The 72,089-nt window shown below is 35.6% G+C and overlaps 8 protein-coding genes across 8 annotated transcripts; 4 read left to right on the top strand and 4 right to left on the bottom strand.

Annotated features, from left to right (window-relative positions):
* Positions 1-1,529: 1,529 nt before the first annotated feature.
* LOC107538619 (olfactory receptor 52P1-like) lies at positions 1,530-2,492 on the top strand. The gene has a single exon (XM_016214936.2). The coding sequence runs from the start codon at positions 1,530-1,532 to the stop codon at positions 2,490-2,492; it is 963 nt and encodes a 320-aa protein (XP_016070422.2).
* Positions 2,493-8,522: 6,030 nt separating this feature from the next.
* On the bottom strand, positions 8,523-9,473 carry LOC107538697 (olfactory receptor 52A5-like). Its single transcript, XM_016215019.2, has one exon. The coding sequence runs from the start codon at positions 9,471-9,473 to the stop codon at positions 8,523-8,525; it is 951 nt and encodes a 316-aa protein (XP_016070505.2).
* Positions 9,474-23,991: 14,518 nt separating this feature from the next.
* LOC107538698 (olfactory receptor 52A5-like) lies at positions 23,992-24,942 on the bottom strand. The gene has a single exon (XM_016215020.2). It carries the CDS (start codon positions 24,940-24,942, stop codon positions 23,992-23,994), a length of 951 nt encoding a protein of 316 aa, XP_016070506.2.
* Positions 24,943-35,440: 10,498 nt separating this feature from the next.
* Positions 35,441-36,429, bottom strand: LOC107538620 (olfactory receptor 51V1-like). Its single transcript, XM_016214937.2, is given in 2 exon segments — positions 35,441-36,201; positions 36,204-36,429. Coding segments are annotated over 2 exon segments (987 nt in total).
* A 4,467-nt stretch (positions 36,430-40,896) lies between these two features.
* On the top strand, positions 40,897-41,844 carry LOC107538621 (olfactory receptor 51V1-like). The gene has a single exon (XM_016214938.2). The coding sequence runs from the start codon at positions 40,897-40,899 to the stop codon at positions 41,842-41,844; it is 948 nt and encodes a 315-aa protein (XP_016070424.2).
* Positions 41,845-46,304: 4,460 nt separating this feature from the next.
* On the bottom strand, positions 46,305-47,258 carry LOC107538622 (olfactory receptor 52Z1P-like). The gene has a single exon (XM_016214940.2). It carries the CDS (start codon positions 47,256-47,258, stop codon positions 46,305-46,307), a length of 954 nt encoding a protein of 317 aa, XP_016070426.2.
* Positions 47,259-60,448: 13,190 nt separating this feature from the next.
* LOC107538623 (olfactory receptor 51A4-like) lies at positions 60,449-61,402 on the top strand. Its single transcript, XM_016214941.2, has one exon. The coding sequence runs from the start codon at positions 60,449-60,451 to the stop codon at positions 61,400-61,402; it is 954 nt and encodes a 317-aa protein (XP_016070427.2).
* A 6,451-nt stretch (positions 61,403-67,853) lies between these two features.
* On the top strand, positions 67,854-68,858 carry LOC107538624 (olfactory receptor 51G2-like). Its single transcript, XM_016214942.2, is given in 1 exon segment — positions 67,854-68,858. A coding segment is annotated over 1 exon segment (972 nt). The 5' UTR covers positions 67,854-67,886.
* The last annotated feature ends 3,231 nt before the right edge of the window (positions 68,859-72,089 follow it).

The raw sequence follows: 72,089 nt of genomic DNA, 5'->3' as shown, positions 1-72,089 counted from the left end.
AGAACTTGGCCAACCAAGTTTCCAAGTGGAAACAATCATTTGAGTATTTGCAAACAGGAGTTTGATAATACTTAAAAAACTTTTCATACTTTGAATGTTCACTATTTGCAGATTTTGTCTTAAATTCCTACCTTTGTCTTGTGTTATAAACTTCATCTCTTATGTAGTAATTTCTACAACACTAAGTTTCTTTATTGTAGCTAAACTTAAGTTCTGAATTTTTCTGAATTATATTATGACTCATTTAACATTTTTAAACTCCTTACAAGGAAACACCTCATACTCACATAGGCCCAGAGTAGAATATGTTTGATAGTAGAATATGGATACCATAACAAGACTGCCCCCCCACACACACATTCATATTATTTAGTTTTAGACATCTACACAAGGAATCATTTCCATCAGGAATATTTATCAGTATATCTTGAGTTTTCACAACAGTGACACTCAGGACCATGAATTGAGATCTTGGGAGCAATTATAAATTTAAAACCCTGTTAAGAGTGAAGGGCATATGCCAGAATTATGATGCTAGGAAGAAACTGGATGCTAGAAAGAACAATAGTGTTTAGTTATCAAAATTAAAGAAAGTGGTGAGAGCAAGAGTCTCAAGAAACTACTGCTGCTGAGATCAGTAGGACTGAATTGCACTTGCTTTGCCCTTCACTATCATTAGACAGGAAGGATGCCAGAAACCGAAGGAGGGCTGTCTGCAGCAGGGAGTCATGGCTTTGCAGAAAATAGACTAGGCTTATCAGCAACTAATGTCCTTATCTGCAGCAACTTTAAATCATTTGACAGCATGAAGAAATAAAATATTCCTTTTTTTTCTGTTTATATCCTTGTGTTATGCTTTCCATCTTCAGATCTTCTAAAGGAGTTCATTGAAACTAGGGACAAATTTGCCCTTGACTGACAACAAGGCATTTATTGGCGTTAATTTTTATAAGTTTGTTCTATGTTTTTGGGTTAGGAGATATTATTCTGAATTCCTGATTGTTCTGTTATGCTCACTATGGATAAGAGTATTATTAAAATAATGATTGTTTTTTGAAAGAGCTGTAAATTATTATGTGTGTTTATGCATGTGTATCCACACTTGATATCAATTTCCTTGAAAAGAAAACTTGTTTTTTTTTCTCTAAAACTGTTTATATCACAGAATCCATACTGGCTTTCACACAATAATGAGGCTATTTATATTACCAATTGATCCTCTAATAGAAAATAAAAACTACAGTGTAGAATTGAATAAAATTTCAAAACTTAGGAAAAAATATCTAAAATAAGTGAACTCAGTCTTCTCATTTGCAGGTGAAGATGCTGAACTTAAGAATGGCGAAGTGATATACCTGATTATTGACAGAAGTTTAGGAAAAGAGTCAGCCCTTTAGGTAGGCTATTAAACTGTGTCTGGATTCCCTATTTGCTGGGCCATAGAAGAGTAACTCTGTCATATTGCTTTGCTCCATCAGGGATTTGACTGGCTATTTTATATCTGAGGATGCAACTTACTGAGTTTTAACATGACAGGCAATTCTACATATCACTACATCTCATCTTTCTTCCTGGTTGGTATTCCTGGTTTGCAAGATTTTCACTGCTGGATTGGCATTCCTGTCTGCCTACTGTTTGTCCTGACCCTGCTGGGGAACAGTGTAATCACTGTCACCATCAAACTAGAGCCAAGCCTCCACCAGCCTATGTATTTCTTCCTTTGCATGCTGGCAATGAATGACATGGCTCTTGCCTTTTCCACAGCCCCCAAGATGCTTGGTATCTTCTGGTTTGAAGCTCACATGTTTGACTTTAATATCTGCCTAGCACAAATGTATTTCATTCACACATTCTGCATAATTGAATCAGCCCTCCTAGTTGCCATGGCCTTTGACCGCTATGTAGCTATTTGCATCCCACTGCATTATACAACCATCCTGACAACACCCATGGTCATTAAAATGGGTCTGGGTAGTGTGACCCGAGCTACCCTTATGGTCTTACCCTGTCCTCTTCTCATTAAGAGGTTACCATATTATACCAGAAATGTCATCAATCATGCTTATTGTGAACACATGGCTGTGGTGAAGCTAGCCAGTGCCAACACTCACATTAACAGGGCCTATGGAATATCAGTGGCCATTTCAGTGATGGTATTGGACCTAGTATTCATAGCCACGTCCTATGTCAAAATCCTCCAGGCAGTCTTCCGGCTCTCTTCCCAGAATGCCCGCTCTAAAGCCCTGGGCACCTGTGCTGCTCATGTCTGCACTATACTTGTCTTCTACACACCTGCACTGTTTAGCTTCCTAACTCACCGCATCGGCAAGAAGGTACCTCCAAGCGTCCATATAATTTTTGCAAGTATGTACCTTCTGGTGCCCCCTACAGCCAATCCCCTGGTGTATGGTGTCAAGACTAAGCAGATTCGTGACCGAGTGATAGGTCTCTTCTTCCCAAACAAGAGCATTTCTGAAAAACGAAGTATGTAAATACAAACCCACGTTGGTAGAATCTGTTTCATGAAGCACTGGTTCATTAACAATACTTGCAACCTTGTGCCCAGCATGCTATTTCTTGATTTAGCTGTGCCTTTTAGCAGAGATATTTGATATTATTTATTTATTTTTTTCGTTCTTTTAGAAATAAAGGAATGCCTCCTCATTGGAAGCTTTCAATAACTGTTAGCAACAGTTGTTATTTATTATTGACATTATTTCATATTTTATATTTATTGATAATATTTTAATATATGGAAATGTGGAATGACTAGGCTAATTATTGTCACAATTTAAAGCTTCTCAATATATTGGACAATGAAATTTATGAAATCTGTTTTTTCCCCCCATTTCTATTTGTTAGATGCTCTGTTTAAAAATTCTCAAGTAACAAATATTATTTTCAAGTTTCTTTTTATTTGTTATAGTAATAATGACAATTTTAAATAATAATTGCAGTGTATTTGTCTGTGTACTGAGCACTTTATATGTATTCACTCCTTTAGTCCACAAAACAATACTGTGAGATTCTCACTATATCAATTAGTGACTGAGACAGATAGGTTATGTAAGTTGCACAGGGAAGTAGCAACATAGAGTTTGAGCCCAGGTTCTCTGGCTTCAGAATACATGCTCTTTCCCATGCGATACTGTCCACCATGATAGAAGTTGTACCTTCATTGTTCACCTTAATAACATAAAAGCCTATTTTTTAAAATATTTTATATTTTATTCTCCTACATCTGATCTTTTTTAGATATTGTGGTAGATTTTCTCTAGTCTCCCTTAAACCCCTTGTACCTGATAAATTCTATTATAATATTCAAGGATTGTTTCTATTTTACTAGATAAACGTCCCACCAATGCAGCCTTTTATCATTATAACTATGATTTCCAAATTTGAGTAAAATTTCCAGAGTCACACTATCCTACTTACCAACATGCTGTCCCCCCCAACTCTTTAGTTTTAGAGAATATAAAATTTTGGTCACATTCATTAAGTGTTTCAACTGAAAACAATTCTTTCCTTAATAATATTAATTTTATCTTTCATGGAGCACAGGGGAAACTACTTTGGACATATCTATAAATGCTCTGTGCAATACATCCTTTTACTTTTAGTTCATTTCATTGGATGAGAGTTCACTGAGTTGCAAATTGATGATTTTTGACCAAGGCTGATAAATATTTTTCAAATATTTACTGAGCATTTGTGTGTTTTTTAATAAATTAATTCCTCAAAACTTTGGATTTTTATTTATTTTTTTGCTATAGAAATATTCTTTTTTATTGATGATTACATATGTATCCAACTAACTTTTATATGTCTTATATTACAAATAGTGTGTTTTTTTACAATAATGTAATTCATTCATTTACTCAGTATACCTTGAGAGGTTTTTTCAGATATACTAGAGCTAGAGCTGTAGGGAGAGAAAATTCAAGTTCAAATATTGCTTCCATCAGTAGTAACTGGGTGAGTTTTATTTTTAAGATTGCAAATTGTGAGTTTTATCATTGAGTAAATGTAGAAAATAGTTGTTTATACTTTATAGTGTCACAGTAAGGATTAAGTGAGTTAATGAATGGAACACAATTATGGCAATGGTCAACAAAGTCTTCTTCCATACATACCAGTGTCAGTGCCAAAATAAGCATTGGAAATATGAAGAGCAATTAGCAAAAGTATTTTTCCAAATGCCTAAATGAGCTCCCAACTTGCTATCTCTACCCAGAGATCCTATTTATGTATTAAATGTGTCCCAAAGTCAACACTTTGCACTTATTCACTCACTCAAATCACTCTGCAAAATTTCATCTCAGTGACTAACTCAAGTCACTGAAATCAGTAAGAGAGAATCAGTTAGTGCCCTAGAGTATTTATTAAATATCAGATATATTCTAAAATATATGAGAGCCCGGCTGGGAGTGGCTCAGCGGTTGAGCATCGACCTAGGATCCAGGCGATCAAGGTTCGACTCCCGATCAGGGCACATGCCTGGGCTGCAGGCTTGATCCCCAATGACTCTCTCATCATTGATGGTTCTGTCTGTCTCTCTCCCTCTCCTTTCCTCTCTCTGAAATCAATAAAGATATATTTAAAAAATAAAATAAATAAATAAAATATATGAGAAACAAAGGGGGAAGAAAGGTAAATGAATTAATTAAGTAAAAAGAAAAACAATCTGGCATCTGTTCTGGATAACATAGAAAAAGATACATTTAATATAGTGTAGTTTAAAAATTGTGTAGATGATTATGGGACACCAAAAATAATACTGTGTCTGAGGAAAAAATCTAATTAAAACCTGTTTAAGGAGATGCCAAGAAAAAGCTGAGTTGAGTATTAAAGAATGATAGTAATATTACCAGGGTTTCCAAGTAGAGGTCACATCAGAATGGAAGTAAGTAGACATAGTAAGAAAAGTGAAAATACATCCCAAAGTCAGTAATATTATAAAAATAAAAGGAGATTAAAGCTTCAAAGAAAAACTATAATTAGAAAAGCAGTAGAGACATTCAATAAGGAAACATACGGTTGGTGACACTATGAAGGGCATTAGTCACCTTGAGAAATACAGGACAGCGTAACAGGAATGCTGAAAATACCCCCACAATCTTATACACAATGAATAACCTTGGGTACAGGTAATAAATCAAGTTCAAAACCTGAACTTGATTTATTTTACTAAATGGCTACACTGTATTTTACACCCATAGAGTGTAATGGTACTCTTGATCAGTCACACAGAATATGAATATGTCAGTCCATGGGACAATCTATAGCACACAGGACAAATCCACCTTGCTGTTTCCTTCTGTGAATAAAACCTAATTGGAGTGCCACCGTATCCACTAATTTATCTGTTGTCTATGGAAGCTTTGGCCCCATACAGTAAATCCTCATTTAACATTGCCAATAGGTTCTGAAACTTTAACAGAAACAACATATAGTGAAACCAATTTTAACCTTAGGCTAATTGATATAAACAAGAGTTAAGTTTCTGTGTCACCTCATCAATGTTATAAGAACATGACACTGAAAGAAAAGACATTATTTGAGGACCTGCTGTAGTGGCAATTAAGACAAAGATCACATGATCAAAAAAGCTTAAGGTATTTACTCTGTTCCTTTACAAACCATTTGCCCACAGATGAATAGGTGAAGTTCATATGATTTTTAAGCTGATAAGCTGATAAAACTTATTTGTATGATACTTTGATGGTGAATAAACGACATTATGCATTTTTTAAAAACACAAAACTTTAAACCATAGAGTGGATCTTAAATTAAATATAATTATTTAGGATGTTGGAGGATTCCCAGAAGGATACAGACTGTAACAAAAAAGTCTAATTGTATGTCAGATGAATGAAATAACCTCACTGAAGGGAATGGTAGGAAAAGGCACTGACCTAAGTAACTTTGGAAATGAGTAGAGTGTTAACACTTAAGGCAAAAAGACTGTCGGTAAACCTTTTAATCTAGTTGATAGAGCTTTTCTCACACCGGCAAGGACTAACATATCCTACAGGGTTTTACACTGGAAATTACCAGTTAAATAAATAAGGTAACAGATGGTTGAAGGTAGATGTTTCACTGTTGGAGGGGAAATTTACTGATAAACAAGAAGAGTCCAAAACAATTCAGATGATAACAAATTAAAGTGGCAGATATTAGTAAGCACTGAAAATTAGCTTAATTTAGATACAAAGGGTTACATATAGTAATATTTATTGATATGTTTATATAATAGGTTAGCACATACATAGGTTAGCATACACACAAAATGCCTTGCTCTGTCAGTTGAGAGAACAAAAAAGAAAGACAGACAGGTAGCAACAAGCATACCTACAACCCAGTTCAGGAAATATCCAAGATGAGCCTGGAATAATTTTTAATGCCATAAGGTAAGTGCTGCACACACACACACACAGACACACACATACACACACACTACAATGTAGTATATATCAGAGAGAAAATGAAGCTCACAATGGTCAAATTGGAACAGCTTGAGCAAAAAATACAGTAACATTGGATTATGACCTAAATTATAATAAAAATACTCATAAACTCACACTGATACAAATAAATTAATTGAATAAATTAATAAATAAGAAGAATAAACCAATCTGCCATGTAGAAGAATTCCAAATTTACTAAATTATGTAGCTACTCCTCAAAGGAGGTGGAACACAACTGTGGGCTGCATGTAATTACTTCACTCCAAAAAGTACAATATGGAAATGGGAATTAAAAAAACAATAACTTTCAAGTGGAAAAATCTGAAGAACACTAGCTCAGACAAGCAATTAAGGTCAACATAAATGGTGAATAGATCGTGCTGATTTTATGTACACTTGATGAAATCAAAATGGCACTTTAACATCTATGATCTTCCTCCCAAAACACGTAATTCCATTCTAATAAAAATAACATCAGATGAATTTTAATGGAAGGATTTCCTATGACTACCCAATTAGTACTCTTTGATATTGTCAAGGTCATTAGAAACAAGGAAAGTCTCAGAAATTTACAGCCAAGTGAAGTGAATTGAGAAGCCCTCTCTGGTATATGAAACTGAGAACGTGTGTAGATTATATGACCTCTTGAATGAGAAGCACAAGCCACCCACATGACAGCAGGTAGCTCCCTAAGCATCTGAGCTCCCACTTTGGGGAAGTAAATACACCCACACAAATAGTTAACTGATCTTTGACAAAGGAGCAAAGACAATTTATGGAGAAACATTAGTATTTTCAACAAATAATGCCGAAACAACTGCATATCCACATGCAAATATACCCACAAAAATGGAAGTAGAGTCACAAACATCCATCACTTAAAGATCCCAGAAGATGAGGTGGGGGGTACAATAAGCTGGGGGAAGGGCAGGCCTCTGCCCCAGGTCACAAGCCAAGAGGAGATACAGAGCAGGGTAGCAAGTACATCTTACTTATAAGGTGGTTGGGATGGAGGTCACTAACTTCCCTGGGCTTAACTCTAATGATTATTTTCAAAGGTGCCCCAGGAAAACCAAAGTGGGAATTTATGGCTGGAATCCTAAACTCAAGTCATAATCTAAATGTCCAGGTTCAGGGTGTGAGCATACCACTGAAAATTGCCAGCAACTCAGAAAAACAAAAGTTGTTTTACTCAAAAGTTGTTTTTTCTCATCACAAGTAACTTGAGGAGATGTGACAACTAAATGCAATGTGGCATCCTGAATGAGATCTTGGGACAAAAATAAAAAAGGAAATCTGGTAAAAATTAAGAAATTTGAATAAAATATGTACTTTAGTTAATTATAACATATAAATATTGGTTCCCTAAATGTAACAAATATATTACACTAAGATAATAATACAACAAAACTGGGTGTGGGGGTCGATGGGAACCCTCAGTACTATAATATTCAAATTTCTATAAATCTAAATCTGTTCTAAAAATAAATACATGCAAATATTTTCATTTCAGTGCAAAATTGAACATCTGAAATTTCTTAGTACACAGATATCATAAGACAGAAAATAACTGAAGAATGGTGATGAAAAATTAAAAACTGATGAGGAGAAAGAGAAAGGCAATTACTGCAATAAAAACAAAACGAATGAAGTTGGTTCATTATCATTGGAATTCTCAGCTTCAAACTGAATTTATTCTATTTCTAAAGAACACCACAAACTTAATATTTTCAATCACAGGATAACAACTTACATTTAAGTGTGTTTTTAAAAACCTTTCCTCACTGAAAGATTGAGGAAAGAACTTCACTGTCTGAACAAAGAACAAGTGTTCATGATTCTGTCTTTTATGTCATCTATTGATGAATTAATTCCATATCCATAAAAACTAAAATTGTTGAAATGGCATTTAGAACTTTAGTGTCTTGAATGGAAAATTTTAATTCAATATTTTAGCACATAATGAATTTGAGAAAACAAATTCTGAATGCTGGTAAGAACAGTGGATTCTCTGAGTGATGTTTTGTTATATGATATAAATTAAGAAATAAGAAATCAAGAAGCATCCTTACAGTGGAAAATCTTGGACACTCGATCTCGAATCTCTTTGGTCTTCACACCATACACAATGGGATTGAGCAAAGGCGGGACAAGCAGGTAAAAGTTGGACAGAAGAATATGAATGTAAGGTGGAATATGGAAGCCAAACCTGTGTGTGAAGAAGGAGAAGAAAGCCAGGAGATAAAACTCAAGGAAGACACAAATGTGGGCAATGCAGGTGTTAAAGGCCTTGAGCCTGGCTTCCTTTTGAGGCAGACTGAAGACAGTTATAAATATTCGAATGTAGGACAGTGTGATGAAGATTATGTCAAAGCCAAGTATACTGAAGGCCACAAACAGCCCGTAGATCTTGTTGATTCGAATATCTTCTGCTGCCAACTTCACAATGGCCATGTGCTCACAGTATGAATGGGAGACCACAGTGGTCCTGTAATATTTCAGCCGGCATTTGATGAGGATGAGACATGGAGTTGCAAGGAGGGTTCCCCTGAGTGTCACCCCAACCCCAAGCTGAGTGAGAAGTCGGTGGGTAAAAATGGTGGCATGTCTCAGAGGATCACAGATTGCCACATAGCGGTCCAGGGCCATGGCCAGCAGAATACCTGATTCAATGGCCTGGAAGGTGTGGATGAGCCACATCTGCAAGAGACAGGCATCAAAGTGTATGTTCGGCAGGTGGAACCAGAATATTCCTAGCATTTTTGGCAGGATGCAGGTACTGAGAGCAATGTCTGTGGCTCCAAGCATTGCCAGGAAGAGATACATGGGCTCATGGAGGCTGCGCTCAGATTTGATGATGACCAGGAGCAGGGAATTCCCAAACAGAGCAGTGATGTACATGGCACAGAAAGGAATGCCAATCCAGCACTGAACAGCCTCGAGACCAGGGATCCCAATCAGAGTCAGCACCGAGGGCATGAAGACTGTGCCATTGAGCTTGAGCATGGTGGCTTAGAGCTCCCTGGTTTCGAGCTTCTCATCTAAGGTGGCAGTGTGTGCTGTCTCTCCTCAGCTTCTGTTCTCAACTAGATTTATAGAAATTTTTAGAATCAGAAGTTGAATGTGACTTTAAAGGGCATTTTGTCGAGCATCTATGTTTACTGGTGATGTAAGTCCTGGGATGCATATATAAGCATGCAAAATTTATTATCTCTTTGTCTGTCTCTCACTCACATACACACACACGAGTATACAAATACATGCACCAGTCATATGCCAAGATTACCCACTCACAACTAATGTTGCATGTGCATTTGTGTTGAAAAATATTAATTTGGCTTTATAACAGGTTTAGGAACTTAATATGCATTTCATATAATAATTTTTATTTTACTCAAGAAGCATTCACAGGCTGTCATTTAATCTACATTAAATAAAAATAGAAAAAAGGGGAACATACACTATTTCAAGCAATACTCTTGACCTGGCAAATAGAAATTCATAAGCTAGTGTCCCTCACTTTAAAGACCACACTCTATTTGTGCAATACATCATTACAATAAAAAGTTAAATATCTCTATGCTCTAGAGAGGAAAACAATATCATTATGATGTCACTATTGCCAACTTGATATATAGATGCAATGTAATCCCAGTCAAATCCAGGCAGCTTATTTTGTGTAGATGTACACATTGTTTTTTAGTTTATTTGGAAAGGAAAAGACTCAGAATAGCCAACACACAATGAAGAACAGTGGAAGAACTGACACTATAATTGACTTACTATAGAGCTTCAGTAATAATCAAGGCAGTGTGGTGGTACAGAATTGATAGTAGACAAGTTGATCAGTGGAACAGAATTGAGAGCCCACAAATAAACATACACACAACTATACACATAAACACACAAGGATTTAAAATAATTTTCCACTAAGATTCATTTAAATTATGGGTAATGTTTACAGATTCTTTTCTCTCTCTAGCCTGAGAATGAAAATGTTTGGTCTCTAGGGAAACTGTCTTCTTGCCCTTCACTTTCTTAGGTATTTTCTATTACCTCTGACGGAACCATTTATCTGTGACCACATCATGCAAGAGTTAGGCCACCTGAAGTTTTATTCTGAAGATGACTTAATACCTAGGGAAAAGCTGATTTTCACTCTGATGAGAATTTTTAGGTCTTAGTGTCAAAGAATCTTATACATAAAAAAGACTCAAACTCCTGACATTTTTTATATGATTCATTTAAGAACTGTCTATTTTGACCTCTTGGTTACCTTTTGTGCTATGAATTTCATCAAGAAGTAAACATTTGGGGAGTCAGCTCAAATATTTACAAAATAGAGAGATAAACCTATTAAGTGACTGCTTTTCCAAATAGACTATAGAACTGTAATTTTACCCAGAATGGAGTTTTACTTTTTACTTTTGTTGGTTTCTTCCTTCAGTAGGTTGTGCAAAATTTGTTTCAGAGGCATCATGAAGCTCAGATTGTAAATTAGCCAAAAATGCAGCCTACTAACTCCCTTAGTCCTTAAAGGTTGTGGGGGGTTTTTAATTAAATTTGGGGGGACATTGGTTTATAAAACCAAACAAGTTTCAGTTGCACAACACAAAACATCACCTGCACACTGCATTGTGCGCTCATTGCTTCAACCAAAATCTCTTTCTGTCCCCATTTTGCCCCCCTTTGCCCACTTCCACCTACTGCCCACCCCCTGTCCCCCTGGCTATCACCACACTGTTGTCTGTGTCTATGTGCTGTATAAATGCGGGGGGGGGGGGTTCCTAATCCCTTCTCTTTCTTTCATCCAGTCTCCCAAAAGCCCTCCCTTCCGGCAGTTGTCAGTCTGTTCCATGTATCCATGCCTCTGTTTCTATTTTGTCTGTCAGTTTCTTTAGTTCATTAGATTTGGCTTAAAGGCCTTAAATCTAAAGGGTCTTTTTTGTTTGCTTATTTGATTTGTTTTTAAATTCACCACTCATCCTTGCTGATTAGGAACATGCCAATCATTCTATGTATCTGTCATTCATTCTCACACCCTTATAATTATCATGAATATGAGGCCAGTAATCTTATGTCACCATCATTACCTCTTCAATCATGCAACATTCCTTTGTATAATTCCATCCAGGTAAGTCACCTTCTCACCATCAATGCTTAAAACTCATCTATCCTGTATTTCTCCCCAGAGAAAGTTATTGATCAATATCCCTATCTAACTCAATTCTTCTAACATTTTTGTTTCTTCTGGATTGGTGTTGATATATCATCCCAAAATATTTTTAAGGTTTTTTCTCTCTTGGCAGTATATAGAATTTAACTTGACAAATGAGATTATTGGCTTTTAAATTACATTCCTCTAAATTTTTATAACATGAAAAGGTAAATAAAAAGATATAGTATTTTTTGTAATTAGAACAGAGAAAGCAAGTTAAAAGAGACAAACGTTTCTGTACTTGGATTTTATTTTTCTGCCCTAGTAAGAACACCAATGTACTTACTACCTTTTTTAAAATTTATTTTTATTGTTGAAAGTATTACAGATGCCCCCCCCCCCCTTTTTAATGATCAGGATGAGGAAAATAGGTGCTCTGTTTTATTGTGTTAATCTCCATGAATAAAAGCTTTCATTCATGTTTCACATTGATTATCTCTTCACAGGACTATAACATGAACTTTATGAAAATTTGTACAACAGATACTACTCATACATAAATTACTTATCATAACCTTGAATTCGCACAATTATCTCATTTTTATTTCCAGTATATTGTAGTCACATTATGTTTTTTTGTATTCAAAACCATTATCCCTTCTTCCTAGGTTTATATGATTTTCTCTCTTATTATTCATGGCATAGGACATTGGCTACTTCAGATTTTGACATATTTTGTTATAGCAAAAGCATTTGATTTCCTCCTGGCAATAATCTCTATTTCTAATCTTATTTATAGCTACAAGCCTGACATCAATAAACTCCGACTTGTATTTTTTAAATCAATTTAAGCATATTTAAAACCACTTTAACTGATAGCTTGTTTCCATCTACAACTCCAAGTTCATATTTCTGGGGGAAAATAAAAATGATCTATTAACTAAACACAATTAACTTTTTATGAACTCTTCTCATTTGATAGCTGTGTAGCTCATGACATTTTCTCTCCTTAAATATAAACATATATTTAATCACACTCCACTCCTGTTGTTCCTTATGCCTTAAATACCTTCCCTTTTTTCCTTTGTTCAATTCCCTGTACACTGTTAACACCATAAATTCTTTGGACAACTACCTTCATCTCCATGATTCTCTTTCTTCCTATTCTAGATGCCTTTTCCAGGCAATATTGCCAAATCCCACAATTACACTGATCGCTGACAAAGAGTAAATAAATTTTGCCTTCCCATAAATCTAATTTGATGACAGAATTCATGTAACCAATTGCCATTTAAACAGTTCCACCTTATGAAAAAGAAATAAATTAGATTTGAAATTTCTTTTAGTTAAACTCACTTTTCTCATTGTTGTTGGCAGTCACTCTCTTCCCTTTCCCCCTGATTTGTTTACCCATAGAGTAGGCAATATGTACCCTGGCATGTTTGGAAAGGTAACCCCAGCCCTTAATTCCAGTTTATATATACTTAACTTGCCAACAAACTGAAGATGTAAAATGACTCATAGGATTGTTCAAATTGGGAAAAATGTTAGTTTTATGGGAGTCAGTTTTTACCTTTGGTAATCCCTCCTTAAGTCTCTGTCCCTCAATAAGTCACTTTATTCTGTCTGTCTTTGTCTCTGTCTCACTCTCTCTCTTATTTTTAAAATGTTTTTAATATATTGTTTGATTTTAGAGAATGAGGAACAGGAGAGAAAGAGAAAGAAACCTCAATTTGTTTTACTACTTATTTATGCATTCATTGGGAGATTCTTATATTTGCCCTGACTGGGTATTAAACCCAAAACCTTGGCATAAGGGAACTACACTCCAACCAACTGAGCTACCAGGCCAGTGTCTCTCTCTCTCTCTCTCTCTGGCTCTTGCTCTCGCTCTTATTCTCATTTTTAGCTCTATCAGTCCAATTTAGGCAAGGCCAGTATGTTTCTCTTTCTACTTATGCTACATGGTGGGTGGCCTCATTGTGAAATGGCTTTGGCTGGATGGGAAGTTCTTCTACTTCAGTGAGAAGTATTTTAAAAACTTATTTTTGCCTGATGTTCTAATATTCTGATTTAACTTAGCTTCACTAATCATGCAGCCAATATATCTCAGTAGGTCAGGACAGCTATAACGAGATTTATTACTGTGTGTAATTTTACATGAGAAATAATTCTCATTTCTTAAAAAAATGAATAACCTAACAATCCTTCAAACCTAGACATACATTTAGTGACTAAACGCTTAGCATAGATGAGACACATTATAGTATGTAATACCAACATTATTGCTTTGGCTACTTTTACCTTAACCCCACTGTAAACTTATTATCACTCATATGAAAATATACCTTAGAATTTTAAAAAATTATATCCTATAATTTTTCTTATACTTTTCCTTGCTTATCACCTTTTGTCCTTTACCTGCTTTAATAAAGATCTGAAGAGCTTCGTTATGGATAAGAGAAGAAAATAAAAGTGAAAAATGCTCATTAGTCCAAGAGGTACTCATGTCCTTGATCAACTTTTAACAACTGAATTATTATTTCTCTATAAGTATTTCTGCTCAGAGTCACTCCTTATGAATAATTATAATGTTCTATTTCCCCACACTCCCTTTAAATCCTTTTGAAATAGTTCTCTATCTAGATCCTAGAAGGACCTATGAGAACATATACTCACAAGTTTAATTCTCCAGCCTTCTTATGTGTATTTACCTACCCAGTGGTATAGTTATAAACAGTGTAGTTAAAAGCATGCAGTTATAAACACATCATTTGCAATGAGACAAATATAGTATCAGCAGTTGGGCAAGGCTATGATGCAATTCTTTTGAGAAGTGGAAAAGTGCTGAGTCTTATTCCCTGTGAGCAACACAATTTAGTCTACCTGCTTTTAAAAATCTTTTGGAGTGACAATGGAATATAAAAATAAATCCAGCCTGGCCAATGTGGCTAAGTAGTTGAGCATTGTCTTATGAACCAGGAGGTCATGGTCCCATTCTTGGTCAGGGCACATGCCTAAGTTGCAGGCTTCATCCCCAGTAGAGGGATTGCAAGAGGCAGCTGATCAATGATTCTCAGCATTGATGTTTCTATCTCTCTCTCTCTCCCTCTCTTTTCCTCTCTCTGAAATCAATAAAAAAAATATTTTAAATAAATAAATAAATAAAATAAATCCATTAATCTTATAACCAGTACCCTTCTAAGAGTACCATGGAAGTGCCCTGCTGCACATTATAGAAAATGGAATGTTAGTCCATGTTTTCAGTTAGTCATTGTATTCAGGCAGAATTTTGTGTAAGTGAAAAATAAATTTTTAAAATAATATTTAGATGAGATATTATGCATAAATATCTCATCTAAATATTGCATGAATAAAAGTAAGTATTCTCAATGAGAATAATTTGATGTAATCCAGAATTTGCAAGGTGGTCCTCAAAGAAGGATATGAAATTCAGCTGAAGAACTGGGTGCAGTTCTCAGGGCTAGCAAGATTAGTCCTAAAGGACATGTGGTATTGTTTGAAGATGTTTTGTGGGATTTGAGGAACCAAAGTTGTTAAGACCTTGCAGCAAATGCTCGTGATGTGTACCATCAGCTGGGCTTAGAGTCAGAGAGTCAGGAAATTTCAATGATACCCACATCACTGGGTTCTACAGCATTACCAATCCATAGATTGATCACATTGTTTCCTACCTTCAAGGCAGTTTTCATCTAGTAGGAGAAGAATGATATAGACACAAAGGAAATTTAGAACATTAAGGCCTTAAATACAAAAAAAAAAAAAGTAGCTCACATGATAGACTCAAGAAAACTGAAATGGAATTTGACAAATCTATAGAGCCACAGAACTGAGTGTTCTACCTTATGATAATGCTTAGAATTTGCTTGGTGGGAGGATGATGATGATATAATTTAGGGTCACTGATACTGGAGAATCTGAGATGGCCTTTGACCAGGCCACCTTAGAAGATAAAGTGCTAGAGAATACAACTGTAACACAGGCACATACACATATATATTACATAAATTGTGTCTACATTTATTTTTTTATGTAACAACACATATTGAAAACCAGGAGGCTCACTCAGGTCTTTAATAGAAATCTCAAACTACAAATTTCATTCTACTTTTGTCCTGTAAGGTATATGTAATTTTCACCCCAAAGTAAGGAACAGGCCTCCCACTAATCTCAGTTTTCAGGTTCATCACATCTAACAGGCATTCAATATTTTAAAGGGCTGATATAAGGATAACACTAGGTAATAAATGGAATTTTGTTATTGTATTTATTCAATAAAAAATTTTTCTGTATATACCAGTGTCAGCACCATACTAGGCATTGGGGATATGAAGATGGGTTAGACAAGGTCTTTTCAAGATCTTATTTGTAACTGTCAAGAAGATTGGTGACCTTGAGGGTTGTATTTCCTTTATTAAACATCAACATAAGTGGTGTTTTGGGCATGTGTTTCCCCAGGCAGGCCATCCTTCGAAATCCCTTCTCTCAGTGAGTACCACGCCAAGCCAATCAAACCAATAAAAGAGAGTCAGTCCAAGTCATTGAGTATTTATTAAGAGCCATATACATGACAAAAAGTTCAGTGACAATATGTGATAATTATTCATTATTAGACATCAAAGGTAATGCCCAAAATTATAGATAAATTTTAATAAAATATTGTTTGAACTGTGCAGACCACCATGGATTTTAAAAAACAACAACAATGAACACAAAAGGAAACCTCAGTTAAGGCATCTTGGAAAAGACTTCAAAAAGAGTCTGAAAATAAATATTGTTCCACCAAATAGGAATCAGGGGCAGGGCCTCTGGGGAGAGAATATATCACAATGCGTGAGATGAGAAAAAAGTAATGGAAATGGATGCATCCCTTGAAGCGAGTAATGCCTTAAAAGAAAAATAATTTAAAGGTCCAATTGGAAAATTTCTCACTTTTGACACACTCTACAGAGATCTTTGATAAACTTTGGAATTAAAAAGGACAGTGCAGTGTTCGTGTGAAAACCCCACACAATTCTGTGCAGAACGGATGACCCTGACTCCACGTGGAAAAGCAAGGCCCAAACCAGAGCGCGTTAACATAATGAAAGCGCTGCTTTTTGCCCCTATAGTCTGTCATTATACTTCATCCGCCACACAGAATGTGGCCACGTCAGTCTCATATCTAAGAATACGATGTGAACATATTCTAATCAGGAGGTAGTATAAAGAATGAGGGAGAGGTTCTAACCCCACATCTCTAAATATTCGAAGTGCTGCCATTGGCCACCAGTTGGCTGTATCACTAGGACATAGTCACTAGTATGCCTGTATAGTTTATAATACAGGAATCTGCACCTGACCTTGATGTTTACATTTTCTAAGTGAGGTTTCTACAAGAACCATTGTTTGCTAACCCACAAAAACATTTAGGGTAAAACCCATTTAACTATTAAAGTTAATTAACACTAATGCAAGCTTCTCTATAGGAAACTACATGTGATAATTATATTGGAAATTAGTTCCAGGGAAACACAAAAATTACAAGACCATGAGCATAACTTTGAAAAAATATAGTCTTCCCTGGCCCGTGTGGCTCAGTTGGTTGAGCCATGCACCAAAGGTCATCGGGTCCATTTCCAGGCAGGGCACATGCCCAGGTGCGGCTTTGGTCCCCAGTCAGGGTGCATATGAGAGGCAGCCTATGAATATTTCTCTCACATCAATGTTTCTCTCTCTCTTTTCCCCTTTTCCTTCCTCTCTCTCTCAAATCAATAAAAATTAAGTAAATAAATAAATAAATAAATAAATAAATAATAAATAAAAATATTGTCTTACTTGTATAACTGTTTTCCTTCTGAGCTATAATTGTAAAACTTGATATTTCAAAAATAGTCTCTCTGCCATTTTAATTGCCACTATAATCCTGGATAACTTGCAGTATTTTGTTAATCAGTTTAAGAGGTTTTTCACAACATTGCTGTAAACCTTTGCATCTACATCTTTTTAAAGCTTATTTTTTTCTGAAAAAGAAATCAAAATGAAATTCTACCCAAACACAGTGAACTCTTTAAAGAACACTCTGTGTTGATATTTGTGCAGTGTTTTACATCATTTTCTTTTTAAAACACATATTTTTTTTCTATAATCACACTCTATCCTGTTTTTCTCCCTGTCTCAACACACCTTCCTTTGTTGCTCTCTATCTGATTCCTTTTATGTTGTTGATGCTATGAATTCCATTGAGGACCATATTTTTCTCCGTGGTTCTCTTTCCACTCAAGTTATATATCCCCTTGCCCAGTAGTATTACCCAGTCCCATAGTATCAGTAACCACTGGCTAAGAGTAAATAACATCACCTCTACATAAATCTGACTTGAGCACAGGACACATATACTAAACTGCCTTTTAAACAGTTCCATCTTGGTGAAGCGACTCCACTTCAAGGAGCAGGGACAAGTAGTAAAAACAAAAAAAGGGGGGGGAGGAGGTTTAAATGAAAGTGTCTACTTAATCCCATCTGCTGGTCAAATAGCCAATATATCTCAGTAGGTTCAGGACTCCTATAAAGAGACCTTTTATTATATGTAATTACATATGGGGGAGATCTCAATTTCTTTGGAAGAAAATTGGGTAGTCAATCATTTCTTCAAATCCAGTCATACATTGAGTGACTAAATACTCAGCAATAGGAGACACGATTTTCATGTGCTATTAAGATTACTCATGACTTTCACTTAATCAGCCTTACAAGCCTGTTAGTCATAATAAAGTGCATGCTAGAATTCTGTAAACTGATTTAGAATTCTATAACAATTTTCTAATACTTTCTGTGCTTCTAATGCTCCCTTTAGGCTTTCTCCTGCTCCTCCTTATCTTTCCCGTTCGACATTACTCATTTGTTATTAAACTCTCAACTCAAACATTACCTTCTCTATAAAGAATTTCCTAATATTCTAGACAAAATTCATAACTTTTTCTTTCTGTTCTGGACATATGACTATTTAATACGCCATACCAGAAATTAATTAGTATTTTATTTTACCTGAAACTGTTTAATATAAAACATGCACAAAACTTAATGCAGATGCAAATTCACTTGCCCAGTTTTGGGGTGTATATTTGCATGGAAAAGGTGGGTGGGGAAATAGCAAAAGTGAAGATTCAATCTAAGAAAAATGCTAAGAATCTGAGTATCTTAACATATAAGCTTCCTCTGTTTTTATTTCAGTATTATCTTCAAATATTCACCTGCTGTAGTTAAAGATCTGAAGAGATTCACCATAGATGACAAGGAAAATGGATGGTGAAAGTGCTAACTAGACCTAGAGGAACTCAGTACTACTTATTTATACTGCCTTAGGTGAAACCCTGACAACTAAAGTATCCTCCTTTTAGAACTTCCTAAGAGTGACTCCTCACGCATAATTATAGGGTGCAATTTCCCACAGTCCTCATAGATTCTTCCTAACATTTCTCTGTGTAGATCTCAGAATCACCTAGAAAAGCATATACTCACAAGCTCAATTCTGCATTAACATGTTAAAACAGTCCTACATGTAGTTAAAAAGAAATTGTTTTCAATGAGTCAAGTAGAGGACAAATATAATAGCAGTTGGGCAAGACTATGATGCAATTCTCCTGAAGAACGGTGTTAATAGAAAACATGTCGAGATGTCATCATATGCAATATAATATTTTTTTTAGTTTTCAATGACTTCTAAAAATGCATGCACAAATACTGGGAAGAGGAAGCAAGTGCAGATTCCAGGACCCCATCCCCAGTATACTGAGAGGCTCATGATTTAATTTCATGAAGCTGAAAGAAAGAAGTGGAAGTAGCATGCCCTCCATAACAAGAGCTAATCTAACCACTTGAGATTCCTATTAGACCCCATGGATTTTCTTCTGTTTAACTCTGTAATAACATTTCTATCTTTTATGAAAACAATTATTCTTAGAATTGTTAAACTATCATATATAGTATTAAAAAGTAAGGGAAATATGGGATCAAACAAATGGTAGCAAATATGTGTATTCAATCCAAAAGCTTTAACTTTCTAAGCACTTGTCAATTTTCAAATGTTATTCTTTGATACCCTGACTTTGCATTTCTACAAAAGTCAAGTATCAACCAAGTAAACTGTAAGTTTTTATAAAGTTTTCATAAATATAGGAAATTATTTTAAAACATGCATGAACACCTAGATTTTTATTGTACCTAGAAACAAAAATAAATTCATTTTCACTTTTTTTTCACTAACAGGCAATGAAAACTTGTTCTTCAAATATGTTTATATGTCCAAGTATGACTTTTCTTTCATAAAACACACCAAAAGACACTGTTCAAAATTTTCTGTCTCCACTTCTTTATAATGTTATAAGAAATTAAAGACACTGTGAAGCATAGTGCAGAATCTTTCCAGAGTTTTGACTGTTTTCCCAATCTTTTATTGAAATATATTTGAAATAGTAATCTAGCAGGTCAAAAACAAATGAATGTTGTGCTATATTTGAGGTTTTTTAAAATATTCAATTTAGTTTTATACAGTCCCATTTATTTTTACATATTTTAACAGTTTGTATACTATTTATCTGAATAGTCCATACCTCTCTCAGAGTGTCATGGAGATACCATATTGAACATTTGGGAAAATGGAAGTTTAGGCCATGTTTTGGTTTGATTAACATATTTAGGCATAAAGTTGTGTAAGTGAAAAATAAAAGATAACTTTTTAATATTTTGGTGAGGTAATATTTAAAAGTGGATGAGTAAAGCTAAGAATACTAAATGACAATTAGTTTTATTCAAAATGTTCAAAACTATGCCATCTTAAAGTCCCTCAAAATGTACATGACAACTCAGCAGAGGCAGAAGATACAGTTTTCAGGGTTGACAAGGTTATTCCTGTAGGTGTTGTGATTAGCAAATATATTGTGAATTTTGGAGAACTAGAGTTGTTAAGACCTTGCAGCAAATTTGGTGGTGTGCAGTATCAACAGAGTGCGCTATTGGTGAGGTAGTGCTTTTCCAATGAGGCCCCATGATTTTTTTTTTTTTTAATACAGCACTGAAAACACAAAGGTAATTTATTTATACAGTGTCTCTATCTTCAAGGCAGTTTCCATCGACTTTGAGAAGATATAGTCACAAAGAAAGTGCATGATATTAAGGTGCTAAATCTAATAATACTAGTTCCTAGGATAAACTCAGTATCAAGAGAATGAAATTTGAAAGCCTTTCTACTTTGTGAAGATTAGAATTAGAGTGATGAAGGCACTGTGTAGGTTCATTGCTGTTGGGAAATCCTTACTCAAAGTACCTCTCAGCGGACAAGGGTGTAGCAAATATGGACCCATATTCACACCCACACAACACACATTCTCGCTTGCATACGTTACATACATATATATGTAGTTATTTCTCTATCAACATATATAATGAAAACCTCAACTGTTAACTGATATTTTTCATTGAAAAACCCGAAGACAGGGCTTATTCTACTTTTCTCATTTGTGATATTTGTAATTTCCATTGCAGGGGTGAGCAACAGGCCCCTGATTAATCTCAGTTTTCAGGCTCGTCTCTCTAACATGAGTTAAATACTTTTAGGGTTTATTTAAGAATAACATTGGATTAATAAACAGATTTTTATTATTGTATTTATTGAACAAAATTGTATTCTTATATATCACACCACCAGTGCTATAAGAAATACTGAAGATAGAAAGCTGAATTAGACAATGTCTTATTTTTAAATCCCTTTGTATAGCTGCCAGTTCAATACTTATATTAAGAAATTCTGTTATTTATTACATATTTCCATAAGTTCAGGGTATTTTCGCATGTATTTTCTCATTTAAATCATCATTCAAAATAAATTCATTATCTCATAGAATAACATACCTCTTTTCAGAGACCAGTAAAAGAAAAAATGTCAGTCATAGAGTATTTTTATTGTCATACATATGTCAAAGTGTTACAAGACACAGTAATAAAATTTAAATTACTAAATATACACCATAAATTTCTAATTCTAAAGATACATTTTACATGTCTTTTTAAAAAAATATATGTTTTTTATTGATTTCAGAGAGAGGAAGGGAGAGGGATAGAGAGAGAAACATAGATCGGCTGCCTCCTGCAAGCCCCCTATTGGGGACTGAGCTCGAAACCTGGGCATGTGCCTGACTGGGAATCTAACGGGCTACCTCCTGGTGCATGGGACAATGCTCAGCCAACTGAGCCACATCAGCTGGGCTAAAGATGTATTTTAATATAATACAGTTTGGAAGCTGTATAAACAACTTTGAGCCCATGAGGAAACTTCAGTTAAAGCACTCTAGAAGAGATGCCAAGAAAAATCTGAGCTTAGTCTTCAAGAATAAAGATGGCTTCACCTTATAAAGAATAATAAGTCATCCCTAGTAGATAAAACATCAAAATAAGAGTGAGAAAACAATAAAAAGAGAAACACCTTCAGAAGTGAATAAAGTCTTAAAATAAAAATGAGAAGAGACCATCAAGGAAAAAATTACAATTAAATATATAACAAAGATGTTGTCATTATGGAGATCATGGTCACATTTGGAATCATAAGATGGTGAGTACATTGTAATGATGAGAACCTCACACAATTTTGTGTAGAACAGATGACTCCTCATGAAAACTCTATTATAAGCCTGAACACATTAGTATGAGGAAACCGCAACTTTCTGCCTTATGGCCTCTGACAGTGCACTTCATCAGCTACGCTAAATGGCAATCTGGCAAATTTATATTACAGAACATTATGCAAACCTATACTAACCAGGAAATAGAATATAAGTGAAGAAAGGAATGAAAATACACCTCTCCCAATATCCCAAGTGCTATCATTTGCTATCAGGTGACTGTATATTAGGCCAAAGTCACTAATCTCCCTGCATATTTGCCTGTATGAGCCTGCAACTGTCCATTATATTTAAACTCTATATTTAAGGTCTTTACAAGAATTGTTTTTCTTAAATCCACAAACACATTTACAACAATACTTATTTAAAACAAAGGTCTAATAAACTTTATTGCCCATTTCTAATATATATACCCATGTGTGACTATTATTTTAGATATTACTTACAAGGAAACACACAAAAAAACAATAAAACAATGAATATAAGTAAAATATGTATGTTCTCCCATATAGAACCAATTATTTCTGCTTGAATGATAGTTATAGAATTTGCTTTTATTTTAAAAAATTTACTTATATATGAGATCTTAGCACAGTATAAGTGTTAAACTTATCATTTCATATCTACTTTATGGTTTGTCTTTCATTCAAAGCCCAGTTTGTACTTCAATTATATGATAATAACTCAATTTTACATCTTTTAAATGTGCTATGTAAATATTTTGTGGAAAAGAAATAATTATAAATAAATTTCAACAGGCAAATTATAAATCCACTTAATTTTCAGTTGATCATCACACAGTAAAGACTTTACAGCTTTAATGATAAAGATGATAATGAGTATGATCATAAACAATTGTACACACAATTTTGTTTCATATACATCAAATTCTAACACTTTATGCTATTTCTTATGCAGTGGTATCAATGTCACTTGATATTTTTATTTTTTATTTATTTATTTATTTTAAAAATATCTTTATTGATTTCAGAGAGAGGAAAGGAGAGGGAGAGAGAGAGATAGAAACATCAATGATTAGATAGTCATTGATCGGCAGCAGCCCACAACCGGGGCATGTGCCCTGACCGGGAATCAAACCCTGATCTCCTGGATCCTAGGTCGATGTTTAACCGCTGAGCCACACCCAGCCGGACAACACTTGATATTTTTAAAGAGGCTAAAATAATATTTAGTTGTGCTTCTGGCAAATATACTTTAATAAAAGCTAGGCCTGGCTGGACATGGTTCAGCAGTTGAGCATCCACCTATGATCCAGGAGATCTCAGTTTGATTCCCAGTCAGAACACATGCGTGGGTTGCAGGCTTGATCCCCAATAGGGGGAATGCAGGAGGCAGCTGATCAATGACTCTCTCTTCATTGATGTTTCTCTCTCTCCCTCTCCCCTGCCCTCTCTGAAATCAATAAAGATATATTTTAAAAATTAAAAAGTAAATAAAAGCTGGTTTAACTACAAACAAAACTTCATAACTTTTTATGATTAAATATATGTTCCAAATAATTCTGAATCTGAAGCAAAAATTATTTAAGGAATCATAGTCTTATTGTCCCTAATGTAAACCTAGAACTTTATATTTTACCACACGATGCACTTTATAAAGCACAGAATCTCACTTAAAACTAGTGTTTCACATGTAAAATTTTTATTTGAATAAAAAGATTAATAAGAAATCAAGAAGCATCCTTATAGTGGAAAATCTTGGACACTCGATCTCGAATCTCTTTGGTCTTCACACCATACACAATGGGATTGAGCAAAGGAGGGACAAGCAGGTAAAGGTTGGACAGAAGAATATGAATGTAAGGTGGAATATGGAAGCCAAACCTGTGTGTGAAGAAGGAGAAGAAAGCCAGGAGATAAAACTCAAGGAAGACACAAATGTGGGCAATGCAGGTGTTAAAGGCCTTGAGCCTGGCTTCCTTTTGAGGCAGATTGAAGACAGTTATAAATATTCGAATGTAGGACAGTGTGATGAAGATTATGTCAAAGCCAAGTATACTGAAGGCCACAAACAGACCGTAGATCTTGTTGATTCGAATATCTTCTGCTGCCAACTTCACAATGGCCATGTGCTCACAGTATGAATGGGAGACCACAGTGGTCCTGTAATATTTCAGCCGGCATTTGATGAGGATGAGACATGGAGCTACAAGGAGGGTTCCCCTGAGTGTCACCCCAACCCCAAGCTGAGTGAGAAGTCGGTGGGTAAAAATGGTGGCATGTCTCAGAGGATCACAGATTGCCACATAGCGGTCCAGGGCCATGGCCAGAAGAATACCTGATTCAATGGACTGGAAGGTGTGGATGAGCCACATCTGCAAGAGACAGGCATCAAAGTGTATGTTCGGCAGGTGGAACCAGAATATTCCTAGCATTTTTGGCAGGATGCAGGTACTGAGAGCAATGTCTGTGGCTCCAAGCATTGCCAGGAAGAGATACATGGGCTCATGGAGGCTGCGCTCAGATTTGATGATGACCAGGAGCAGGGAATTCCCAAACAGAGCAGTGATGTACATGGCACAGAAAGGAATGCCAATCCAGCACTGAACAGCCTCGAGACCAGGGATCCCAATCAGAGTCAGCACCGAGGGCATGAAGACTGTGCCATTGAGCTTGAGCATGGTGGCTTAGAGCTCCCTGGTTTCGAGCTTCTCATCTAAGGTGGCGGTGTGTGCTGTCTCTCCTCAGTTTCTGTTCTCACCTAGATTTATAGAAGTGGTTGAATGTAATTTCAAATGGCATTTTGTGACACATACTCATTTTGACAGGGCATGGAGGTACTCACTTTTATTTCAAGGAATGCAGATCCAGGCTCCCTGGATGATTGCTCTCAGATTTCAATCTCGCCTCTATTTTTTCTCTTCCATCCCTTTCTCCTTCTGTCTTTTTCTGTCTGTGTTGTGTCTCTCTGTTTCTGTCTGCATCTCTTTCTCTCTCTCTCTCTCTCTCCCTCTCTCTCTCTCTCTCACACACACACACACACACAAGCACACACATACATTTAGACAGTAACAGGCACATACACTCTCACTATAGAGAGACCACGACTCTCAGAAATGTGAGGACATATGGTTGTGTAATGCCATTTAAAACCTGTTTCTTCATATATTAGTTTGGTGTTCTTTGTTAATTGAATATAGATACATATAGTGATATACTGACGTGTTAGCAAATATTTTTTTCTGTTTCCTTACCCAATAAACAATTAGTCAGGATCAGACGGAAAGAAATGAAGGGAATACTCAGTATTTCAAGTGCTATAGTAAGCACTGGGCCAGTAAAACTGGAGTAGGGTCCTTAGTGTCGAGGAGACATTGGTCTACTGGGCAATGGCACATTATAGGTGTCATGTTAAAAGTATGGGTATCAAGCATGCAAAAGTGGTGTGACACAGCATTTTGACCCTATCTTCATTCTGGAGATAGGTGTTAGGAAATTTTTCTCCAGAAACTTGGGTACAATGAGATATTTTAGGGGTAAAAAAAATTATGTATAAATAAAAAATTTTAATGAAAATTTAGAACCACAAATGTTGATATGGAAAAATTTTATTTGATAAAATAATGGTCAAAAAGTAAAAGTTGCTATGTCGTTTATTTCTCCAGGAAATTTTATTATTATTAAAATCTGATCAATAAATAATACCTTTATTTGAAAATGTGTACAGAAAAAAAAGACTGATCTTATCACTATTATTTTAGTAAAATACCTCATAAATTATCAACACAAGGAATAAAAATATTTGAAATACACTATAATACTGACTAGGTAAATATATGAATTCAGGGGGATTCAATTTATGTTATAATTTTTGATAAAAAATTAAATAACCAGTTTTTATATATTTCATAGAGGCTATTCTTTGCTCCAATGGGGTAAAAGGTCCCTAAATTCTCATCTAACCTAACCTTGGAAAAGTTATAAAAAATAAGGTTTTCCTGGACAAGGTTATACATAAATGTGTTAAAATAATGCAGTAAATTCAAATTATTTGGAATTATCCTGTTTTAAAAACTGTGGTGATTTTCCACATCCTCAATGTATCTCTTTCCTATTTTATTTCTCCTTCACTGCCTTTCCTGTACAAGGTGAAGTATTACTTACCCAGTTTCCTGTTCTTCAAGCCCATTCATTCTGTTATGTAAAGTGTCAGTTCATGTTCCAGTTTATACGCTTGTTTGCAATTTCCATTTAAAAGGCACTATTATAGTCTCATAAGGTTTATTCTTCTATTATATATTGAAATTGATACACCATTAAAATAGAACATTGTTCCCATAGCATTCAATTCCTTATGGCATCTTTTTCTACTTCAAAATATGTGTTTTTGTTCCATCTAAAAAATTCTTTCAGAATCTTCTTTCTCTTGGCAATGGGGTTAATTTAGTTTGATGAATAAGATTCCTGGTTTCAAAATTTAATCTAAATTTTCAAAATTATAAGAGGTAAAAGTAAAAAAAAAAAAAAATTGCGTAACCTATTTTAGAACAGGGGTACAGAAAAAGCAAAGTTTTAGAGACAATTATGGTTCCTAAGGCTCGATTCTGGATGCTTCTCACTTCTTCAAACTTTCTCATTCATTCAGTGGCTAATTCCTGTAAGTTTCACCTCTGAAACCTCTCCATTCTCTTGTCTTACCTCCATGATTCCCCTCTACAGTCTCTTTTGTTCGTCTATATTGCTGGGATCACACCCTCCTTGTTTTCTCTTTGATCTTCCTACCTCCTCATTCATGCCTTACTGTGCAACCCAAAGTTTTATTTTTTAATGAAATATAAAAGTTCATGTAGCTATATTTCCACTTCCAGCAGGAAGCTTATGTGAAAAGTACCTGTCCACATGGAAAACTTACAATAAAGAGTTCAGATCATGAATTCTGGAAATTCAGCCTAAGCTTCAGATTTTACTAGCTCTGTGTCCTCTGTCAAGTTACTATAAGTTTCCCAGGCCTCATTTGCCTCAACTCATCAATAGAGAGAATAATCATCCTTCCTCATCTGGAATAAGAAGTTAATTACTTGAAAAACAATGCTTTAAAGCATTATTTGAAAACACTATGCTTATAGGAATGTTTTACTTGCCCTAGACAGTTTTTCTCAGTGGTTAGAGCATCGGCCCAGGGATTGAAGGGTCCCAGTTTCAATTCCAGCCAAGGGCAACTCTGTGGCAGGCTCGTCCTTGACCCTAGCGAGTGCTGGAGACACCCCATTGATATATCTCTCTCACATTGATGTCTCTCTCTCTTTCTTTCTCTCTTCCTTCCACTCTCTCCAAAAAAAAAAAAAATGTTTGACTTATGGAAAGTTCCATATAAATGTATGCTATTGCTATTAATAGTATTATTGTCATTCACTTCAATCTTCCTGGCAAAGTTTTTACTAGTCATTAGGAAATGCATTTTGGAATTATACAAAAATATTTTTTAAGTGTTAAAACACATATCTTATACTTTGTTATGCTTATAGCCTGTTTCTTTAAAATTTTATCCTGTCTTCATGATTTTACCATCTAACAAATAGCAGTTTATTATTCAACTTCTAGCACAAACACCACCTCCTCTAGGAAAAACTCTTGATTTCCTTAAGTAGAAGTCCATATTCTTCCTTTGTGTCCTCAATAAAAGAGATGGGCTGTTTAATGAATACGTTCCACTTAAAATTAATGAATCAGAGTTTAATTTTACCTGAATTAATTAAATATTCAACATGTGCAAATTTTGATGTAGATGCGAATTCATTTGTCCTGTTGTTTTCCAAGTGTACATCTGCAGGGGTAAATGAAGGGCAAAGATTAGAAAAAATGTAGAATTGATCTAAGAAATTGCTGAGAATCTTTGTACCTTGATTTGTAAGCATCATTTGTTTTACTACAGCTTTACTTTCCTATGTTGACCAGAGCAAGGGTACGTACCTGTCTTAGTTGCATATTTGAAGAATTTTACTGTTGTTGAGAGAAGAAAAGAAAGTGGAAATACCCACAAGACCAAGAGAAAATCAGCACTATTTTTTAACACCCTTCATATCCTAGCTCAGATTTTAAATGAAATATTAATCTCCTTTTCAGAATGTCTATTCAGATCTGACACTCAAAGTTAACCTTTTCATACAATTACAGTTTCAATTCCCTACACTCTTTTCAGATCCTTTTTAAATATTTCTCTCCAGATATTGCAGTTACCTGAGAGAATACATACTCACAAACATAATTCTCTAACCTTTTGCACATGCACCTGCCAATGCAGGTGTAGTATTCTATGCAGATAAAGAAATCCATTCCCAAAGGCAAATAAAGAACAAAAATAATATCAGCACTGGAGCTGGGTATGATGCAATTCTCCTGAGAAATGGATGTGACAAAATCATCTTCTCTTAAGGCCACAAAATTTATCCAAATACCTCCTTATATAAATCATTAGTGTTCTGCATGAAAAAAAGCATATGTAAGAAGTATCACAAGGCTCCTGAGCCTCCCTTCCGAATCTTAGTGACTCAGTTCTTCCCATAAAGTTTGGGAAAGTAAGCCTCAGTCCAGTCTTAGACAGCCCTTAACACTTGAGTTAATAAAAGAGATGTCAAAGAATGGCTCTGGTCATTTATTCTGGTTTTGAAAGACTACTAAAATTGAATGTAGCAATACTGAGAAGGGATTAGCTCCAATTACAGGACACCATTTCTAGTACACACAGGGACTCATAATTTAACCTCATGAAAGTAAAAGTGAGATAGAAATGAACTATTCTTTCCAACAAGAGTTTATCAACATAAATGCTCTTGAGATACTGATCTGGGCCTGATGGACTTTTCACAAATACCTATCTCATGTCTAGAAATTACCTCCACTTTCGAGGCCTGTTCGAACACCAAAGCATTTTCTTCTGGGTTTATGGCATTGGTAAACTGAAATGTTTGTCAACGGAGATGTTCGAAAACCGAGGCACCACTGTATTGGTATACTGAAGCATCCAAGAGTAGTTAACGTAGCTTTTACTCTTTTATATAGGGAAAGAATTGTTGATCTGAAGAGGGCATTTTCTAGCTTCTGAAGAAATGAAGGTTTTCCCATAAATGTATTATTAATATTATTATTATTACTATTAATACTATTACAAAATCAATTAAATTCTGAATTGATAATGCTGCAGCTATTATAATATTTTCTCCTTAGAAACAGTCCTGACAAGCAGTAACTCGTAACTTATATTTTTGGTTTCTTCTTTGCCGGGGACACTGATCCAGTCTGTGCATCCCGATCCCTTTCTATTAAAATCTTAGATAAATATACTTATCATTACCATGCCTTCTTTGGGCCTTGTTTTTCTCATCTATAAAGCGACAGTGTTTAGCTTTTTTATTTTGAAACCCTTAGAGTACCCTAACTTTCTATAACACTGTGAGCTGACAATGGATGCTTTGCACACAGAGAACCTGAACAAGAGCTCTGCAGTTAGAGAATGTGATCGATGTCTACAGGCAAGGAGTGTGATAGAAGTCTATGGGCAAGGGTTTTTATCTTCACTGCTGAAGGAAAGAATATCTGAAGAGAACATGTTCTAGATTTTTAAAAATTCATGTAAATTACAAATACTTTGGTTATTGCTTTTTTCTAATTCCCATACTTACTAACATAAACTAAGAACAGATGTCAGACTTAGATTTAACTTTAGATTCTGTGTGGAGTGAGAATTTGGAGTTGAAGAGGAAGGGTAGTCTTTGAATAAAATTATGAGTGCAAGGACAGAACTCTGAGACTCGCATTCCTTTTTGAAAAAAAAAATTGTATTTCTGAAAGAGATAAAAAGGAAAAATAAAAATTGTTATTTTTTTTTCTTATCAAACTGTGGTTTATATCCATGCTCCTCCTCCAATTGTGTGGCACTGATTAAATGACTTAAAATTTGATACACTATTTCTCTCACTATGAAAAAAAATAATATTTACAGTTGTAAAACTATGAAAATTTATAATGTGTCACCTATGAAAATTTCATGACTTGTAAAACATAAGAAATGATAGCTAATATGTATATAGGATTTACAATTCTGATATCCAGGTAGTTCCTATCTTTTACCTTTATCCCTTGATATCCTCTGGCTTTGTACCCCTTCAGTAGTGAATACCCTAGAAGACCTCTAATCTAATGACATACGACCCAATTTTTACTCAGTTATTACAAAAATTCAGTAAATGTATAATCATTGAAAAAATATTTCTCATAGAATGTATGAGAATTTGCCTTGAAACATAAAATTATATTCATTTGCCAGTCTTTTTGTATCAAAGCATCTAAAATTTGTTCTTGGAATATTTTCAGAGTTTTACATATGAACTCTCTTGCATAGATTGCATGAAAGAAGACACTCTTCAAAATTACCTTTCTCATTTTAAATGGTATAAAAAAAATCACAGATATTTTAAATTAAGGTGTGTGATCTACCCAGAGTTTATTATCTCTTTTTACAATCTCAGGTAAATTTAACAGGAGGCAAATATACATATGACAGAGGCATAGTATTCCATTGTGTAACTGTACTTCAACTTTTTTTCCACTCATCAATTGATGAGCACTTGGGCTATTTCCAGATCTTGGCTATTGCAAATGATGCTGCAATGATCATAGGGGTGCATCTATTCTTTCAAATTAGTATTTCAGGAGTCAGTTTTTCTTTAAATAGGTTTTCAGTCCATTTCCCTCTCTCTTCTCCTTCCAGTACACCTATGATGCAGATGTTGTTATGCTTCATGTTGTCCCAGAAGTCCCTTAAACCATCCTCATTTATTTAAAATTATTTTTCTTTTTGCAGTTCTTTTTGGATGTTTTCTGCTACCTTGTCTTCTAAATTATTAATTTCATCTTCTGCTTCATCTAACCTACTATTTATTCCTTCTAGTGTATTCCCCATTTCAGATATTGTACTTTGTTTTTGACTGGTTCTTTTTATGGTTTCTAAATCATATTCTATGCTGTTAATGTTCTTACTAAGTTGCTTGGGCATCCATATCACCACTGTTTTGAAATTGTATCTGGTAGATTGCTTGTCTTCATTTCATGTAGTTCTTTTCCTGGAGATTTCTCTTGTTCTTTCATTTGGGACATGTTTCTTTGTCTCCTCATTTGGCTGCCTCTCTGTGTTTGTTTCTAGGTATTAGGTAGATCTGCTATGTCTTCCAGTCTTAATAGGGTGGCCTAATGTAGTAAGTGTCCTGTAGAACTTGGTGACACAGTCTTTTTGATCACCTGAGCTGAGTGCTCCAGAAATGTCCTGTGTGGGTTATGTGAATCCTCCTGTTGTAATTTAAGGAAAATGAATGATGGGTGTACAGAAATTCTGTTTTATTTTTGTATCTTTTCTGAAAAGTAAGTCTGAAATTATTTTGTAATAAAGAAGTTAAAAACATTCATTAAAATAGGAAGAAAGCCCAGGCCAGTGTAGCTCAGTGATAGAGTGTCTGAACAAGCACCAAAGGGTCATAGATACCATTCCTGCTCAAGGATATGTACATAGGTTGCAGGTTAATTCCCTGGCCCTGGTTGGGGCACGTGTGGGAAGCAACCAACCTATGTGTCTCTCTCACATTGCTTTTTCTCTCTTTCTCTCCTCCCTCCCTCCATTCCACTCTCTCTAAAAATCAATGGAAAAAATATCCTCAGCTGAGGATTAATAAAACAAAAATAATAGAAGGAGATAATGCATGTAAATATTTGTGATCGTCATTATGATTATTACTTATGAATCATTTTGCATTTATTTTCCTTGGTGGGAAGATGAAAAGCCCTTGTTTTCAGATATTGTGAGGGGGAAAAATGGGAAGAATGAAACTAAAAGTGTGCATATTACCAAAAAATAAACTTCAGGAATATTTACCTTTGTGGTATCAATTATGAGTTATTAATGGTTACTGACTGCATCAAGGAAGAAGCTCATAGGGAGAAAGGTGGCTATTCCTCAAACAAGGTATTTATTTTTTGTCCTGGGACCATTAGAACATAGTCCTAGATGATAAATTAGGCAGGAACATTTGTCTTTAGGAAGTACATAGCTTAATACAATAACAAAAACAACAGGGAAAGAAAGCAAAATTAAGATATAATCATGTATTTTTATACAAATAAAAACAAACAGATTGATGAGGAGGGAAGAAGGAAAAAGGAGAGAGGGAGAGACAGACAGACAGGCAGACAAAGAGAGAATGGAAGGAAGGGGGTGGAGGAATGAATGGATGAAGGGAGGAAGGGAGGGGAAAAAGAGGGCTCTAGATCAGCCTTTGACCACTACATTTTGTTTTTTGACTACTACACTTTTATGTTCAACCCTCTATCGCCAAATTCTCATAAATAAATAAATAATAAATTAATAACTAAATAAGTAAATAAATAAATGAAAATCCACATTACTTTCACCTAATAATTCAAAATTTTTTTTCATGAATTTTTAAAACATTGAATCCATTCTCAGCACTCTGCAAATACTCTTCGTAATAGTTTTATATTGTTTTTCTAAATCTAATGGATGGTTTTCAGTACCCAATTTAAGTCATTCCATGTGATTTGGACATAAGCATTCTCTTCTTTAAAATGCCTTTCCAATTGAATTTAGTGACATAATGCTCCCCTAATAGTTTTATTTCTTCTTTTTACACTATTTTTTTGTGATTCAACTGTACCATATTATATTGTCCTAGTTTTGTAGTATACTTATGCCATCTATTTTACTTGATCAAGTCATCCACTCCCATGATCTCAAATATCATGTTTATGACTATCACTTCCTAACACACTATCCAAGACACTCTTTTCATCAAAGCTCCGATATGTATATCAAACCTCAGGTTGGAATTTCTTCTTAAACGTTTCTTAGGCAGATCAAATAAATAAAAAGAATACGTGTAAAACAAATCCTGTTTTCCCACATCTTTTTTACCTCAGTACAGTCATACCTAAAAGATATTGCAGGCTCACAAGCCACACATTTGTTTTGTTTTGCTTTCCAGTGTATATAAAAGTTATGTTTACACTATATTGCAATCTATTAAGTGTGTAATGGCATTATGTCTAAAAAAACCCAATGTATTAAAATATACTAACCATCATACCAACCTTTAGTGAGTTGTAATTGTTTTGTGGGTACAGGGTCTTAACCTTCAATTTGTAAAAACACAGCATCAGTGAAGTAAAGTGCAATAAAAAGAGGAAAGCTTGTACATAGCTACATAATTTCTGTAGTTTCCCATTCCAAAAATCTAAACATGATTTGTTACCTCTTATTCTCAACCCTCAAAGCCCACGAATCAACAAATCTTTTGATCTCACCTATTAAATACATCTCATATGCATCCACTCTTGCAACTCCCTGAGCTAACCCTTGCTCAAGCACTATTATAACTTTTTATTAAAACTCTTTTAGCCAGTATTCTACTGTCAACTCTTATCCTTCTCATCTATTCAGAAGGAAGACTAATGTTCTTAACATACATGTTTGATCATATCACCATTCTCATTGCAACTTATTAGGACATTGCCCTAAGAACTGAAACTAAATTAAAATCTCATCTTTTATAACCCTGTTTCTAATTTTAACTTTTCCACCTTGAGTTTTATAACCACTTATTCACCTGTTTTTTATGCAGCCTAATGTATTCTCAACATTTTTTTCTCTTCTATTTTGCCTGAAAATTTCTTTTCTTTTCATATGTCTAAGGTTACTTACCTTCATTCTGCAGTCCTCAACTGCACACCTCTTTTTAAGGGAAATCAATAGTAAAATCCTCTTTTACTCAGTTTGAGTCTTTCTGTTATCATCATATTCTTTATTTCTTTTATAATTTTTTACTGAATTTATTAGGGTGGCACTGGATAAAATTTTATTGGTTTTTAGGTGTGCAATTCTATAATATATCACCTGTATATTGTATTGTGTGTTCACCACTCAAATTCTTTATTTCTTAATAATGACCTTTATTGTAATTGTAAATGTAGATGTGCACTTAATAATTTTTGTCTGTATCATGTGTTAGATCGAAGGCAAAGTTCTTTTTTTCCTCTCTACTCTTGCCCTGAACTTTGGTAGTGTCTAGGAATGCATCTGAAAATCTATAGGTAATTACTCAATATTTTTTAATGAACTTTATAAACATTCCACAAATACTTCAGACTCAATGTGTTCAAGGTAAGTAGAACTGTCTCTTTGTATAAACAAGACTTTTTGTCACTATCTCACTGAGTGATACACCATCAATTCCATTAAAGAAACCAGAACCAAGAATCAACTGTAAAACCACTTCCTGTTTTCTAATCTACAATCACCTATTAAGTTGTGTTTATGTATTCTAAATTTTATTAATACGTGTTATCCTATTTCTGTTCTCACAACCATTACTCTAAGAGAGGCCACTATCGGGTCTCAATTATGCTTTTGCAATAGTTTCTAATCTAAACTCTTTTCCTGAATATTTTATGAAGAACTTCAAATGCCATGAAGAAATTCTAGTTATACATATTTACTAAAAAATGTAGACTATATAATGTTCATGCAATAAGATCATGTCTTAATAGCATGGAAAGAAATTAAGAGAATTGTGGAATACATGGATTATAAATGTTTCTATTCCAAAACTTCTTTAATAGACTTGCACTAAGTCACTAATGGGGGAAAAAGAAGAGAGAGCAGTCTCAGCATCGCAGATTCAGATATTACTCACCTCACCTCATAGGAATGAAGAAAGTCCAATTTCACTGCATCATATATATTGATACGAGCACCATTACTTAAAAAGTCTTACTAATAAACATGCTCCCAAAATGTTAGGGAGAGGTGTGTCTAGATTTAAATGAAAATACTGATGAATTCATGGTAACAAAATTTTTATATGGCCACCATCCAGCAAGAATATGTCAATAAAATGCAAAGACACTTATTGTCATGTCCGTAATTGCTATGATCATCCTCCAGCAAACCTGCAGAAATCTTTCCTGGAATGTGTATTAGCAAAACTTAGTGTTATCACCTCCCTCCTATTAGCAAGGCACTTAAGTTCTCTAACACTCAAGTCCTCATAAAAGAACAAAAATTTTTAGAAAATATTATACAAATTGTAAGTTACTGAACACATGGAACTAGCATTATTATTTGGACCTTAAAACATACTTACTGATAAAACTCAAAGGTTTTACTGCATTTTTCAGAGAAAACCACTTCTTCATCCTGCTTCGGATCTGCTGGGTCCTTACACTGTAGATGATGGGGTTCATCAGGGGGGGAAAGAGAATATAAATGCTGCCCATGAGCACATGAACCAAGGGCGAGAGGTGCTTCCCGAAGCGGTGCACCATGGTGAGACCGATGATGGGGATGTAGAAAACCAGGACAGCGCAGATGTGGGAGACACAGGTCTGCAAGGACTTGAGCCTCTCTTCCCGAGACGCGATCGCCAGCACTGTCCACAGGATGAAAGCGTAGGAGACGAGAATGAGCACGGCCTCCAGCAGCAAGGTGCAGATCACCAGAGCCAGGGCGTAGAGGCTGTTGAAGCGGATGTCAGAGCAGGCCAGCCGGAGGAGGTCCTGGTGCAGGCAGAAGGAGTGGGAGAGGATGTGGGGGCGGCAGTAATGGAAGAACTTCAGACGAACGATGACAGGCAAAATGGACACAGCACTTCTCAGCACAATGGCCACCATGAACTGAATGACTCGCCTGCTAGTCAGGATGGATGAGTATCTCAGAGGATTGCAGATTGCAGTAAAGCGATCAAAAGCCATGGCAAGAAGAACCCCAGACTCTGTGCAGGAGAGACCATGGACGAAATAGGCCTGGGCAATGCAGGCATCCAGGCCGACCTCCTGGCTGAGCCCCCACAGGATCCCCAGCACCGTGTGCACTGTGGACACCCCATGCACAGGTCCGTGAGGGCCAGCAAGGCCAGGAAGTAGAACATGGGCTGGTGCAGGCTCGGCTCTGTCCGGATCACCTGCAGCACCAGGCAGTTGCCCAGGAAAACCGTAGCGTAGATGGAGGAGAAGGGGATTGAAAACCAGGGATAGTACTGGTCTAGGCCAGGGAACCCCGTAAGAATGAACATGGAGGAATTGATAGCAGAAGCAGAGGAAGCGGACATGAATATTGGAAGGTAATTTTTCAATATGAGAAAGATATTAATTCACAGGTCTGTTTAAAGTGCCTGCTGTCGTTGAGAATAGTGAAATACAGCACAGCCACTCAGAGGGTGGCACAGGTAAAGCTAACTGTAGAATTCTGGGGTGGCTCAAGGCTGCGAGTCAATGTCCTGACCACTTTAGGCAAATCAGATTGTTAGCTTCACTCACTGGTAGTCTATGTGAGCCACTGTCACCACCCACAGCAGGGGATAGTGATAGCTTAGGGCTACTGCTCTGCTGCCCCTGAGTAAGCCTCTGAACACTGTCTTTGTTATCAGTCTTTATGGTACAGAGAGTCAGAGGCTCAGATTTATGAAAAAGAGTGAAGTGGATTGTGAGCCAGGTGGAGCCAGGCTCCTGGGAGACCACTATTCCCTAGTGGTGGATGATGCAAGTGAAGAAAGATTCTGCCTGGACACTTCCAGGCTTGTTTTCCCCTGAGATTGTGAGGAATAGAGAAATAACACTATTTTCTCCAGAGTCCACAAGCCTTTTCAAATCTTAGAGCAAGGGAGACTGACTGCATTGACTGAAAATGCAATGCTAACCCCCAAAAAAGCAAGAAATAAACACCTGATGGGGAAATTGAGTATCAAAATTCTAAAGAATTTTTCTTAAATCTGTTTTTCAGTCTGAAATAGTATGCATGTTTAAGTAAGGCTTATTTATTGCTTTTTTTTTTCCTTCCTAAATTGCACTTTTATTTTTTACTCAATTCTTCAGTAAACCTTCCTTTTCTGAGTCCCAGAGAAATGTGTCTCCTTTCTGACAGGCATAATATAAAGAGCCACATGTAAAAAGGTTTTGTAAAAATGCTATAAAAATGACACATACATAGCAAATTACTAAAACATTCAATTAGGTAGTAATTATATACAATTAATTCTGCATTATCTGTGAAATATATTAAATGAAAATATATTCTCTCCATTTGTATTTAATTACTGACAAGTGCTGTATATGAAAATAGAGATGACTATTCTATTTAAATAATTTTTTCTCTCTGAGACACTGTCAATAAGTTATCACATGCAGAACCAGGCAGTTTCCAAGGAAAACCATAACATAGATGGAAGAGAAAGGAATTGAAAACCAGATAAAGGTTGTAGACAGAAAAAGGGCCCTATACTAAACTGACAAGCTCAGGGGAGGCCTGCATGACAGGCCTTACAAACTCAAGGACCTCAAGTAACCACATAGGATGGTGTGAAATTAAAACTTCCCAGCTAAAAGCAAATCATGGCAGGTAGTCGTGTCCTAGGCCAGAATCTTCCTTGACAAAGGTCAAACTTTACCTTAACTGAGCCTGTCTATTTTTCTTATATCTACCATAACATTCCTTTGTAATCCTCCGTTTTTCCCAGACCTCTCTCATACCCCACCAGGACGCGAGCCCACACAACCCCTCATTGTTATCTTGCTCCCTGGCACACCATCTCTACGTGCTGCAAATATCGTCAACCATCCTATACCCACCCGTGTAAAGGAAGTATTTGTCTCTCCATTTTACTTTTCATCCAACCCCAGACATTTCCCACTTTGCCTTCTCCTGCCTCCCTAACCTACCACCAATGGATTTCATGTAACCCCTTTGGGCCCCCGCTTTTGATTGTAACCTATAAAATAAACTGCAGCACTGCCATTCTCCGAAGCAATTTCTTAATCTGTTGAGATTATGCTTCTGGCAAAGGTACTCAGTTTGGCTCAAATAAATTCATAAAAACTCTCTATATGTTTGGACTTTTTTCTGTGTACAGTATGCCACCACAAGGTTACAGTCCCCAGGAGCTCCTCATGCTCATGTTATTCCATTCAGAGTACCCAGAAATTTATAGAAAATTCTGGTTAAGCATTTCTCCCAGTTTATGGCTCCCCCACCCCTGTTCCAAACAAGCTCATGTTGGCTTTATTCCCTTTATTCACTTTCTGTATCTCTGGGCATCGGTTCACCCTATAACATTAATTCTCTCATGGGTTCAGGCAAAGTTTTGCATTTTAGTTTGTTTCGTTTTTATTGTCGTAAAAAATGTAAGTGATAACTTCCAACTTCTTTACATAACAGGACTGAAAGCAGAAATTTAACAATCTGATTTTGAAATTTAGATTATGCCATTATAATTGCATCAAAAATTAACTATTCAAATTAAATCTGAAAAAAAATCTGGGCAAGGGAAACTCCATAATCCCAATGGAAATTTTAAAGAACACACAAATAAATTGAGAAATATTTCATTTTCATGGATTGGAAGATGTTAATTCTCATCAATTTGATTTTTAAACTCAACAAAATCTTAAGCTACATCTCAGCAAGTTGTATGCACATACTGGCAAGATTATTCTAATATTTATATGTAAAGGGAAAGGAACTATAGTAGCCAAAACAAATTTGGAAAAGAACAACAAATTTGGAGTACTCATTCTGCTCGGTTTAAGATGTTTAAATTTATTTTTTATTTTTTAACTGTATTTTATTGTTGACATTTTTAGAGATATCCCCCTCTTTGCCCATCCCCACACAGAAATAAGGCAGTGTGGGCCCGGCCGGGCGTGGCTCAGCGGTTGAGTATCGACCTAGGATCCAGGCGATAGGGGTTCAATTCCCAGTCAGGGCACATGCCCAAGTTGTGGGCTAGCCGATCAATGACTCTCTCATCATCGATGTTTCTATCTCTTTCTCTCTCTCCTTTCCTCTCTCTGAGATCAAGAAAGATATATTTTAAAAAAAAGAAAAGAAAAGAAAAGAAAAGAAAAGAAAAGAAAAGAAAAGAAAAGAAAAGAAAAGAAAAGAAAAGAAAAGAAAAGAAAAGAAAAGAAAAGAAAAGAAAAAAGGCAGTGTGGTATTTGTAAAAGTAAAAATCTTGTGATCTTGAGTTTGACAATGAGTTTGCAGATATAACAAAAACAGCTCAATCCTGTATTTAAAAGAGAAATTAGACTCTGTCAAAATTTTAAAAAATAAAACTTTTGCTTTTCTTGGTCACAGTTAAGAGAAAGAAGGAAGCCCGGCTGGGCGTGGCTCAGTGGTTGAGCGTCGACCTGGGATCCAGGCGATCGGGGTTCGATTCCCGGTCAGGGCACATCCCAGGGCTGAGGGCTTGATCAATGACTCTCTCATCATTGATGTTTCTATCTCTCTCCCTCACCTTTCCTCTCTCTGAAATGAATAAAGATATATTAAAAAAAAAAAAGAGAGAAAGAATGCATAATTTACAAACTGAAAATAACATTTTGCAAACTATATATCTGCTAAAGGTTTTGTAATTAAAATATGCAAAGAACTCTAGAACATCAGTAAGAAGAAAACAACCTCACTACAAAAGGGAATGTTATTAGAGCAGGCACGTCACCAAGAAGATGTATATATAACAAATAAGCATATGAACAGATGAAAGAAAAAGTATTTGTCATAGGGAAGTACAAATTTAAAATGATATATCACTACATACTTATAAATACAGCAAAGCAGAATAAAACAAGCATTAAAAATCTGACTATATCAAGTATTGATCAAGATATGAAGGACTTGTAAAACTCATACACTCCTGGTCAGAGTGTCAAATGGTACACTTGCTTTGGAAGACATGTTGACATTATTTTAAACAGTAAAATAAATATTTACCATATGATCTAGCCACCCCATTTCTAGTTATTATCCAAGATCAAATATTGGCATAATACCTTCCAGTTTAAAATGCATGTCATTAAAGTAATATAGAATATAATGAGGTAAAATTATTGTTAGTGTCAGAATAGGTAGAAATCCCATATAAGATAAAGAGATGCATGAAAATAAAGACAAAAAATGTGGAATATAGAGAAGAAAAAGTATAACTGAAACATTTGTACAAGGGTAAATCATTTAGAGAGGGGCAATGTGAAATGTGCAAAATAAGTTCTGATTCCACTTTAAGTTTCTCTTACCTAAATTTTATGTCTGGAGAGTTAGATTACATTAACCAGTCCATTTCTTTTGGGATCTTATGACCCTTTGGGGGTAGTGAAAGGAAGAGCTGTGTTACCCAAGAGAAAAATTACCCATTTCACATTTTCCTGAGGATGCTACCAACCGTGAAAGAAGTACACACCCATGATCACACATTATCTTCTTCTAGAAATAAACAGACACCCCCAGAAGTCCAACCCCAAATCTAAATCCCATATGCTCATTAAGATTATTGCTTCTGCATAAAATTCCCTAGTCTCCAGGCATTGCTTGTCACTAGCAGTAGAAACATTTTTGCCTAGAGAAAGGGTTTTTGCCATAAAGAATAAAGCATCAGGTCTCTATTTTGCTGAATTTATGACACTAAAAGAAATTGCCTTATATGTTATTTTATTTTCAAAAGCAGACAAACATTACTAGAACTTAGAGGATCATAAACTGATCTAATTTGCCACATCTCTGGAAATACTTTGATTCTCTCTTAATGTCTGCTCTCTCTGTCTCAAATTATAATAGTTCCAGATTTGTCCTTACTGGCTTCCCTGGCCTAGAAGTTGACTATCTCTGGCTCTCCATCCCCTTCTCCTCCATCTACGCTACGGTTTTCCTGGGCAACTGCCTGGTGCTGCATGTGATCCGGACAGAGCCGAGCCTGCACCAGCCCATGTTCTACTTCCTGGCCTTGCTGGCCCTCACGGACCTGTGCATGGGGCTGTCCACCATGTCCACGGTGCTGGGGATCCTGTGGGGGGTTGTTCAAGAGATCAGCCTGGATGCCTGCATTGCCCAGTCCTATTTCATCCATGGTCTGTCCTTCATGGAGTCCTCTGTCCTTCTTGCTATGGCCTTTGATCGCTATATTGCCATTTGCCACCCACTACGCTACTCCTCCATCCTAACTAATGACAAAATCATAAAAATCGGGGTGGCAATCTTATGTAGAAGTACTTTGCTCATACCTCCAGTGATCATTCGCTTAAAGTTCTTAAATTATTGCCATCCCCCCATCCTCTCTCACTCTTTCTGCCTGCACCAAGACTTAATTCGAATGGCCTGCTCAGACATCCGCTTCAACAGCATCTACGGACTGGCCCTGGTGATCAGCAACCTGTTGTTGGATGCAGTGCTCATACTTGTGTCCTATGTCATGATCTTGCATGCAGTCTTAGCTATCGCATCACAGGAGGAGAGAATCAAGTCCTTGCAGACCTGTGTCTCTCACATCTGCGCTGTTTCAGTGTTCTACATCCCCATCATTGGTCTGACCATGGTGCACCGCTTTGGCAAACACCTCTCGCCTGTGGTCCATGTCCTCATGGGCAACATCTATATTCTTTTCCCTCCCTTGATGAACCCCATCATTTATAGCATCAAGACCCAGCAAATACGGAGAAGAGTCCAGAGACTGTTCTACTTGAAAGAAATGTGTTGAGATCAAATGTGCCTGCGTTTAAAAGTCAACAAGTAGAGATCAGTGAGGTAAGAATCAGTATATAATTAAAAATAAATTTAATAACTTCTATTTGTGTAATGATTTATATGTTGCAAATACTTTCCTCTCCATTTTTTCCCATGGCCATCATAAGTCAGTGAGATTGACATGGGTTCTATTGTGACCAATTATATAAATCATAACATATATATATAATGGGCTGAGAGTATTAATGTATGAGAAAAAGTTAGTTATTAAAATGTACATCTTACTATGGCCACATGAATGAGGATAGTTTTGGATTCACCCAATATGGAAAATATAAATTTTACAAGGTAAAGTCTTTCAGGTAATTACTAAAGGATCAATAATGGTCTTAGTCCTTTTTCACTCCTCTAGGCAATATTCTTGTTTATTGTTTAGCTATCATCCCTGCAATACAGTTTTGCCACATGATAATGTAATGGCGTAAGCATCACAAACAGGCTGAACTATTTGAATGACTTAAAAAGTAGTGGAGCAAACAGTCCACAAAAAACTAATCTGGATGCTAGTTGCCCACAAGCCAAACACTCTTTCCTCACTTGTATCCTATGAATAGCATTTGAACTGGAGATATAGACAACCACTAACTGCCTGAGCAGAAAGAACCAGACTTTGTGGTCAGTTTGTTTGTTTTTTATCCAAATAATAATACCAATAGCAACCAGCATTTGGAATTTATTTGAAATGTTCATTATGCATCCATATCTCATTTAAATCCCAGACCCAGTTAAAAAAATAGAAGAGCATAGAGTATTATTAAGACCATGTAATACACATATATTTCTAATTTATTTCTCCTTCCAGATTCTATGGTAAATATTATTTTCTATTATAAACATGGATAGTTTAAAACACACATGTGTTAAAAGATATGATCTACTTTTAGGAGGTAGTAGGTGACAGGGTGTGGATATATTTTCTATTTCAGTTTCAAACCACATGACAGCTGTATTTCTTATCTTCCTTCTGTATTTTTTAATATGAACTCTATTAAATGGTCGTGCAATCCTTATAAAGCTTTGATATGCTAAAGAAAAATAGAAAAGTCATAAAATTAAATTGCGGATGGTAATATAGTGCACACATTTGGACTCTGTTAGTATGTGTAAGTTTCCTCAAAATTTTACTGTCACAATGATATTTATATAATCTACTTAATATATTTAAGGGAAGTTTTTTGATGTATGATTACAAACATTAATTCACTCTGTTTAGATGTACATGCACAGTTTGATGAACTTAGAGACATATTTGCAGTTATGTTCTCACCACCATAATCAAGTATAGAATCTTTTCCTCACCCCCAAAAGAGCCTTTCCTACTTCTTTTGGATCCGTCTTCTCCCACAGCCCCCACTACCTGGCAACCAGTAATCTGACTTCTGTCATACAGTTTGCCTTTAAGAGTAGGTCCTGTAAATCGAAGCATATTTAATGTAATTTTTCATGTTTGGAGTCTTTCACTGGCAACAGTGCTTTTGGCTTTTATTTTTGTTGTTGCCTGTGTCTACAGTTTATTCTTAATGCTGACCCTTGCTGCTTTGCATCACATACAACAAATTTATTTATTCATCGATCAATTGTCATTTTAGTGTTTAATAGTTTTAATTTTGAATAAAGCTGTTATAAACATACACACGGTGTGATTATCAAAGTATTTCCTCAAAACTGGTCTTTTATTTTTAATGTTTGTATCTTTACTGTTAATAATACAACTATTGCAGTAATAATAATAGTCATGAAAATAATGCTTAGTTTATCTTTATCGGATGCCTAGTATATGCCAGTCACCATGGAAGCAAATCTATGCAGTAAGTCATAATCATTTAATTGTGCAGATGGGGAAATTGAGGTAAATGGATTTTAAATTACTAGAAAATAATGGTGGAACAGTTTAGTCTCCCAGCATTTTTACTACTGCTACTGCTGTTTTATTTCATATCACAGTTATTTCCCCATCATTCTCTTCGTTTCTATTGGTGGTGGTGGTCATGGTGGGAGTTAAGAATTTTAAATTGTGGCCCAGCCGGGTGTGGCTCAGCGGTTGAGCGTCGACCTAGGATCCAGACGATCGGGGTTCAATTCCCGGTCAGGGCACATGCCCGTGTTGCAGGCTCGATCAATGACTCTCTCATCATTGATGTTTCTATCTCTCTCTCCCTCTCCCTTTCTCTCTCTGAAATCAATAAAGATATATTAAAAAAAAAAAAGAATTTTAAATTGTGTAAATGTAAGTTTCAAATGAATTACCAGTTGGAATGATTATTTAACAAGCCATTTTTCTCTCAGCCAGTATTATGATATACCAAAATCTTCGGAAATAGGTTTGGTAGTTTATACTTGAAAAGTCAGATGTAGTGACTTTTGTTTTGTTTTTAGCATTGCCTTGTTCCAAGAGACCCTATCTATGTCAATGATTGTCTGAATTTTTAACCTTGCACTAAAATGTCAATTAAAGTTTTTGAGTTTAAAAAGTATATTTGCTGTGGTTTAACCCAATTTATGCCAACAACTTTCTGTTAACTCAAAACTGATATTTTCTGCTAGACTCTGTCTTTTCTCCTTGATCTCTGCCACTCACTCCCACCCCCATCCAGGTTCCTTACCACCTGCTTTAAAGGGGAACCCGCATGGCCTTGAGGGATTGGATGAGGGAAGTGGATGAGATTCTGGTCTAACTCTGTAATAATCGGCTGACCATATTGAATGGAACTACTTTACCTTCTCTGAGCCTGGGACTTTATCCTTCCTGCACCCTCTGCTGCAAGTTGACTCATTATTTTCTCGAGTCCACTTAGTGACCCTTAATGCTGGTGTTTACTCCTCAAGCCCTGAAACCTGACCCATTTTTTCTTACTTCCCTGACTCTGACATTTGTTTTCATGGCCCCTGACTATGGAATCATTTTTCCTCTGGCCAAAGCAACTCCCTTGGCAGCCTCACTGCTCAGCATTTTGGTGTTCCCCACAGCGCTGTAACGAACTCCTACGTCCATTTGCTTCCACATGGAGGAGAAGGAAACCAGTTTTCCGCCTGAGCATGCCACATGGTCGTTTTTTCTCTCTAATGTTGCTCTCCCAGGTTGGCATGGAATATCTTACAAAGACATTTTCCTCAGATATTTAAGCAGAATAAAAGGGTATTAATTTTCCCCTGCTTTTATCTTTCCCCTACGACACATTGGGTTTCTGTCCTTTCATGCCCTGACACTTGGAATGAGGGCTTGAGAGTGTACAGCTGAAAATGGGACCTTTGATTTTATCTTCCTTACTTTCCTTTTCCATCTGTGTTTCTCCTCTCCATCTCACTCTGAAAGGGGGTCCACTACTCTTCTTTTGTTTATAAAAGGAACGTCCTCTGCATTTCAACCTCCTTCCTCCTTACCCTTGTTTTATCTGGCACCTTCTAACAGAGGTGTTTAATGACATAATGATATTAGAACACTACTCAAAGAAAAGAAAAGTCAATAGTATTCAAAAAGCAAAATATCTTGACATATACATTATTTAAAAATATAGAATTTACATATATTATATGTGTGTGTGTGTGTGTGTGTGTGTATTCTGACCAGTTAGTTCAACTAACTCCCAATTTTAACAATTTTTACTTATTATACAATAATTCTAACATGTTTTTGGCATAAGTTAAGCTTTTTTCCACTGTACCACATTTAAATCAATTCCAAGCCCAACATGATACTGTAAATGTGCAAACTAAATTTTACTACTACATTTATAACTGATTACTTAAATTTATTAAACACTTAACATGTTCCAAATATTATATACTTCCTCAATTTTTAAAAAATTGAAGCATAGCCTGGCCGGGCAGGCTCAGCGGTTGAGCGTTGACCTGGGATCCAGGCGATCGGGGTTCGATTCCCGGTCAGGGCACATGCCCAGGTTGTGGGCTCGATCGATGACTCTCATCATTGATGTTTCTATCTCTCTCTTTACCTCTCCTTTCCTCTGTCTGAAATCAATAAAGATATATTTTTTTAAAATTGAAGCATAGATATAATAACTTTTCTAAAATTTTAAACTTAGAATCAGTGGAGCAGAGATTTGACTATTGGCAATATGACTTCAGAGATTGCCCTCTTAGTCTAAACCTACAATGTAATCTAATGTCTAAAACTAGTATTTCCTTATTAATTACATGAAAATGATTGCACTTGATCAATTATACTTTAAGCCTGTTGTAACAAAACTCAACATTACACAGAATCTAAGGTGTTCTTGGTCTGATAATTGCCTTGAACAAAATCATAAAAAAGAGTAAAACTTGACTCTTGATCTCATTTACTTAAACTTTTACTGTTACTTTTCTCCTTTAATGCTGGCATGACTTAAGATGTCCAATATAATTTTAGATACTCTTTAGTTAGTGAAGTTACACAGAAAAGTGAAGTCTACATCAGCAAAATTTCTTGCTCAAAGAAAAAACCTGGATAAACTGCTCCTGAATTTTCTTGGTCTTAACCCCATAAATGATGGGATTGAGAAAAGGTGGTACCACCACATAAAGATTGGCAAGAAGAATATGTACATGGAGTGGTATGTTGTGGCCTCCAAATCGGTGAGCAAAGAATGAAAAAAAGGCTGGGGTGTAGAATAATAGGATAACACAGACATGGGAACCACAAGTACTCAGAGCCTTGAGTCGAGCTTCTTGGGAAGGAATTTTAAACACAGTACAGAGTATAAGGGCATAGGAATTGATGATAAGCACCACATCCAGACATGTGGAAAATAGGGCTACAATCACTCCATAGTAGATGTTGACTTTGATATTATCACAGGATAACCTGGCAATGCCCATATGTTCACAATATGAGTGATGAATAATGTTCTTCCCACAGTAATTAAGCCGATAAACCAGAAAAACCAAGGGGAAACAGATAAAGAAGCTCCTAATCACAGATGCAATACCCATTTTTCCAATGACTGAGGGGGTTAGAATGGTAGTATATCTCAGTGGGTAACAGATGGCTACATAGCGGTCGAATGCCATAGCCAGCAATATGGCAGACTCTGCCACAAAGATAAAGTGGAGAAAAAACATCTGGGACACACAGCTACCGAAAGAAATACTGCCATCCTGAAACCAAAAGATTGCTAGCATCTTTGGTGTGGTAACTGTGGAGAGAAAAATATCTGACAGGGCCAACATAGAAAGGAAAAGGTACATGGGTTCATGAAGGCTACGCTCAGTGAAGATCAGAAATAATAAGAGGGCATTGCCTACAAGAGCAACTATATACATGGAACAGATGGGGATGGAGATCCAGGTTTGTACATCTTCCAGTCCTGGGATTCCAATCATGGTGTACCAGATGTCTCTAAGGTTGGTATCATTTGAAGTTGTCATCTTTTACTGTCTTCTGATACTGAACCCTGGAATGAAAAGCTAGAGTGAGAGCGACAGTGAGGGAGAGATTGAGAGAAAAAAAGTGAAGTCATTTTATCAGGTTGATTGTGAATCTTAACATTGCAGTAAAGTTAATTCCCTTAAGAAATTTCTGGTAGTTAGCAATGATTCAAGGATAGTAAGTTGGATAGTATTCACTGACATGAAAGTTACCAACTTTATAGGGATAATGCTACCAATGCTACGGGTAATGATAATGGTGATAATAATAGTAATAATAAACCTTTAATGGGTTTATAATTTGGTGTAGGCACTGCAGTCAATACATTTTGCTTACTGCCTTAACATCATACAAGAAAGCCCCTTGTAAGCTCTTGCACATCATAGTTTTCCTCCTAGTCTGACTGGTCATTTCTGGTGAGTAATCATACTTTATTCTCTAAAGCCCCCAAAACAATGTGTTCCGAATATTAGTGTGGTTTTTCAGGGGGAGCTCAAAACCTCTACACCAGTGGCAATATTATTCCTTTAATGTAAAATGAAGTATTTGATCATCAAATAAAAATAACTTGGAGAGAAAGAGAAATGGAAGTCCGGATGGTTCTGGCTTTACACAGTGCTATATTCATGTAATGTTGTGCATATTAGAACCATACTCTCTCTCTGCATACCTTCACGATGCATGTGTTTCAGTTAGACCCCTACTGGGAAAAACAAGCACTCACACAGCACCATTCTAACTCAGCGGACAGTGCCCTCATCCTCCTCACGCACTGCAGCCTCCTGCCACCCTCTCTTGCCTACACTGCTTTTTTCTCCTGTTTGTTCCTCCCAACTTGCATTCAAATGATGGTATTTTCCTTCCCTTTTTTTCCTTTTCTGCTCAAACTTGAATATTTTTACTGGAGAAAAGGAAAAGGAAGCTCACAAGATAACTAATTAACAAACAAGGGTTGCAAACACATGCAAAAATTATGTAAGTTAATGAACATTTTTTTAAGCTCACTCTGTGTATGGTACTATGCTAAAGAAGGAATCAAATGTAAACTATAAATATTCTCTATTTCAGGAATATCCTGCCATTGTGAAGGTTGTGAAACATGAACACAAATAACCACCCTTCAAGTCAAATTAGGATAAAAATGATAGGAGATCTCATGTATATGACACAGAAGACGGTACTTTTAGCTAGGGGGATGGTGCAAAGATTCATGGAGACATTGTCATTAAGTCTGTTAAATAAAAATTTAGAAAACACCTTTAGGTTTTCAAGGAGATAACTCTGGAAATAACAAGTTAAAAATTAAAAAGCTAAAATAAGAAATGTAAGTCACTCTAAAAATCAAGTCATCTAGCACACTGATATCTTAGAGAAATATGGCTAGAAAGTAGATAAACCTTGAAGTTAAAGTTTTAAAAGCCAAGCTAAATGCTTTGGGTTTAGTTTAGTTCTACACTAAAAATTGATTTATTATTCAGCAACTTTACTAAGTCTCTAATATTTACCAAAGTTTTAAGGAGAACATAATATGATCAAAATTTAATATTTATCTTTTAAAAGAAGTCTTTATTACTGAGCAGTGTGCTTATTTTTCATTCTCTGTTTTCCAATAACACACCTATAAAATTTATAATTATATATTTTGTATTTTTCTTCATCAATATGTCTTAAATCCATGATGGCTATGAGTATATCTTAAGTATCTAACATAATATTTTTTTTAGTAACTATAGTTTAAAAGAGAGCAATATGAACTGAAGGGAAGGAAGGCAGCTACAAGGAGTTGCTCTGGGAAGTTTTTGCTGTAGAAAAACTTCTACGGCATGGGTTTAACAGTGAAAGCAGATGAGATCGGGTGCATTCAGGGTGTATAGATTTGATACTTATCCTTCTCAAACTCTTCCAAAAAATTGAAGAAGAAGCAATCCTTCCTAATACATTTTATGAGGCCAACATAACCCTGATACCAAAATCTGGCAAGGACAACATAAAAAAACTACAGACCAATATCTCTGATGAACACAAATGCAAAAATCCTAAACAAAATATTGGCGAATCAAATACAACAATACGTTAAAAAATAATATATCACCATCAAGTGGGGTTCATTCCAAGGCACAATGATGGTTCAACATACACAAATTGGTCAATGTAATACACCACACTAATAAAATAAAGAATAAAAATAATATTATTTTATCAACAGATGCAGAAAAAGCATTTGATAAGATACAACATCCATTTATGATTAAAACACTCAATAAAATGGGTATAGAAGAAAAGTACCTCAACATAGTAAAGGCCATATATGACAAACTCTCAGCCAACAGACATATGAGAAGGTGCTCAACTTCACTAGCTATTAGGGAAATGCAAATCAAAACTATATTGATATACCTCATCACACCCATTAGAATGGCTGTTATCAACAAGACAAGTAATAACAAGTATTGGAGAGGTTGTGGAGAAAAAGGAATCCTCATTCACTGCTGGTGGGAATGTAAACTGGTACAGCCACTATGGAAAACAGTATGGGGGCTCCTCAAAAAATTAAGAATAGAGTTACCATGTGACCCAGCAATCCCTCTTATGAGCATCTACCCCAAAAATTTGAAAACATTTACTCACAACATATGTGCACCCCTATGCTCATTGCAGCATTATTCAAGGTGGCCAAGATGTGGAAACAACCAAAGTGTCCTTTGATAGATTATCGGATAAAGAAAATGTGGTACATATATACACAATGGAATACCACTCAGTCCTAAAAGATGAAATACTACCATTTGCAACAACATGAGAATAGTATGCTAAGGGAAATGAGTCAGTCATCAAGAAGCTAAGAACCATATGATTTCACTCCTATGTGGGATATAAAACGGAAACTCATAGACACAGACAGCAGTGTGGTGGCTACCAGAGGGCAGGGGGTGGAGAGTAGTAAAGGGTAAAGGGGACCAAATATATGGCGATGGAAGATGATTTTATAACCATCATCCATCATAGAAATGTACACTTGAAACCTATATAATCTTATGAATTAATGCCACCCCCTTAAATTTAATTTTAAAAAAAATATTACAAAGAACAACTGTGGCAGATTGAAATAATGGAATACTACTAGGCAAGAAAAAGGAAGAAAATTTTACCCTTTGGCCACTGAATGGATGGACCTGGAGAGCATTATGCTGAGTGAAATAAGCCGGCAAGAGAAAGACAAGTACCATATGGTTTCACTCATATGTGGAGTCTAATGAACAAGTTGAACTAACATGAAAAATAGAGACAGATTCATAGATAGGGAGCAGGCAGACCGCTCTGATGGTGGTGGGGGGACTTTAGGAGTGGGTGAAAGGATTGAAAAAAAAAGAGAAACAACTCATGGATACAGACAACAGTGTGGTGACTGAGTGGGGAGGGTGTGGGAGGAGGTGGGAAAGGGTATATGGGGGATAAATAGTGATGGAAAAATAATAATAAAATAAAGGGGGGGAAAACAATGAAAGCAGAGGATAGAGAAGATATGTGTTTTAAAAAATGAAATAAAATAGAGAATTCCAGGTGGTAGGCTTGACAAGGTTTAAATAAAGAGCAATAAAATATTTTGAAACACATTGTGCTGAAAAAAATATTGATGCCACTAACTAATATTAAGGAGTAGAATAGAAGATGCAGGATTTAGAGATGGTTGATAAAATTTTTCTAAACTATTAATATATCACATGTCCACAGAACTATTAAGGAAATAAATCTGGCAGACTGTCTCAAATTTAGATAGTGCACTCAAAAGAAAACTGAACTAGGCTCGAGGTACTATCTAAGCTGTAGCCTCAGATATTACAACAATGACCTAGGACGTTGGTGGAGACATTTCACCACTCTGAACTGTCATCCATGTAGGTTAGAATGAAACTAGTTCATAAATGCATTCTCTTCTAAAGAAATCTAAAATTTAATCATGGACCTGGAGCTCAAAGCAAACAAACAAACACACAAACAAAAATAGATCAAGCTGTTTATTTCAGTTCTACTATCAGTGTATCTATTAGATTAAAAAAAAGAATAAAGAGAAGACTTCTTCCTTAACTGTGTCTCAAACACATAGTGTATTTGATGACAGTGAAAGCCTTCAATCACTTGGCCTTTTTAATGCAAAGGACATATTTTAGTCCACACTTTATATTTTTTAAGTAATTTTTGAGCATTTACCATGAACTATATCTTGTGTTAACCAGTTTATATAAGTTAATCCTCACAAAATACCATTTACTTATAATAATAGCCCAACTAAATGGTTGCAAGTATGATCTGCATTTAACACCTTATGAAACTATGGCACGAGTAGGTTGAATAACTTGTCTAAGTTCACATGGCTAGTATCTAATCAAGCACGAATTCAAACTCAGGTCATCTTGCTTTAACCCCCATGCTTTAATATACTGTTTCATTTGCCACAAGCAGTCCCTTCAAACTTTCTTCTACTTTGGTTTCCTTGATCCCATTATATTAGTCTTCCTAATACATTTTCATAGTTCTTTGCCTTTATTCCAGTGCTGTTTTTATCATTATTATTTCTAGTGTTGTTGTTGTTGTTAAGTTCCACTTCCCAATTGTTGTATTGATAACAGAATTTGAAATGAAAATATTAGACCTACACTAGTGTCTAGTGAAAGGTATTACACCTTCACTAATGTGACTGGTGTTGCTTACCAAGAAGGAAATTTCACTAAATGCTCTTCTTTGATTTTTCCCCTCCTTTTTCCTAACCATTAATATCTATTTTTCTCATACCCTTGGCTTCCAGTTTGTGTCATATTTTATCCTTTCTATTTTCTTTACCACACTAACTCTACCCTGTCCCGAATAGGTAGATATGAACCCCTTACCTCTATCAAAAAGCAAAAAGTAGAAGCTGCCAAGAGAGCCTCCTAATATTCTAGCTCTTGCTGTCCTATGAAATAGGCTTCTACACCCACTACACCCAGCCTTGTGTCATAACTCCTTTTCTGTTTTGAGTGAAATGAAGCAAACTCAATTTTTCCAAAAAGAGATTTAGCCAGCAGGCTGAAAGTAAATAAAGAAAATCATACAGAGGCCTGTGAGGTAGAACCTAAAAATCAATCTCAGTGATCTCTCTTTACTTATAGGAAATCTTACTATAGTTAAGGCAACAAAACCCCGAGGCCCTTTTCTTCTTTTGACCCTCATTTTAGAATCATCCCAACTTTCACATTCTGAAATAATTCTTCTTCATAGAGATTGGCTATTTTAAGAGTCAAAAACCACCCTTTAACAAACCCTTTATTGATCCAAAAGACCATGGTCTGGCTTGGTACCCAAATATTTCAATCAATAAAATAATAAATATCAGTTCACAAACACAGGATAGCTACACACTCAGCCTTGGATCTGCTTAAGCTATGGCCTTGAACAGGTGCCACAACAGGTACATATATGGAAGGAAAAAAAGTCACAAGTTCTTTGCCCTGTACCAAGAGTGTGCCCAATCTAACCCTTGAGAAACATGGGACACCTTCTAAACTCAGCAGTAACCTACTGTCCAATATGGAATATCAGGGGCTTATTACCTTCTCTATTCCACAGCTGCAGACTCACTGAGGCCCCACAAGATAGGATGTCTCTCCTTGGTCTAGGTCCCAGTGCTGTCTCAGAGGCCAGTTCTGTAGCTTTCTCTATCCCAAGAGACCTAAGATCCAGGAGAATTGGGGAATACAGGAACTATCTTTAGTCTTATGAGCTCTTGGTCCTTTGATTATGACCAGGAAAGACAAAGTGAATAGATATATGGGCTTCTGGGAAGAACATAATTCTTAGATAACTCCGGGGAATTAACAACAGCTCTATCAGTGCCAGCAACTCACATAGAAACTGATCTAATGGACACAAAAAATCATAAAAATATGTGCTACTGTTGAGGTTTCCATTTATTAAATATATGAATTTTTGTGAGAGTGTGATTTTCAGAAAAGGAGGTTTTAGTTTTTAGTGTTGAGGGAACATGCTTCTCAGAAATACTACCTCCTAAAAACTGCAAAAAAAAAAAATCCATGGAGGGGGAAAATAGAGCAATTGAGAATCAGATATTTCTAAAACCTTATTTTCTGTGTTAAATCTAAGTCAAGTACAGGTATATAAAGGATATATATAACCCTTGACTCCTACGCACTGTCTAATATAGGAAGGGAGATGCATATGTGTGGAAAAAAATCACCTCTAATATCAAGTACCATTGCCATAAATTTATCATTTAAATAACGTTTTATGATGTATCACTTCTTTTAAATCCACAAAGATTCTCAGTATTATTGTTTTTCATTATCTAGATGAGGACATTGAAGTCCAGAAAGTTGAGTCACTTTGTTCACTTGCACATATAGCGAGTAATCAGGCTGAAAATTAAATAAAGGTTCCCCATTGGCAAGTCTCATGCTCTTTTTAGACAACATTTTGTTATCAATAAAAATTTAGAGAGATCAAATAAAAGCATAAGTGCTTCCTCCAAATCATAAAATCATTCATTTGAAGCTAGAGTTCAGACTAATTTATTATTTTTACATGTGAAATACTATGCAAATAGTATAGAAATATATAGATTATACTTTTACACAACATGGCAAAGATCCAACACTCCATTATGTACAGAATATAAGATTAAAAGAAAGGACCTCAACTTGGAAGGAATGGGATAAATAAGTGTGGAAATGAATCTATCTGTCTATCTGTCTCTATCTATCTATAGATGTAGATATAGGTATATAACACTGTATTGCATCATTCATTTGCAATCTGACAGGTTTTTTATGCCCAGTGCCATAACCCTGGCCCTGGTTCTGATGCCTACATGTGATTTGCCTGCAGGAATCCAATCTACTCCAGCAACACAGTGGATGATTCAGGGTCATGGTTGGTAATGTAACCAACATTACATTGTTGGTTTTAGGAAAATGAAAAGGCTGAAAGACTTATATTTGATCAATGCAAAGAGGTTATTTAAGAGCCACGGCACTGCAGGTTGTAATTGGGTTGATACCTTTTCTTTTCCTTATGATGAAAGGTATGAATTTATCAAGAAAGAGTACATGTGATGATAAAGAACACGAAGAGATAGTTCATAGAGCTGAAGAGAAAAAGATAGAGCTTAAACACCATGACAAATCTTCACATGCATTGGTTTGAACAATAAACAATGTATGCATATAGCTTTATCTCTATCCATTATTCTAAATCTTTATTGATAAATAACCATCCCTCATGTGGGCCCATGGATTTTGCATTGCATTTTTTTAAAATAAAGTTGTTTATTGTCTGTTTCTTGTCTTCGCCTCCCTCATCAGTCTCTATGTGGCTTCTTCTTTATATCCTTAGTTGTAGGACTTCTGTTCAGCTAGATTTCAGATGGTTCTGGATGATGGTTTTTCTGTGGTTTAGTTGTAATTTTGATGTGGTTCAGGGAGGATTTGAGGACTGCATTTCCATATGTCACCATCTTAAAAGAAACCCTTTCTAATTATTCTTAAATTTTGTCTTGATAACACATTTAAATTACATGTTAGTAAAACTTGCCTGTAAATCCATCTGGTCCAGGAATTTTGTTTGCTGGGAGTTTTTTGATTACTGCTTCAATTTCATTAGTTTTTATTGGCCTATTCAAGTTTTCTGACTCTTCCTGATTCAGCATTGGAAGATTGTATGCTTCTAGTAATTTGTCCATTTAACGCATGTTGTCCAGTTTGTTGGCATATAGTTGCTCACAGTATTTTCTTACAATCCTTTGTATTTCTGTTGGGTTGGTTGTTATATCGCCTTAGATCTTTGTATTCTCGTGTTTAAGATTTATCAGGCATGACCAGAAAACATTTAACCTAAAACCAATTACTAATTACTAATTACTAGTCACTACTGGGACTTTATTTTTCTAAGTGTTCTGCCTAATACCCTGTGAACTATGAGCTGTTTCAATGTGGCTGGGACAGGGCATGTGTGGATATTGGGTCTGATTCCTCTCATACTTTTGTGGTCATTTCTTCAGCCGCAGTTAGCTTCTTTACACACAAGCACCAATCAGTAACCTGATAGATACTTGAGGGGAGGCTGCAATATTGTGATTCATAAAAAAATATATATTTGGTCTTTCAGATGAGCAAGCATATTTTTCATTTATTTTATTTTCATCTATTGTTCCGGTCTCACAATTCCTCAAACCCTTGAAATTTTCTGAGTGATAAGAACAATGGAAATATCTTCTGTTATATTTGGTCTCTTGACCTCAGCTCTTGAAATCACTTCAGAGAGCCATAAAAGTGAAATGAGTGTTGTTTGTTTTTCATTACAAGCCCATTTTCCCCACTAAAACTGGGTTTATGTTAATGAGGGGACTTTTTTAAAACGGCTAGAGACAAGGACTCTTTGCCAGGGAAACCAAACATGTATTCAAAGGGTGGGACTTTGAGTTCCACCCCCTGAATTCTGGGGAGAAGGGCTTGAGATTGAATCAATTACCAATGATTAATGTCTTAATCTGTCATGACTATGTAATGAAATCTACACACACACACGCGCACACACACACACACACAAAGGAAGGGGTTTAGAGAGCTTCCAAGTCAGAGAACCAGATCACATACTTCCCTATGCCACTGTGTGGGGCCCCAAACTCCACAAGAACAGAAGCTCTTTTTCTGGGGCCTTGACCTATATATCTCTTCACCTGACTGTTGATTTGTATTTTTTTATCCTGTGGAATAAATTGGTAATCTAATGAGTTATCAGGTTTTCTTCTGTGAGCTGCTCAAGCAAATTAACTAAACCCAACGAGAGAAGTAATGAGAACTTCTAATTTATAACCAGTCAGAAATATAGGTAGCAATCTGGACTTGTAATTGGTGTCTGCATTAAACCCCTGGGGAGGGGGGGATCGTAGGAACCTCCAATATGTACCCAGTTGGTCAGAAACACAGGTAACAATATGGGCTTGCAAATGGAAACTTTAAGTGGAGGGTGATCTTTGGGACTGAGCTCTTAATATATGAAATCTAATGTTATGTCCAGGTAGGAAGTATCAGAATTGACTTGAATTGTTAGAGAATTGCTCCTTGATAGTGTGGGAAACCTCCCCACTCCCCACATTGTAATTGGTGTCAGAACTTTTGTAGGGACCCTCTGCAAATGTCCAAGACTCTCTCTTTGTGCGGTTAGTTAGGTCTTCTCTAGTGCTCTGTTCAATGGACTCTAAAATCTTCAGTTCTCAACCATTGTTCTCAAATCTGGGAGTTCATGGGCTCTGGGTTTCTGCTACCATGCCCTGGAAACTCAAAGCAGTGAGCTGAGGCAATTATAGAATTTATTTTGTGTATTTGTTTTGTATGTTTTGCTGTGTCTCAGGGATCATAGTTCTTTGTTGCCAGATATTCATTGTCTTGAAAACTGTTGCTTTATACATTTTATCTAATTATTTTGGCTGTTTTGGATTGGAAGATAAATTCAATCTCTCTTACTCCATTTTGACTAAAAGCAAAATTCCCTATCACCATTTATTCTTCATTGATCAAGTATATGTTGAATACCTTCTATGTACTCGGTACCATCCTAGGCTTCCTAATAAAGTAGGAAATAAAGATTAATACTTTGAAAAGAGAGAATAAAGTTACAGTCACAGGGAAGACATAATTAAACCTTAAAAGGAGAGGAAAGAAAATAACTTACAGCTAACAGTTTTACAGAAAGAAAAGGTGGAGAAACCAAAACTTTTAATGAAGCGATGCCAACTTAGTCAAACATAAATTGTCCTATACCACTCAAAAAATTACAGCTTCACAATGTTGTGAAACAATATAATAATGGATATGCATAACAATGTTAACAAGAAAAATGGTTTCCAACATTAAGTTTCTCAAAAAGAAAAGAGAATTACATTTTCAAATAATTTACTTCTAAAATGATCAAAACCACACCTGGATGCTAAGAGTCACTTAGGAAAAATCACTTCTAAGGAAGAGCTCATCACATATTTATGGTGAACAGTATTGATACAACTGGTTTCATACTTGAATGTGTGACAAACTACAAGGACTCTAGGGTGCTGAGAAAAGCAAGTTTAGTATGCCCTTGCTTCCAAGTAATTTGTGTTTGTGACATCTCATGTGTAGCACATTGAAACCACTATCTCATGAGAATACTTTGATAACCTCCCTCTGGCATCTTCCATCTAAGATTCCCTATTGCAATAAATAACTCTGAGGCTGGGCAGATACCTCTATGAGAGGCTTCTGACATCTCATACAAAATCATCCAGTCTCTGTCTATGTCTATGAAAGAGAAGAATTGTGCTTCTGAACTCACTTAACCCATATTAAGTGTGCTTGTTTCATGGAGAATTTTCAAAACACATAGAATAACTGTTGAATTTATTTTACTTAAAATAACAGGCAGCAGCATCTTCAGGAGTTGCTTAATAACAGTTCTCAGTAGAAGTCACAATAGAAATCATGGAAACTCAGTGTCCTTAGCAAGGAAATAAAACAGGGAGTTGGGAAAAGGTGAGAATACAGAAGCTCAGTTGAAGAGCCATGAAGAGTGCTATGGCATTTGAAGTTAAATGATAGAAATTCACAGTACATATATGACAGACCATGGTCTTGTTTTAGGCTCTGAGGTTGACTGGAGAAATTATGTCTTAAAAGAATTTTTCAGGAAGTTGAAAGTGGGTCATACTTATTTGGAACAGCTAACTTTCTTTTGGAGCTCCAGAAATAGTCTGTAAAATATCTTTCTGGTAAGGCTGGGTAATCCAGCACAGATAAATGGAAACCCAACAAAGGAGAACTGAAAATTGAGCACACCTAGAAACACCAGAATCTATATTATCTATCTAATCATACATCTTTTTTTTTTCTCGTTTCAAATTTAGTGGCATCTACTCTTCAGTTCTAAATAAACCTCAATGAGGAGAATGATTCTCCACAAAAATATTTCTTACATCAGAGTTTAAAAGGAAGCCTGGATTACTGGTGAGTTTTAAACATTTGCTAGGGGTTAGCAACGATACACGACAATGGGAATCACTAAATATATAATTTATTTGTTCAAGCAAAATTTATTGTGTTCTTTCTGTGTCCAAACAGTTTTATACTCTCTTTACTGTGTGATATGTGAAGAGAGAAAACCCAATCAAAGGCATTTAAAGTTGAATTAGATAAGGGAAACTCATTCAGGTAACAGTTGGAAGATAACAAATCATATGTGGTAAATGGCAAATGCAACGGGGAAAAAATTATGTTATGTGAGGATTTAATGGCTGGATAAACTCTTCTAATATGAAATAGTCATGGAAAAATTTTGTAGAATGTTGCACATAGACTGGTTTTTAATCAATGAATTTAATTACCATCAATTGAGATAAAGCATGATCGCATTTAAGATGACATCAGGAGGTGTACAAATATTCAGATGTGGAAATAATTCTTATATCATGGTATTAACCAACAAACCTGGCTAGAGTGGAGAGTAACTAGAAAAAAATTAAGTTAGTTGAAACAAACGACATTCTCATTGAAAAAGTCTAGCCATATAGGCACAAGAAATATTTTTTTAAATGATAGACAATAATATAAATTAAATATATACTTAAGTTTTACATGGGTGTTTGTAGGGGTGTTGGTGGAATTGATGCTTTATGTGGCCATACTGATTGGATTGGTGACAAAAACAGAAGGGAAAGGTAAGTATAAAGTAGAGGAGAATGAATTCCAAGATATTCTGGAAGATAGTTAAAGCAAAGGGAGAAAAGCTGGTTACAATATGTGTATATACAAACATGTAGTGCATGTAGTTCTGTATGTCTAAATGAGGTGCATGGTGTGTTGTGGTAGGTCAGAATTTTATGTTTGTAAAAGAGTCCTAGGGGTTCAGTGTGTTGAGTGACTGTGAATGTGGGTACTATCTGTGGTATATTTGGATGCCCCAGTCTTCTTTTCTTCTTTTTCTTCGACATGAGTGACTCTCGTACTTCACATGAACAACTAAAAAATTAAATAAAGCTTACTGTTCTAAGTCCCTAAGGAGTTGCCTCCTTATTAGGAGCCCTGCTTATGAGGGGCTAACTCAGTCACTCAACTAAGAAGACATACTTTGTAAAATGCTCTTTGGGTTTAATTTCATGCTTGCCCAGATAAGGTCAGTTATATTACCTCTCTCTTTTTCCCAACTCCTCACATCCAAATGTAGTTACATCACTATTTTTTTTCAGCTTGCAATTTTAAACAAAACATTTAAATCCAACTATATTTAACTTATCATAGATAATCTCTTTCTACCCTTTTTATAAGATAAAAACTTAAGTGCTAACAACTTTTCCTTCAATTATGCTATTTTAAGATGTTTATTGGTATTTATTATTTCATAATATTTATTTATGTATCACAATAGAGAGATTTTTAATTGTGTTGAAGAAATTATTTGTTAATGTTTGACACTACTCTAGTACCAGCTAAGAAGTAATGACATCTACTTTGATGATTTTATCACTTTTTTATATTTTAAAAAATCAATATATTATTTTAAGAGAACATATCAAACTACCTAGAAATTAATTGCAAAAATAAATGGTGCCACATGAATTTTTTAATGCCTTGGGGGTTCATGTGGGTTATTGAACTATTCTGTGCTTTATTCTGCATATAAATAACAGGGGAAATGCCCAGGTTTCCAGATGCCTGAATATTTATAGGTATGATGTTAATATGGATAAAGTGTATAAACTTTGTCTAGAGGTTCAGCTAAGGAGACTAAAATTAAAAGTAGATGCAAATATAATTAAGTAAATTAAGAAATAAAAAAAGTTCTTAGAATAAAATTGTTCTAAGCATTGGATAAAAACAAAATTATGTTCTTCATTTTAATTGTCACTTGATCAAAGACTGGAGTGTTATAAGCCAAAAGAACTCTAATAGCTCTAACATTTTAAAAGCAGTTATCCATTGCCTTGATTTCATGTAGTTATTCAGGTAGGTTTGGAATCATTCTTAGGATCAATCTGTGAAGTAAAGATGCCTAGGATTAGTACTGTCCAGGGAGGTTACATGGATTGTGCCCTTCTATTTTAAAATTTATATTTCTCTTTCAATAGGAACGTTTAGAACCTGGCCTGACTTGGATCTCAAGAAATATCTTTATGGGGTTTATAAACAATAGCTGGTTCCAGCCACCCACCCTTCTACTAATCGGCATTCCTGGACTGGAGGCTGTACAAATATGGATCTCTATCCCACTGTGCATCATGTACTTAATTTCTCTGCTAGGGAACTTCACCATCCTCTTTGTTATCAAAATCACCTCCAGTCTTCATGAGCCTCAGTACATCTTCCTGTCTATGCTGGCAGCCACAGATGTGGGTCTGTCTTTATCAACTCTACCTACAGTACTCAATGTCTTCCTCCTAAATCACAGAGAGATTGAGTTCCACTCTTGCCTAACACAGATGTTCTTCATCCATACCTTCTCCTCCATGGAGTCAGCCATCCTGCTGGCCATGGCCTTTGATCGACTTGTAGCTATTCAAAACCCACTACACTACACTGTGGTCTTAACCCCTCATCGGATTATTGGGATGGGGCTTGCAGCCATAGTTAGGGGTGTGGTATTGATGGCACCCTTGCCAATCCTGCTCAAGCGACTGTCCTTCTGCAAAGATGTTATTTTATCTCATTGTTACTGCTATCATCCTGATGTTATGAAGCTGGCTTGTGGCCCTGTCAAAGTCAACATCATCTATGGGTTGTTTCTTGTCCTCTGCTCCTTTGGTGTTGATTTTATGTTTATTGTCATTTCATACATCCTGATTTTGAAAACAGTGCTGGGTCTTGCCTCCAAAGATGGCCAGCTCAAGGCACTTAATACTTGTGTTTCCCACATTTTCACTGTCTGCATTTTTTATGTGCCACTTATTGTGCTGGCTCTAATTCACAGGTTTGGTACATTCACATCTCCTCTCCTCCATCTCACCACGGCCAATCTCTTCCTCTTCTTGACCCCTGTCCTTAATCCCTTGGTTTATAGCCTAAAAACTAAACAGATAAGGTCTTCAGTACATAAAATATTTAAGGGCAGGAGAAACTGGCCCAAGTAGTCAAGTACAGCCTTAGCAAAAATGAGGACCTGACTCTCTCTTCCACTTTTATCTGTCATTTCCCCTCTGGGAAATATTTCATCATTTAACAGCATGATTTTGTGAGAGAGGAGGTATTTTCTTCTTGTCTGTCAGAAGATGATGGTATTTTGATTACTGTCTTGATCCAATTCATCATCCACAGTGTTGCATGAGGGATATGAATGAAATAACTTTTATGTCTCTTTTCTATTTAAATATTTAAGTTTAAATAGTTAACTGGCTACAATTAATTATGTGATAAAGGCTAAGTTATTAACATGTTTTAGAAAGCTTTCCATTTTCTTATTCCTGTCCTTCTCTCCAACCTCAACTCCAGCTACAGATTGCCACTTAAACTAGATAATTCAATATATTTTTACATATATATGCTGGCCTTTACTTTACTCTAAGTTTTTACCAATTGCTTGGTTTTAAATTTCAACACCAATCTTAAACAAAACTTCCTTCATTATGAATGTTTCTAACATTTTAGTAGAATTGAGACTTCCCACTAATCCTCAATATACCCCATAGATGACTTTATTATAATACAACAATAATTTACTTACATCTATAACTCTATCTTTCTCAGTTAATTAAGAATCGTTGTGAGAAAGCCATGTATTGTTTTATTCTGACTCTCTGGTATATTATCTATTCAGTGCCAGAGTAAATTCTAATTGTCTTCTTCCATAAATGATTGAATGTTTATGGACATAGATAATTGCATTTGACAGTTACAACTATTGTTACCTGTTAACATAACTATTGTTAAATGACAATCAAGGACCATGCTTATTGTCTCTGTCATTGCATCTTCAACACCTGATAAAATATCTGTAAGATTGTGTACAATATATCCATTTCGATGAATAAATTGATAAATTAATAAATATAGAAAATAAGAGATAACACTGGTGATATATAGTACCTGTGAAAGTATAATTTTTGCACATTGAAATGTAACTAAAACAAGTGAGGGAAATCTTTAAAATACTTTATTATTGAAAGAAGGAAATTGAGTTATTTAATGTCTATCTCAAGCTCCAAACTTTAATTACATTACTACATTAGCCTTTCTTAAATCAAGGGAAGTGTTTTATTAGCTCCATTTTATTTATTTATTTTAATTTAATTTAATATTTTTCCATCACCATTTGTCTCACCTATACCCTCTTCCACCTCCATCCACCTCCCTTCACCCTGCACAATCACTACACTGTTGTCTGTGCCCATAACATCTTTTATTAGCCCCATTTTATAATAAAGGAGACAGCCCTGTCAGGCATTGCTCAGTGGTTAGATCACTGGCCAATAGACTGAAGGGTCACAGATTTCTATTCTGGTCAAGAGCACATACTTGGGTTGCAGTCTCTCTCACATTGATTTTTTTTTTTCTCTCTCTCTCTCTCCCCACCTTCAATTCTCTCTAAAAAAAAAAAATCAATGGAAAAAATATCTTCCAGTGAGAATAAATAAATAAATAAATAAATAAATAAATAAATAAAACCCAATAGAGTCCTTCTTCACGGGAGTCCTGAGTAACCTTTTTTGTAATTAGTCTTTTGTTTTGTTAAAGATGACACATCTATTCTGTAGCTGATTTCAAGCTCTTTCAGGAAGTGTCAGAGTAAGATAACAACCAAAAACTATTTCTACATGACAAAATGCTTTAAATGGCTATGGTTATTTATCACTGATAATTTTCAAAAGTAAAGAATTAGATGAGAGTTCATAACAAGAACAATATAATTGAAAAGGAAAGTTGGAAGTTTCTGTGGCACACACAACAAATATAATAAAGCCAAGTTTAAAAAAAAACATGTTCAGACAAAATGTCATTAAGCATAATGGTTATGCCTGTTTTCAAAGACAGTGAACATCATATCTAATTTATAAAAATGGGTGAATTCAGTCTTTATAGAGAATGAAATCTTGAGCTACAACAATATAATCCTGAGCATAATACACAATGAATTTATCAAGCATATAGCAAGAATATACCAAAAACATATCATGACTATCAAGTTAAGAGAGTTAGTACACCTTAATAGGTACTGAATACCTGTATTTTAATTAAACTCCTAATTGAAAACCACTGATATAAAAGATACTACTTTCAAATTAAAGAAGTGAGGTCATGGCCAAATAATTTTTTTAAATAACTGAAATTATTAATGATAACACTATACCATTGTTTTCTTCTATCAGAGAAAGCACCTTTAAGACTCTGACAATCAGAAATATAGTAAGAAGAGCGAGAGTTTTAAGAAATCTCCGAGAGCTACCATATATAACAAATACAGCTTGTAAGATTTTTATATGAACAACATTCAGCTGTACCAATTTCACCTAAAGAAAGCAGAGCATCTCTTTTAATTTGACTATTGTTCCTGTTAAACTTATTAATGGTAACATAACAAATAAATGTAAATATTTCTATCCCTCTCTTTTTATAAGATGAAAGAAAAAAATCATTGTGATTTTTTACTGACTTTCTGGAAACTCTCAGATTGTTTAAAGTAAAGGTATCATGAAAGTTTTTTTTAATTGAGGTATAATTACAAGTTTATATTTTATTTTACTTTTAGGGTTCAATTTTGGGAGGCAAAAGTCAAAACATTCAAATTATTTGAACATAAAAGATAGGATTGTACCTTCCTGAGAAGCAATACTTAGTTATTTACAAATATTACCTTGCTATAATTACATTTTCTACTCTCAAGCTTCATACTAAACTTAAAAAATATCAACTTGCATTCCCTGTACAAACTACCAGTCATAGGAGGGAGAAAAATGGACCTCAGATATTTACAGGCCTTATAATTTTCAGTGTTTGAGTCGTTTAGTGACTTCTTGTGAGGTCCCGCTTACAAGGTAAGCTCAAGTTCCTTCAGTACAAAAATACTCATCCTAGAAGGTTCAGGTGAAGGGTGGTGTATGTTGAAAACCATTACAGTTAAATGTTCCGATTTCACAACTGCCTGAGGTGATAACTTTCTGTTGTTTGCAAATCATTGGGTCTATGGCATTCTGTTACAGCAGGCTGAATGGATTAAGACTCACTTAAATAGATGTTTTTCCAAAGAAGACATACACATGGCCAATAGGTGTATATGAAAGTGCTCACTAATCATTGGGGAAATGCAAATTCACACTAAAATGAAATATCACCTCATACTTGTTAGCATGGCTATTATCAAAGATAATGAGTGTTGGCAAGGATATGTAGAAATTTGAAACTTTTACACTGTTGGTGGAAATGTAAATTGTGCAAATGCTATGGGAAAAAAGTATGGAGGTTTCTAAAAAAAAAACACAAAAAACTACCATATGATTCAGCAATCACCGCTCCTGGAGAGAGAAAAATTATATATGTATAATTTATATATATATATACACACACACATATATATATATATATATATATATATAGAGAGAGAGAGAGAGAGAGAGAGAGAGAGAGAGAGACTTGAAGATATATCCAGCATCTATTGTTTTTAATTGAAGAGATTTAAAGAAATATCTGCCCTCTCATGTTCAGTGCAGCATTGTTTACAATAGCCAAGACATTGAAACAGCCCAAATGTCCACTGACAGATGAACAGATAAAGAATATGTAGTATATACATAAATGAAATTTATTCAGACTTTTTAAAAATGAAGGAAATCCTGCTATTTGCAACAAAGTGGATGAAACTGGAGAACTGTATTAAGTGAAATAGTCCAGTCATAGAAGAACAAATACTGTATGATTCCACTTATATAAGTTATCTATAACAGTTAGACTAAAAGCAGAGAATAGAATGGTGGTTGCCAGGGCCTAGGGGAGGGGGAAATGGGTCACTGACATATATTGATGTGTTTGTGTAAGGGAGCAATGAGCTGGGAAGATGATGTGTGATGGCAGGAAAGCAAACATAGCTTATCATTTCTGAATACTACGGTAATTTCTACATACATTGAATAGTGTTTAATATCTAAAACATACATAAATTGAGGTTACATTAAAATTAATGAGGAGCCCAGCCAGGCGTGGCTCAGCGGTTGAGGGTCAACCTAGGATCCAGGCGATCGGAGTTTGATTCCCGGTCAGGGCACATGCCCGGGTTGCGGGCTCAATCCCCAATGACACTCTCATCATTGACGTTTCTGTCTGTCTGTCTCTCTCCTTTCCTCTCTCTGAAATCAATAAAGATATATTTTAAAAAATAAATAAATAAAAATAAATAAATTAAATTAAATTAATGAGGAGCCTTTGATGAAATAAATTTTTTAGACTTCCCAAAATACATTACAAAAAATATGAATGATACAAACATATACATAAATAATTTTTAAATTGCTTTTGGGACACTTACTGTGAAACTCTGTGTTGATTGGTTTGATTTGGAACTCAACTGATGCAAAACGGTCCCCAGAACTTCAGGTCATCTTTGGAGTGCCCCTGGGAAGCAAAAAGCTTTAATGAGAACTCTCAGATCAAGCAGAGATGGAATCCCAGGAGACTCCTATTTTCAGGGGAAAGCTGCATGAATAATAAAACAATTCAAATCAGGTCACAGGCATTTTTTACCTTGGAGATGGATGAGGAAGCTGCCTTGGCAGGATTTTAGCAGCTCCACTGCCTTAAGATGCCAGGTGAGAGTAAAAACAAGGTTTACCTGAGATGAGTGTGAAATAGAACAAATTTTAGAGACTTGGTCTAAGTTAGTGAGTAGAGAAGCTGTAGCCTGTAATTCAAGGAATCACAAGGTCTGGGGAATGTTCCTTTAGCCTTAATTTTTTTAAAAATCTGAGATGTTTGGACAATGGCACTGAACCACATAGAGAGAATGGGCTGAAAGTCTTCCTGAAGGGAGTAAGTGAAGAACTGTCCATGCCTATGAGAACATTGGACATGAGGTTTAGCCTCATCCCTGAACAGGAACATTAATTGAGACCAGAGAATATTATTCTGAAAATGCCAAAGAATTAAAAGAAATCTGACAGCAGACACTTAACTCTAAGAAGCCTAATGATTAAAGCAGGCAGACTGTGCTCTCATGAAATGAGAATGAGTTTTCTATATACTCTTCCATCTTCCCTGTCTCAATTTTAAATTCAATTCAATTAAATACCTTAAATTAATTCTAAATTTTAAAATATGGTTATAAAGCTGTTAGGACTATTTTTTATTTTATTTCTCATTCTTTTCATATTAGATAGCATGTAGGATATAAATCAATCACTTTGATCATTTCTGAAAGTCTCACCCAAAATGACCCGATTCAGATTTTGACAAATTGAATAGTATTCCAAATAAAAGTCAAAAGCAGTGGACTGGGTCCAAAGCTCCTCATATTTAATAGGAGGGCAAGGAGGGCGAGACTTTGAGGAAAAGTCCTTTATATTTTTATTGTTTTCTCTAGTATACTTTCTTTATCAAGAATTGGATGCAAGTGAATTTTTTTTTTTTAAATCACCTGGGAAATACTTAGGCTATCACAGTTAGAGTCTGTATGTCCCTCCCAGACAATGACACTTTTGAAGTGCAAATTTCACAAGGTTCACACACAAACACACACACATAAAATACCAGCAGTGACATTAGTAAGTGCAGATGGTGAGAAATCATGATGATTACTTTACACAAGAGTTTAATGACACAAAATAACAAAAATGCATCCAAAATACAAAGCCCAAATTTTATTACTAAAGAAAATAAACAGACAAAATACATTTGACAAATGTATATAAGTATCTAGAAATTATTTTCAATTTCTATATTCATCTTTTTCCATAAAAAGCAGATCAAAGCATGCTATTCATCACTAGTCTAACATGTATCGTTGTTGACCAAGGCAGAGAAATTTCACAGAATAGCATGCTACCGAGATGATAAGACAAGGTGTGAATCTACACTATTTTATCAAGGATTTCAGTACTTGACTTAAAATACCATTATTATGCCAATTGTATGACTAAGGTAAATTACAACTTAAATGTCCATGGGTGGACAAATGGATAAAGAAAATATTGCATATGCATATAATAGAACATTATTCAGCTTTAAAAAAGAAGGAAATTCAGTCATTTGCATCAACATGGTTGAACCTAGAGGTCATTAGGCTATAAAATAATCCAGATGCAGAAGGGAAAATACTACCTGGCATAACTTACATGAGGAATTGAAAACAGCCAAACTCATATAAGTAGAGAGAAGGCTATTTTTTTTCTCTCAATTAACTAGCATATCTGGAGAATTTGATCAACAGGGTAGGTATTTTGTAGATTAGACTCATATTTTATATATGAGTATTACACAAATAGGATTGGTACTAAGTTAAAGTTTTCATAAGGTTTAGTAATCATTTATTCCAAGATATATGCACTCAGGTTGTAAAAAATATAGAGTCCTATTTTAACATTTGCTTTTGGAATGGTGAATTTCATTTTAGGAAAGACGTGCTACCCTGATATCATGCATTATGTCAATAGTACAAACTCCATATTCTCCACCTTCCTGGTGACAGGAATACCCGGGCTGGAAGCTGTCCACATCTGGATCTCCATACCTGTCTGTGTCATGTTCTTCATTACGTTGGTGGGCAACATGACCATCACGACTGTTATCTGGCGAGAACAGACCCTCCATGTGCCTATGTACCTCTTCTTGGCCTTGCTCGCTGCCTCCGATCTGGGCCTGTCCCTCTTCACCTTCCCCACAATGTTGAGAATCTTCTGGCTGGGTGCTCGCGGGATCACCTTCTCTGCTTGCTTCACTCAAATGTTTTTTATTCACACCTTCCAGGATTTTGAGTCAGCCGTCATACTGGCGATGGCTTTTGATCGTTTTGTGGCCATTTCTTATCCATTGCACTATTCCTCCATCCTCACCAGCAGTGTAATTGCCAAGATAGGCCTGGCCATTGCAGTGCGAACCTTGACAGTACAGGTGCCCCTTCCTATCCTCCTGAGGAGGCTGTGCTTTTGTCGCTCCAATGTCCTTTCTCATCCCTACTGCCTGCATCCTGATATCCTAAAGCTCTCCTGCTCCAACACCAGGGTCAATAGCATCTTTGGACTATTCGTACTGCTATCCACTATGGGGCTCGATTTTCTCCTCATTTTTATTTCATATATTCTGATACTAAAAACTGTCCTGAGCATTGCATCCCATGGCGGCCGCCTCAAGGCTCTCAACACCTGTATTTCCCACCTCTGTGCTGTGCTCCTCTTCTTCACACCCATGGTCTGCCTGTCTATACTGCACCGCTTTGGCCCTAAACTTCCCTCACACATTTACGTGACCCTGGCCAACATGCACTTTCTCATTCCACCTGTGATGAACCCCATTGTGTATGTAGTGAAAACCAAGCCGGTACAAGATAAGATTCTGAAACTCTTTATCAAAAAAGGATCAGGATAATCTGAAGTCACATTTATAACATGAGTGAGCACTATCCTAGCAGAAGAAGAATGCTTCGTGAAACAAAGAGCTTGCTAATATTCCCAATGACCAAGCAGACTCTGTTTAACTATTGACTCTTCTGAATAATATGGGATATAGTCTGGATAACCATTTCTTTTCTATGATTTCAATGAATATATGTTGAATAATAAAAATTATTCAGTAAATTAAAAATTTGAAACAATGAACTAGCCTCAGTATTTCTTAGCCCAATGGTTCATATATTTTGGCCTGTGAAGTTTGTGGTCGTACAGTTCATCTTGCACAAAGTGAGTCAAGTACTACTTGTTACCATCTGTATACATATCACTCTTGACAGACTTATAGTTATTTAGTGAACACCTACTTTATTTTTGAGTTTTTGAGGAGTTGGAGATAACTGAATTAAACAAAGTTCTTGCCTTTGCAGTGGTTTCTTTTGTTGATGATGTTGTTGTTGAAGTAGGGAACAGCAAGGGGAAAAACAAACAAATAAATATCTAATATTGAAAAGAACTGTAAAGTCCTGATATTTGCAATGTCAATAATCTCTACCTAAATTTGTACCAAAATTGTCCTGGTCGATGGCTCAGTTGGTTGGAGCATTGTTCCATACACTGAGAGGTTGCTGGCTCAATTTTGGGTCAGGGCACATACCCAGGTTGAGGGTCGATCCCCAGTCGGGGGTGTATGGGAGGCAACCGATTGATGTTCTTTATCACATCTCTCTCTCTCTCTTTCCCTTCTGGTCTCTCTAAAAAATTCAATAAACATATCCTCAGGTAAGGATTAAAAAAATTGTACTGATGTTTCTATTGCCAGACTCTAAATCTCTAGCATAATGTTCTTTCAAGCATGATCACACCTTGAATTTGCAGCCTCTGGACTTTGGCCTTGAGATCTCTATCCCTGGTCCTTTAAACCTTCACCTTGTCTAAGTCTATGACAACATTGTTAATTCACTATCTTTCATATTCACTGTGGACCACACATACTCCAGGAAAAGGTCCATCAATATTCATCCTTTCTTGTTTTTTTGTACTTTTCAACTCTAAACTTAACTTTGGAATCAATTTGAATATCTTTATATTTTCTACTCTTACACTTGTACTTTTTAATTGCAATTAAGAATAACACTGGAGCCCAGTCAGGCTTGGCTCAAAGGTTGAGCATTGACCTAGGATCCAGGCAGTCAGGGTTCAAATGCCCGTCAGGGCACATGCCCAAGTTGCGGGCTCAATTCCCAGTCGGGGGCATGCAGGAGGCAGCCAATCAATGACTCTCTCATCATTGATGTTTCTATCTCTCTCTCCCTCTCCTTTCCTCTCTCTGAAATCAATAAAGATATATTCTTTTAAAAAAAGAATAACACTGGATTTTTATATTGTAATAACTACAAAATAATGGTATTTATTCATTTCGTCCTTCAGTGACTGACCGTATATTTTTTAAACACTTGGTGGCTTTTTCCACAGTCCACAGCTGCAATTTCACATGTTCACAACTATCTCCCAGTCACTTACCTCTCACAGAATTATACTCTCTTCACTTTTACATACATAAGGGAATCTATTTCTATATATGCAATAAAATTATTCCCTCTGATCATAAAATGAATTGTAGCCTCCTTTATTCAAAGAAGATAAAACTATTTTCACCTTTGAATAAGTTTCTTTTAATACCATCAGAGATGTTCAATGTTGCCCTCCACCAATTCTCTACTTTTCTTTTGTTGATATATTATCATTATTTCAAGTACTACCTTTTGTGACATCCTGGATGGACCTGGAGAGTATTATATTAAATGAAATAAGCCAGTTAGAGAAAGACAAGTACCATATGATTTCACTTATATGTGGAATCTAATGAACAAAATAAAGTAACAAAGTGGACATAGACTCATGGATACAGAGAGCAAACTGACAGCTATCAGAGGGGTGGGGATTGGGAGTTGGGTGAGAAGGGTGAAGGGATTAAGTGAAGAAGAAAAAAAAAAGACTCTTGGACACAGACAACTGTATGGTGATTGCCAGAGGAAAGGAGGTTGGGGGAGCTAGAAGGTAAAAGGCTAATAGATGGTGATGGGAGGAGACTTGACTTAGGGTGTAAACACACAATACCATATACAGGTGATGTATTGCAGATTTGTAAAAAAATAAATAAATAAATACTTCAAGCATCCAAAAGATGCAGGAAATAATACAACAAACATGTATATATTTTTTCACTTGGTTCTATTTAATTATAATATTTTGCCACAACTGAGTTAGAGTTTATTAAGCACTACAAGTTATATACAATAAAGGCAAAGATTTCTTTGAATCTCTCTGAGTCATAGACTTCACATTCAATCCCCAAAGTAACCACACAAATTTGAGTTTATTTATCTTTCCCTTACTTGTTTTATTAAATTTAATGTATGTGTGTGAGTGTATATATAGCAAGCATATGCATAAGTATATATATGTTACATAACATTGTTTTTAATGCTTTCTTTAAAAAAATAGAGTTTTTGTAGTCACCGTGTATTTTTTTTCAGACTTACCCATATTCTTACATGTACCCTGATAATATTAATTTTCATCATTGTAAACACTCTTCTGATGTCCCTGAGATAAAGGTGCTCCAGAAATTCAGATCTCCAGTTAGCCCTGCCTCTTTTTCTACACTATATATTACCATTAATGGGACTGAAGAGATTCCTAGAACTCTGCATATTCTCCCCATATCCATAATGTACTCAGTCTTAATGCGAACCTCTGCATGAGATCTGCTGGAGTAATTTCATTACACCTCCTATCCCTATTTATATGATTTTCATCTTATCTCTTGACTTGAAACCCCATATAGCTACGTAAAAGTCCTTTTGATCTATATTCTGTTCTTTCAACCAATTATTTTTCCTTACTCTTCATATATGTTCATTTCTTCCTGTAGGAGGCTGAATATTGGCCCACCAATTATTTCCACATCTTAACTTGTGACTATATCACCTTGCATGGCAATAAGAACTTTGTAGATGTGATTAGGTGAAGGGGATTTTAACATGGGACGATTACCCTGAATTTTCTGAGTGGGCCTAACGCAGTCACAAGGTCCTTGTAAAAGGAAGGCAGGAAGTCAGAAAGGAGCAAAGACACTATGTTGATGCTTTTGAAGGTATAGAAATAGGCCCATGAGCCAAGGAACACAAATACCCCCTAGAAAATTGAAAAAGCAAGAAATAAAATCATT

The sequence above is a fragment of the Miniopterus natalensis genome, chromosome 11, assembly GCF_054644295.1.
Source record: "Miniopterus natalensis isolate mMinNat1 chromosome 11, mMinNat1.hap1, whole genome shotgun sequence".
NCBI lineage: Eukaryota > Metazoa > Chordata > Mammalia > Chiroptera > Miniopteridae > Miniopterus > Miniopterus natalensis.
Note: the sequence above shows the minus strand (reverse complement) of the source record. Positions and strands in the feature narration are given on the sequence as shown.

Coding starts and splice junctions, on each gene's coding strand:
- LOC107538619 (XM_016214936.2), top strand. CDS start 1,530: ATGACAGGCAATTCTACATATCACTACATCTCATCTTTCTTCCTGGTT.
- LOC107538697 (XM_016215019.2), bottom strand. CDS start 9,473: ATGCTCAAGCTCAATGGCACAGTCTTCATGCCCTCGGTGCTGACTCTG.
- LOC107538698 (XM_016215020.2), bottom strand. CDS start 24,942: ATGCTCAAGCTCAATGGCACAGTCTTCATGCCCTCGGTGCTGACTCTG.
- LOC107538621 (XM_016214938.2), top strand. CDS start 40,897: ATGTCTGCTCTCTCTGTCTCAAATTATAATAGTTCCAGATTTGTCCTT.
- LOC107538622 (XM_016214940.2), bottom strand. CDS start 47,258: ATGACAACTTCAAATGATACCAACCTTAGAGACATCTGGTACACCATG.
- LOC107538623 (XM_016214941.2), top strand. CDS start 60,449: ATGGGGTTTATAAACAATAGCTGGTTCCAGCCACCCACCCTTCTACTA.